The following is a 72,089-nucleotide window of genomic DNA, read 5'->3' as shown; positions in this document are numbered from 1 at the left end:
TTCCTTGAGAAACTGGTTTTTCAGGTTGAGCAATCTCTTCCATAGCATCTTTCTCCGACGCAGAATCTTCGTTGTCATGTGATTGCTGGTTCACATTGTTGCTGCCCGAGAATGGATGATCCCCTTCCAAATTTTTGTTTTGATGAGTAGGTGGGGATTCGTCAGTAGAGTGACTTTCTTCGACTGGTTCATTAGGCAATATGGTAGCAATTGGCCTAACGTCTTCAAAGACTGGCGAAAGAACATGAGTTTGATTTTGAGAAGTACCTATGTTAAACAGAGCAAAGTTAGTCACAAAAAATAAACTTTTGAGGAGTTTAAATTAACGAAAGTTAAAGTTTGACAATTACTGTAAAGTTTGTCAACATTAATGGTAAAGCCAGGGTCTTTAAAACCGGAAGTAGCAGTGCCAGCATCATCCTGCAATAACAAGGTAAAATGTCAGTACAATTATTTAGTTAAAATCATAAGATAATATGTGGGACAAACCCAAAATACCTTGGGTGGAATATTGTCTGGACTTGAATTATGGCTTTCCACAACAAGAGCATTGCTAGCAGTCTTCAAAGGAGATTCCTCAGAGGATGCTTTATTACCAGGGGAAGCAGCTTTGGAAGGGCTTGCCTTTTTCCCTTTTCTTGAAGGGGTAACAGCTTTGTGTTTTTTCTTCTGTCCTTGTTTAGTTTGAGGAGGGGATTTATCTTCGCCATCTGAGCCAGTGGTCGAAGAAGCTTTACGCTTCGAACCCGTTGGGGGTTTCGAACTCTGGCAAGTGGAAAATGAGAAAGATGAGTACTAATCACAGATTGTACAAGATTGAGAGTATGAGATGAGTATATACCGTGGGCTTCTTATCAGTGACGATGGAGTCACTCCCACTTGGTTTATTGCTTTTAGATGTCCCGGAGTCTTTTGGGGCAGAAGCTTCCTTAATCTTCCTCCTTCGTGCAACAGCTGTAGTTGAAACTGAAATCAGTATATCAGCAAAGAAAAGAAAAGTCAGTCGAAAAGATTGTCTTAATCCAAACCTTCAGGTATTGGAGTCAGGACACGAACATGTTTAAGATCTATATGAAGATGTCCTTTGAAAGTATCCAAGGTGTGCTTAGTCGGAACCACTCGTTCAGCGCGTTTTTTGGTACTCTCTTGAAGAATTTTGAGAGCATTCCCACACACGAACCAGTCTGGGAAAGGAGGACTTAGAGCCACACCAAAATCAGCACTTGGTAGTGGAGGGAATTTTGGAGGATTGAGTTTGAAAGCCACTTCATAACGTAGTTCTGGTCGAACATACGAGGGCAATTTCAACTTATTTAGTTTGGCGGAAAACTTTTCGCGCAAAGTAACTGCAGCCTCACGAACGGTCCGACTAAGATCATCAGGCCTATAGATAGTTTCAAAGAATTTTTGAAAAGCTTGGATTTCTTTAATATGAGTGGAAGTACCTTTTTGGAAGTTCTCCTACACATCATTGAAAGCTGCAGTTAGTTCCTGAGCAAGGCTATCAGCATCAAAAATTTGAGAGCTATAATACTCTGTCCACCATTGATGAAAATCTGGTGTAGAGTAAAAAGAAGGTTCAAAAGGAATAGGAGAAAGATTGGTGACGTCAATGTATTTGTCGATTTTTTGTTCACATTCTTCTTCAGTCAAATACAAAGTGTGGAAACACATATGGTTCCTTTTCTCATATAAGCACTTGGGTGTTATTTGAGTTAGCCCAAACTGTCTCGAGACCAAATTTGGTTGATAACACATGAGGATACATTGACCCTTTGATGGTCGAAGACGGTGGGAAAATAATCTTGGAGTCAGAAAGGCTTCCCAAATTTCCATAGATTCAATTTGTTGATCTTGAGAAGCTGGTGGAAACTTTCGAGTAAACCATTCGGGACCTATTATTCTGTGTACAAATGGGGCCATAGAAGGATCGAACTGGTCACGCCGAGCAAACATCATCGAATACGCCAGGAAATGTTCATGAAGCTTTCCCATTTCCTCTATTGGAGTTAGGTAAGCTAACCTGGTCCCCTCTATAGTTCGATTTTTGATTGTGCTATCCTCCTCATTGACATCTCCTCGAAAGGGAAGATGAGTTTCGAATGTAGCATTAAGCCACAGTTGCAATAGCCAGAAAGGACCAGCGTAAAGTAAACTACCAGATTTGAAATTCTTGGTAAGGTTTGCAGCTTCACTAAGGTTTTCATAAAGAGACCCTAGAAGTAGTTGGCTGAGGTTGAGCTTTTTTCCAGCATGCAATTGATTAGCCATGCAAAGGTACCTTTTCGCAACTTGGATAGACCTTGAACAGAAGGCACATCGTGAAAGCCATAATGCTAGAAAAGCAATATGCTCTTCATCAGATACTGTCGCTTCAGTGGTAATATGATGCTTCTGGATGAATGCAGTATAAGTGACTTGTGAGTCATTAAAACCAATAGTGTCATTATCCATTTCATTGGGATCGAAGGTTTCACAAGTTGGTCGAAGTCCTGTAATAGCGGCCACGTCGAAAAGCGTGGGGGTAACCATTCCACATGGGAGATGGAAGGTGTTGTGAGAAGCATCCCAAAAATGAACCGCTGCTACTAACATGGGTTGGTTGTATTCTAAACCCGTTCTTGACAGTTGAATCAAATCGTATATTCCTAATGTTTTCCAGAAGGATCCTTTTTGTTTCTCTACCTTTTCTAGCCAGGCATAGTACAAGTCAGGATCTTTGGCTAAAGGGATTGACCTAAACACTTTTACAGAATTGGTCATATAGTTTAACCTAATTTTGGTTAAAGCTAAAGGGGTTGCAGTTGAAGTTTCCTCAACATTAGCAGATTTGCCTAAAGGAGAACGACCGTCTTCATCTATCTTAACTTTGCTAACTAATGGTCTAGTCTTGTAATAAGCAGGGAAGAATTTATTCAGAGATGAGATATTTTCACTCGGTAACGGACCCATAAAGGCAAGAGTTTTTCCAGAGAGTTCAAAGGGAATGATTACCTGGGAAGCGTAAATAGCGCGTATTTCTTCAGTGTTAGGGTTTGGAACGAACTCTCGTTCCCCAGAACGTGTTGTTGATTGGAGCTTCAAAGCGGGTTGAAGAACATTTGAAGATGAAGCCATGGAGAAATTTTTGATTAAAAGAACAAGATTCTAAAAAGAGTGAAGATGTTTCAATTTTTCGGTGAAGAAGATGAATGAAAGGCGGTATAGAGGCACAAGATCAAGTATTTAAAGGTTTAACGGAAACCTTTTTAAATCTTTTTGGGTAAAACCCGAGAGACACGTGGCGGCTGGTGATTTAATCCAACGGCGGTCGGATGAGTTAGCTTCACTCCTAGTATGTAGGAGTAATGATCAGGAAGTAAGGTTAAAACGTGGGAATGTAAGTTATGAGAAGACATCTTTGAAAATGACAAGACGTTTCGGAAACAGTGTTATCAGTGATTATGACGTTAGTCAGCAGTCTTGGAACTTTCAAAGATCATAAAAACGAAATCTTATAATGACAAGAAACGCCTATTTCTGTTGATCCTCGAAACAGGCATTTATTGGGGGCAATTTGTTAGCTGAAGATTTCGTTTTATATTATTTGTCCTTCGAAGGAGTTGAGAATCGAAGGAAAGATGGTTACTGATGGCCATCCCTTAAAAAGTAAAAGAATGACTACTGATGGTCATGCTTCGAAAAATAAAGACTTCTAAGTTCGATGAAGATAGTGAACGCTGAAAGATTAATGAAAGCATATGTCTTCGGGACTTAGACAAAATTCATAGAATATGTATTTAAGTATTACTACTTAGCGTGTTTTCGTAGTGTTTGTTTAATACACTGCCACGCGTCGAAGACGGACTCAGGCGGGAAGATTTGAAATTCGAAGACGGTTTCGTAACCGTTCAACAACAGATGGCTTCGCTGGAAGTTCTGATGAGAAACGTGGCAGCAGATTAGTATAGGACCGTTAAGGTCGAAACTAGTATAAATAGGAGTCTTAATGTTAGGATTCCGTGTGTTCATTTTGTACAAATCACTCACATATTTACTCAAGTATCAAGCGTTAAGAGAAAGAGTTCGCTGAGAAAATGTACGTATGACACCACCATTTTAATACATGTGTATTATCTTTTGTTTTTATCTTCCAGAATTACTGCATTTCGTTTATTTCCTGCCATTTACATTTTTGTATCTTTACTTTAACGTCACTTACTTTCGAATTACTTTCATGCTATTTACTTTCAAAGTCTTTTACATTTCTGCAGTTTAAGATTCTTTACTTTTCAATAGTCTTTTTAATTTTCTATGTTATGTTACTTATCTTTCCATTGAAGTCACATTTATATATAACAAAGTGATTGTCAAGACTATTTGTTCTTTAATCGAACAACGCTTATTGAAGAAGACAAATAATGAATATGGTTCGAATAAACATTGATAACAATCTTCTTGACTATGTGTCCTAGGATCAATCTAGTCGATCCTGCAAGTAACCAAATCATATTTATTATAGTTTGGAAGACTAGCGGTTGTTTACCGGAAATCACCGTAAACACAATGTCCATTTCTGCAACACCGACGAGAGTTCAACTATATTGCTCTTTCGACGATGTCTCAACCGATCGAACAACACAGAGATATTAAACTTAGATATTATGTGGATGTTAACCCCAAACCCTATGTCTAGAATCTAATGCTAACAGATATCCCCATAATCAAGATTTATGATGTCTATTTCTACAACAACACAAATCCAAAGCATTTAAGCAAAAAGATCAAGGAAACACCGATTAAGATTTGTGAAGCAAACTTTATACAACTAGTAGAAAGAGTAACAAACATACATAGGTTTAGAGTAAACTTACAAACAAACCCAACAAAAGTGGTTACAAAGAGAAGAGGAAGAGAAGAAAATCAAATCTTTCGCGGTGTCAATCACGAGCAAAGAAGCTTTGACTCCGGATCATCCGATTACAACCTCCAATGGTGTTTTCTAAGTTATCTAGACCAAAAAATGAAGGTTTGATGGATTGGGAACAAATACCCCAAAACCATAACCTAAAGAATGTGTTTTTCCCCTATTTATGCAATTTTGGATCTGGTGTAGCTCGCGCCGCGCGCAGGATGGGCGTCGCACGCAGACTGCTGCTGACTTGAAATAATCAGCTTTAGTGTTTTGGTCATAACTTGAGAACCGTAACTCCGATTTGCATCCGGTTTGAAGTGTTGGAAAAGTTATTCAATTTCGTATCTAACAATGACAAAATATCAACCAAATTAATTATTTATTATTCTTTGATATTTGAGCTTTGTTCGTCGACGAGTTGGTTCCCTTGCTCAAAATCGCGCGTTTGAAGTCGTGTCTTCGACACTTTATTGCTCATGCTCCAAATACACAAGAATACCTACAAAAAGACACAAAAAATATCAAAAGGTATAAAATTATATGAAAATACAACTATTCACAAAGTATACGTATTTATACACAAAACGAAGAATTATTCAAACGGTATTAACAAAAAGTATCAATAAGTGCCACTATTTACAAACACAAAATAACTACATTTTGGAACTTATCAATCGGGCATTCTGCGCCTGTCCCAGTTGAGAGGCCTTCCCCGTCTACTACTACTTCTCGGAGGCCCCGGGATGATGCTGAGGGTTCCTCACAAATGCCACCACCCCGCAGATGTCGTCGTGACACTTCTTCTACTTCTACTCTTGTGCATGTGCCAGTGACAGGCGGTGCAGGATTTGTTGTGCCACCTCTACAGGGACACGAGGATGAGCCGGTGCCAGAGTTTATCTGGTACCTTGGGGGTCCTATATACGTATCCCTTTTGACAGGGTATGACGATCATGCAGCTAAGCGTATATGGGATGGAGATGTAAATTTTATTTGTTAATTACTATTTATTTTCGTCGGTTCTGACCTTGCTTATTACTAACCCTTTGAATTTTTTAAAAATTTCAGAGTAGGGATCCTCAGAGGTTTTACAACCATGGGCGGAAGATTAAAGATCTTGTGCAGCCTGACGAGCCATGATTTTAGGAGGTACTGGAAGCTTCGGGTATGAGGGACCTCTGTACGCTCGACTACCATACTATACATAATGGTATGCTTGCGGCCTTTGCAGAGAGATGGCATCCTGAGACATCTTTATTTCATTTATCCCACAGTGAAATTACCATCACTCTAGATGATGCGGCATGCCTACGTCATCTACCTATCAGGGGTACCCTCCTTTGTCACAGTAGGCTAACAAAGGTGGAAGCTCAGGAGATGCTGATTGCTGAGCTGGGGGTGATCCCGATGACGCCCTTAGGAGGTAGAGAGGACACTAGGGGCCTGCGTCAGGTTTAGCTTCCTGCATAGACAGTATGTTGCGGTCACTGTAGCACGCCAAGCTGAGGGGGATGAGTTGGAGCAGGCTACACACAGAGAGCGGGTGCTGAGAATCTGAGATGCTACTTTCTATATTTGATAGGCACTCAGCTCTTTATGGACACGAGCTCGTCGTACATAGACATCGTCTACCTGGCGTACTTATCGAATATATTACATATCCATGAGTACAACTAGGAAACGACTGTACTGGCGTACAGTTACCACAGACTTAGAGAGGGATGCCCGTGGAAGGCAAGGACAGTTGCGGGCAGCTGTACTCTATTGGTGGTAACAATCTTATACTGTTCTACTTTTTTATATTTTTTTTATAGTACTTTAAAATAACTGTGTTTTTTTCCAGGGTTGGATACTACAACACTTCCCAGACATTATTGGCTGGGGAGAGATAGAGGAGTACACAGAGGTCATGCCGCGTGCCAGTGCTTTCACCCCCTTAGAGGGAACCAGGTGCCGGATCCCTACATGCACGGTCTTGACTGCATGGTCGTGGAGGAAATCAGGTACTGCTGTTATGATGAGCACTGGTAGACGGTTCCGTTTGACGAGATAGCTCTATACTCTGGATGGTTGGTCGCCAGCTCGACCATTATTGTACGCTATCTTCCAGAGCGCGTCATACGTCAATTTGGATATGAGCAGACGATACCTCGCGATCCTACTATCTCAGCTTCTATCGCCATGACCCGCGGGCAGTTAGATGAGGTGTTTGTAGACTTAAAGCATCACATGGTCCTTGAGGAGGAACGAGCGACGCTAGCAGAGCACGACTGGAGCTGTGCCGAGAGGTACATCACCTGGTACTACAGAGTCTCACACCCGTACATGCTTCTAACTGTAGAGGGAGGTCCGCCCAGACCAGTCCACGAGGAGATTCTCCATGCCCATCTGGCTCAATTGGGCCACAATCAGGATCTTCTTCCTCTGTCGTCAGATAGCTAACAGGGGTCTCGGAGCCATTGCAAAGGGATTATTCCATGAGGGAACTGCTTCTAGGCGTATGCTGGATGATATGAGCAGGCTGGCAGAGAGTTCATTTATGTACCGTCGACATCGTGCCAGGACCCGTGGGACACTTAGGGATGTCAACTTGCCTCCGTTAGTGGGGATCCCCATGGGGATTCCCCGTTTGGGGCCCCAAAGACGGGGAATTTTCTCCCCACGGAGACGGGGATGGGGAACAAAGTCTCCCCGAAGGCACTTCGGGGACGGGGGTGGCGTAAATATCCCCCGCCCCGTGGAGTCCCCGCCCCGCCTAAAATAGCATAATGTCCTTAATTTATGTATAATTTTAAATTATTATGTAAGTTTATTTTTCATTTCATATAATTAATCTTATACACAAACTTAAAATATATATGTATTGTTAGTAAAAGAGTGGGATCTAAATTATTATTTCAATATTTTTTTAGTTTGAAATTTTTGTGGTCATGACACTCAATATTATAGATTAAATATTGTTAAAGCAATATATTTATCATAAAGGAATAATTTTTAAATTTTTTGTGGTTAGTTTTTAAAACTTTTACTATTAATTTGATTTAAAATAATAAATAAAAAATCATGTTTATGGATCTCCGCATGAACCTTGGGGATCTGTGGGGACCCGCGGGGATCCGCGGGGACGGGGATGGGGGAGAAAATTCCCCCGTAGCGGGGACCCGAAGCGGGGATGGGGAATAAATTCGAGGGCGGGGATTGTGATGGGAATGTATCCCTCGTCCCCGCCCCGCCCCATTGACATCCCTTGACACTAAGGGTAGAGCCAGCAGAGCCCTTGGTGGACTCGGAGGCGGAGGTAGAGGAGATGCGCAGGATGACACCCGACATACTCAGTAGTTATATTAGATGATGTATTTATATTTCATTTTTGTATGTATTTGATGATGTACTCGACACTTTGACCGACATTATTTATATATTGTATTTTTATTGATCTACCTACTGTTGTCTTGCTTATAATTTCATTCTATTTAAATAAAAGTATACTATCTGTCTCTTTTGGACCACTACAAAAGTAACTTTAGGTAGATACTCTTCCTCTATTGAGTTACAAGTCTGATAAACATATATAGAATTTAGTGGTGTATATTTATGAACAATAAAGCAACAAGAAAACATCTTTGAAAAGTACCTAATTCCATCTACAATACATTCAAAAAATAGCAGACTGTTCCGTAGATGCACCTACAGAACGCGCTTCCATAGATGCATGTACACATGTGCATCTACGGAAGCAGGGGGCAAAATTGGAATTTTGTATGGTGTATAAGATATCCATGGGATTGGTTGAGTGGTGTGTATTATATCGTGAGATAGAAAGCTAATTGTCTATACAATTATTGAAAGCTCCTATACGTAATTATTTTAAGACACTATCGTCATTTTTATTCATCCAAAACACAATTCCATGGTTATTTGAAAGGATATCCTATAAGAGTAATTTTAGAGTATATAACATATCAATATTAATAGCAATGCCTTTTTCAATAAATTAAGTCCAACAATATATATATATATATATATATATATATATATATATATATATATATATATATATATATATATATTAAAGCTTTAGACCCTAGTTTATGGTTAACTTAGAACCATCTGCTTACTGAGAGTGCATAAAGTACCCGTGCTAAAAGTACTTGCTAATTATAAACCAACAGCATCTAGTCCAATGTAAACATACAACGCTGTGAAAAAAAATATTTAAACACTATACACATGCTTATAACAACATATCATATAGTAGCATCTCAAAATAAATGTACATCTATTTATGTTGTCTAAATTTTTAAACTTGAACATACTAGGTTTGAGTTTAAAATAACGAGGAATAGAAACTGAATAGAAAAGAACAAATACAACTGAGTAAAAAAATTATAAAAACAGCAGTAATATCAACAATCTCAATCTGCTCTCCCAAACCTTCCGACAAAATAAGAGTTTGCACTGGTTGTGAAAGTATCTTGCAGATCTGTTATAAGATTAAGATAATCACACACGGTGTCAACAAAATGCATACTAGGATAAATCCAAAATTTCTTAATCAAAAGCAGCTAACTATGTTATATTGAAGCCTATATCCATTTAAGTTTGGAAACATAAAATATTATAAAAGCAATGGTGTAATTTTGTGAAAGTAATCATTTTTAATTAATTTTTTTATCAGATATTGCAAGCTTAATAGTAAAAAAATAATAATCATCCTTGTTCAATAGTATTTGACCAACTTGGTTAGTAAACAACGAAATCGTGTGTTTGGTCATCTTAGACTATTTTGAGTATGCTAATTATCAACTTTCGAAGGAACAGTAAAAGCACAATGTGCGGCGTACTAGTCAACCATGATTTGTGGCTAAAGCATGATTATTTTAGTACTTAATGTGACTTTACACCATAAAGTTGATTGTAAGATAACTGAGTTGTCGAATAGGATAGAGGATAGTCCTGCAATAAAGTAGTACAACATGGCAAGAGGTTAGAGTAAAGACTTTTGCATTTAAGGATGATTAGACATGGAGTTTGAGAACTTCCCTCCAATACTACAACTTGTCAGAAAATATATATTAGTTGATGCAGATAGATACACAAAATAACAACACATATGGTTCCCAAAGTAATAAAGCAGTTGCATTGGTAATCTATATGCTAACATGATGTTTCAAAAGCAAATAAGGGTTTGGGCTTGTTGCACAATTATCAACGATAAAAACTATCATTTTTCTGCACAGTTAGCAATTAGAGATAAAAACGAAGCTGCATTGTTGAATCATTAGTGAGCACACGATGCAAAGTAGAACTGTGTTGAACTGGATTTTTACAATAGCAAGTGTTTTAGATTATACGATCTTGTTTTTCAACAAAGTTTTTTCGTTAAATAGTAGATGAACACAATGTGTCTTTGTATATGGGATGGAATGAAAATGATCCAAAAATATGATTACCTTCAAAGTTGAGATGGGATGAAGATGGTAAAAATGCCAAACATTTAGCATTATAATCAACGATGGTCATATGGGGGAAATACGTCCAATGGGTAAACTACAAAGTATGCAACCTTATAAAATAGCAAAGTATGAAAAGACAAAAAAAATTCCTCTCATAAACTCTGTATGTTAAAGCCATAAACAATCCTTATAAAAGCCATGAACTCTGTATGCATTTTTATGAAGCAAAACTAAATATGAGGAAGAAAGTTAAATGTGTTTACAACCGGAAAATAAAGGATGGGGGATATTAACTTAGATGCAAAGATGAGGAAGAGTCTTACCCGGATTTTCGATGAAGATAAACACGTTGTGCAGAGAAACAATGAGTAGTTTCAAATGGGTTATTATGAGAGAGAAGTGTTGATAATGTTTGAAAGTGTACGAACCAAAGCTTTGTTATGTTAGAGGGAAATTGAATGAAAAATTATGGACCAATGAAATTTGAGCACTTGTCGATTGGGATGATAAAAGTAGCTACTTTGTATCACATGATTTGTTAATTACGTTTTTATCCATTAGGCAATGTAAATGAATTTGTAGGGAAGATCATTTTGGGATGTTTGGCCAATTGATGAGTTAAGGCTTGTTAGTAGAAAAATATGTTGGTTAATAATAACGGAATTGAAAATGCCATGGTTTTTGTTTTAGGATTTTTTTTGTTTTTTTTTTATTTATAAACGCCATTGATATATAAAATAAAAAGAAATACAGAAAATTGGAGGGACATAGGACCTAACTCAATGAAACTAAAATACAGTGCAAATAATCCAAACCAAATGGAAAGTAAAATTCTAGAACAAATCTAAAATCAGTGATACACATACCCATCAAACGCTCAAAACTAGCGTACCAGCATACGAGAACGAAACCAAATTACAAAAAATATGATGAGTGGGCTGATTAGCACTCAATCCAGATTGTAGAAATGAATCCAGATTGTAGAAATGGTTAATGAAATTGACTGCCAACACGGTAATAGAACCATTAGCCAAAAACTTATTGACGAGCAAGTAATGAAGCCATTTCTGGTCCATCATGCTGAGGCACAAATATGAGGATGAAGAAGACCCATCACACAAAACAACACCAAACAAACAAATATTGAATTAGTTTAAAAACATAACAACACTCAATCCAACCCATCGAAGGAGCCAATCTGATAAAAGAACAACCACCCGAAGATTGGTGAATGTAAAGAACGAAGAATGAATCTGACTGCCAACACGAAATCAGAACCACAATCCAGCAGCTTACTTTAAAATTGCTTGTTCACTAGGTCGAACAACTTGTATCCCACTAGTCGAATGATATCTTATTAGGATCATTCGACTCGACTTGTCATCAAGTTTTCTTCTCAACTGATCAGACATATGTCTATGTGTTATAGATCCATATACTTTTAGATAACTTAGGTTAGGCTTGTCACTAGACCAACATTCTTCTGGCGTGATTCCTTCTAGTTTCTTCGTCGGACATCTATTCAAAATGTATGTTGTAGTCGACACAGTTTCTCTCCTAAATTCTTTAGGTAAATGCTTGCCTTTCAACATATTTCTCACCATATTCATGAAGGTTTTATTCTTCCTTTCACCAGTTCCATTTTGTTGTGGAGTGTAGGGTGGCACCACCTCATGCACAATCCATTCTTTCTCATAATGTGTCGAAGTCTTTTGATACATATTCTCCATCACCATCGGTCCTCAAAATCTTGAGCTTTCAACCATTTTTTCTTTTGACCATAAATTTAAACTTGGTAAATACCTCTATCACTTCACTTTTCTTCTTGATCAGGTAAGTCCAAAGTTTTCGACTAAAATCATCTATGAATGTGACAAAGTATTTGTTAACTCCAATTGATTCCACTTGGATAGGACCACACACATCACCGAATATGATTTCAAGAATTACCTTCGACTTGCTTCCTGCATCTTTGTTGAAGATATTCTTGTGTTGCGTTGCCTACACACATTCATCACATACTTCATTTGGAATGTCAATTTCTGGTAACCCTGAAACCATATTTCTTCTTTTCAATCTCTAATGTATTTAAAGTTGAGATGCCCAAGTCTATAGTGTTATATTCGTTCATATTTGCTAGCTGCAGTTGCAAGACACTTGTACTTCATCATATTTAATTCAACCTTGAAGGTTCTATTCTGAGACATAGGAGCCTTCAAGATTAATCATCCACCTGAGTCGATAACTCTCATAATCTTATCTTTAATAGATACTTTATAATTCTTTTCGACCAACTACCCTATGCTAAGCCAATTACTTCTCATTCTGGTATATACAATACATTGTAAATTACTGACCTTTTGCATCTTTCCTCATAATCAGAACATCATTAATACCTTCTCCTGCTAAAGTATTGTCATTTGCAAATTTCAACATGTTCTTCATTGAGGTTTTTATGTTGACAAACCAATCTTTCCTACTAGTCATGTGTGATGAGCATCCTGAATCCAAGTACCGTTGGTCCTTGAATCGCTCTTCATCTCTTGTTGTGACGATCAACATAATCTCTTCTTCTTCATGCTTAGCATCACTCTCATGATTCTTTTATTTTTCAAGACAATCACTAGAGTAGTGTCCATGCTTCTGACAAAATGTGACTTTTATCAAGTTTTCGACCACCACATGTTCCTCTACCTACAACACCACCTCTTTGGTTGCTTTGGTATGAGGGTCTTCTTTGATTTGACGAATTTTCATCTTGCTAGTTTCCTCTACCAGTCGAATTGTTGTAGTCTCATCTACCTTTGTTGTCAAACCATTTTCCTCCTCCTTTCTTTTATTTTGTTGATTGCGCCTGCAAAGCTACATCACTCTTCGAATTTCCTGCACCTCTTTCAACCATTCTTTGTTCATAAGATTCAAGCGTCCCTTTATGCTCTTCCTTTGTTAGTGTTGACATCTCTTTTGACTCTTCTATGGCTACCACGTGGTCAAAATTTAGAGTTAATGACCTCAAGATCTTTGTAAGAACTATTCTTGATGTCAACACTTATCCATATACCTTGATTTGATTCACCAGTTTTGTAACCCTAGTGAAGAAATCAATTATGCTTTCACTTTCTTACATCTGAAGCAATTTATACGTTCTTTTGTGAGTTTGTAACCTCACCTCTTTCACCTTCTCAGCGCCTCCAAACGATTTTTCCAGAATTTCTCATGCTTCTTTTGTTGATTCAACATCACTCAGTTTTTCAAAATTACCTGGATCAACACATTGATGAATTACAAAGAGGACTTTATAATCTTTCTTCTTCAATTCTTTGTGTGCAACCTTTTGTTCATCCGTTGTGTTTTCAGCAAGTGGTGTTACTTATTCCTTCACAAGATCCTAAAGATCTTGATAGCAAAAAACAATCTTCATCTGCTTACACTAATTATCATAATTCTAACTCCTTAGAATTGGGAGAGTCGCCGGAAAATGCCCATTCTAATGATTCATCACGCTATGCTTCCCAAGAATTACACAGCTAGTGCTCTGATACCAGACGTTGGAATTACACTCGAACTCGGAGAATTTCGAATCACTCTTGATGAACAAGAATCAATCACGGCGACCGATTTCGCCTCTTGTTCTTCATTCTTGTCAAGGCTAACCTCTTCTACATTTCGACAACTACACAACTTCGACACACTAAGCTATTTCGACACCACATTGCTTCTGTCGAGCAACATGCTCCAACACAAGAAATTACATTCTCCACATAACTAACATGAAAAATTTAGATTAGATGAGTTGTCATGTATAAAATTCTCGTCTCTGATTTATTAGATTATTAATAGATTTTTTATTATAAAAAAAATTTAATTGAAATTCACTGACTATCAATTAATCAAAATTGTTGATAAGTTTGAAATATTTAACTTTTATTTTTATCTATTTTTAAATAATTCAATTGAATAATTATAATACATTGATGAAATAATTTTTTTTTAAATAAACAATTGCATAACTAGGGGTGGCAAAATGGGCCGTCTATTTTTATTTATATTTTTTCATTTTTTAATAGATTAATAGGTTTTTTTTACCTTTTTAATTAAATTTTTCACTTAATTTTTAAAATAATTTTTTATAAAACCAACTTTTTAACAAATTTTACTTAAAAAAATATTGCATATATTTACAAATAAATATATAAAATAAACCATCAAGAATTGGAATTACTAGAATTAACTTTAAAAAAAAAAGGAAATTTTGGAGGAGGGGCGGACATTGGCGGGGTTGGCTATGACGGACGGCGGATTTTGGCGGGACGGACTTTGACGAGCGGCGGACCTAAAATCTCAATCCAACCCGCCATTCTTTAGCGGGTGCGCGAGCCGGCCCGGCGAGCCATAGCTCGTTTTGCCACCCCTACTCATAACAATATATACGTTTTATAAAGAAAAAATTCTCTACTGGTATCGTAAACCCAAAATGGAGGCTTGCCACTAAAACGATAAAACTTTATAAAAAATATGAAGAGTGTATTGTTTAAATATAGCATTATTATTCTACCTTAACATATACACTCATTTATGAATAGAGCCATGTATTTCTTGGCTCTTCATAAGAGGTAGTATTAAATTATAACAAGCAGAAAGAGAAATCGAGGTATAGAGTAATAAATGGAGTCGATGAAGAAGAAAGCAATGATGAAGTTAGCTTTGTTGTTTTTCCTCTTAAACTTCAATGGAACAATTGATGCTCATCTCAATTCAACATCTTTCATCACTCAAGTGCTCTCCAATGGTGATAAGGCTACAAATTACAATGTCATATCCACAACAACAGCATGCTGTGAATTGTGCCTTAGCACAGGTTCTAACCCTCCTCGATATCGTTGTGCTGATGCTGGAACCACATGTCACTCAGCTTGCAAAGATTGTTTTTGTTCCAAATTACATCCAACATGGTGTCTTTGCCGTGATTTCACCGACTTCTGCTATGATAAATGCAACACAAATTAAAGCTCAAGCTCCAACCTAAGGACATAAACGAGGAATTTCAATAATTATGTACCATGTGAAGAGAAAAAGTTCACTATAAAAACTAGTGATTGACCGTGTAGCTTGTTTTCATCAAAGCCTATATAAAGGCATGTATGTTATGTTTGTAAATTATACCTTTTAGAAATTAAATACAACTAAGTTTCATTTTCTCTTGCTCACTCTCTTTGTTGTGTGTGAGTGTTTGAGTTTAGCATATTATTTTTTATTTTTTTTATAACCAACGTTATATTCAACAATGAGTATTAGGGGTACTCAAACCCAAATACAACAAGTAGCTAACAAAATCATCAAAGAAAATCCAACGGATATTTACACCATTGGTAGAAATTACAATTTAATCTATTTGCTCCAATTTGAAGCCACCACCAAGTAAACATCTTGATTTTGATAACAATGCCTTCCACATCATCTTCCTCATTGTTAAAGATTTTACCATTTCTAAACTTCCATATGCACCAAGTTGTTGCTAACCAAACAACCCTTTCCCTTCGTCTTGACACTTTTCCTTTTAAGCACTCCAGAAAATGCAAGAAATTCTCACAGCATGTTTGATTGTTATAGGATCTTGTAGCCATGCCTAACCATTCCAACACAAGTTTCCAAACTTGTTGGACAAACCTGTAGTTCCACATAATGTGGTCAGCTTCCTCCGACAATTCATTACATAAAACGCACACCTTATCAATCTCATTAGTAATTATTCCTCTCCTTGCAAGTTGACATCGAGTTGGTAATCGATCCTAAAGCAAACGCCAAGCAAACAACTTAACCTTTTGAGGCACTTTAGCCTTCCAGGCCTTCTTCACTGCTTTCACCATCGCCACATTCCTCCAATTCTCCTGCTGGCCCTGCACCAATCTAGCATAATATAATTTCACAGAGTAACAGTTTTCCTCGACAAAAGGCCACACCAAAACGTCATCTTTGAACTAGATCGGCTGCACTTCTAGCAATAGTTCACCCAAATCTCTCGCTTGCAACATTAAATCTGGATTACTCACATCCAAGTTCCACTCAATCTTCCAATTCCATCGATTGTCCGTCCAATAACCATTTTTCGCAACAATAGAGCCAATGTCGGACACAACAACATATAGATATGGGAAGAGATTTAATAGTGATGTATTACCAATCCATTTTGAATTCCAAAAAGGAATCAGCGCGCCATCACCCAGCCTTCATGATACAGTATGCTTAAAACCATTATTTGGTTTAGTCCCCTTAAATGACATTAAATCTCGCCATCAAAGAGATTGTTTTTCCTTTGATCCTATTTCAGTGTCGTTCCAGATGCAATTCCCCAAGTCACCATAACGCTACCTCAACAGAGCCGCCCAGATAGCATTGCGGTCAACACATAATCTCCAAATCCATTTACATAACAAAGCTTGATTGAAAGAATTCACATCTTTGATACCCAAACCACCTTCTTCTTTAGATCGACAAACAAAATTCCAATTCAACCACGATATGCCACATTTAACAACCGAACCATTCCATAAAAAGTTCCTTTGGATACAAGTAATTTCATGAATTATCTGTGTCGGCACTTTGAAGAATGAGAAGTAATAGACAGGTAAATTTGACAATGTTGAATTGATCAAAGTGACGCATCCTCCCATTGACAACAATCTACCCTTCCATGTTGATATCTTAGCTTTCAGCCTGTTAACAATTGGCTTCCAAAATTCCAATCTTCCGTGATTCCCACTAACAACAATTCTAAGAAATTTGAAAGGAATTCGATCAATCATGCAAGAAAGAAATTGTGCAGCTGCTGGCAGAAAGTAATCCTCAATCCCTATCCCATATATTTTGCTCTTGCACATGTTAATTCGTAAACTAGAGACCATTTCAAATCCTCGCAAAATTGCTTTCAACGACCAAAGGTTACTCCAGGTTCCTTCCCCCACTATTATCCTGTCGTCCGCAAACTGCAATAAACTGAAAGCTTCCTCCTCATTCACCTTAAATTCCTTAAAATTACCAATTTCGACTGCCTTGTTGACAATTCTAGGCAAACCTTCCGCTGCAATAGCAAACAGATAGGGGGAAAGGGGATCCCCTTGCCTCAAACCACGCTTAACATAAAATTCACCTGTTGGACTTTCGTTAATCAGTACCAACATCTCACTTGTGAAAATTCCAGCTTCTAACCATCTCATCCACCTTTGACCGAACCCAACTTTCTTCAAAATCCCTCTCAAATAATTCCAATCCACACAATCATATGCTTGAGCAAAGTCCACCTTAAATAGCATACAGTTTTTGTGTTCTCTCTTAGCATAGTCAATTATCTCATTCGTCAACAAGATACCATCCAAAATTTGTCTCCCCGGAATGAAGGTTGTTTGATTGTTGGATATAATCTTCTCTATTACCCTTCTAAGTCTTGATACTAAGAGCTTAGAAATGACTTTATACATACTTCCAATCAAGCAAATTGGCCGAAATTTCTCCAACCCTTGAGAGTTTTCGACCTTAGGAATCAAAAGTGTCTCACGCACTAACACATTAGTTAACATAAAGAACCACCTTGTAGGAAAAAAAAATAAAAGACTAACTTATTCTAATATATTTTGATCATGGGTATATTTTTGTTTACTTTTCCTGATCTTTTAATATATTTTGATCTACTATAAAAAAAATCTACGAGCATTATCCACATGTGTTGTGTGGAACTCCAAACTTGCATGTGGGAGTCTGATTTGTTGAGTTGGGCGGATAAGGGAGATTATCCACATCGCTGCCAAAGATACGGAAATATCATGAAATACCCCACCAAGATTATCTATGCACATTCATTTAATACATTGCAACTTGCATACCGACATCCCAGAGTTTTGTGTTTACGAATGATGAATGGTACATCTACTATCTACTATCTATTCATTAATAATAGATTGACCAAATTGCCTAAATTACCCTTTCACCAAAATTTATTTGCACTAATAAAAGGTCATTTTTGTAACTAACAAATTAAGTATTCACTCTTTCAACTTTATTGAATGGATGCACCAAGTGTTAGCTTTTCATTGGTCCGAATTAAATAACATTTTCCCTACAACTTTATTGAATGAATGATGACATCACATGTAAGCCATGGATGATGGAAGTCATATTTAAATTTCTTTTACATTTCATTTTCCCACACTTTCTTACTTTCATTTTAATTTTTCTTAATTTATTTATTATCACAAAAAATATTAATAATCTATTTTTAAATTTTAATCTTACTAAAATTTCAAATTTCTTTCGCATTTCATTTTTCCATATTTTAATTTTTCAACATTTATCTATTATCGCAAAAAATATTAATAATCGATCATTTAATTATTATTCCCAAAAATATTTAATTATTTCACGGGCCACTATCAACTCAATATTTAATTTTTTTTAATCGATCATTACACATTTTCTCTATCTTAATTAAAATTTCAAATTTCTCTCACATTTTTTCACACTTTCTTACTTTCATTTTAATTTTTTCTCTAATTATTTATTTATTTATTATCTCACGGGTCACTATCAACATAATGTCTATTTTATTTTAATCAATCATTGTCTTTATTTGAGAGATAATATCTTTATTTTAATTTTTTCTCCATCTCACGATTTTTATCATTATTTAATACAATTAAATTTCCATGATTATTGTTTATTTTACATTTGTTTTTAAATATATTTTATATCGCATCAAATTATTTTTTTATTTCACGGGTCATTATCAACATAGTAGCTATTTTATTTTAATCAACAATTACTATTAATTGAGAGATAATTTTTATTTTTAAATGTTAATATTTCATTTTATTATCTCCATCTTATAGTATTTTTATATGATTATTTAATATAGTTGAATTTATATGATCATTTTTCATTTATAATTAAACCATAGTGATCTATATCATTTTCTTTTAATTGTTGTTGGACCGTCAGCTATTAAATTACCTGACCCAATTTTTCTATTGTGTTCTTAACCTATCTTAAACATTTTTTTGTGGATCATTGTTTTCTATATAATTATTGTTAAATTTACAATTAAGTAAATTATTTCATATTTTTCATTTATATTTAAAATTTTACATTTGCATTTGTTAAAATTTTATTTTTTTTCTTCAACTCACATGTCCTTTTTTATATGGTTCTTTATTACACACAAAATTAGCACATGAATACGATAATAATGTTTAATCTTAAGGGCCACTTTCAATACAATGCCTATTTTATTTTAAACAATAATGACTTTTATTTGAAAACTAAAGTATTTATTTTCAAATTTCAAAACGATTCCTATGGATATTCGGTTTTCAAAGAATTGGGAGTATAACAGAGCAATCAATAAAACTCTAACTCTATTCAAGTAAAACAATTCCTTTTAATTATGCATATTGCTTATAATTACTTTTATTTATATTATTCATATCATTACAAAAATACTACACCAGAAAAAAAAATCACCCGTGCGGAAGCACGGGTCTCTGACTAGTATTATTTCTAAAAGGAGAAAAGGAAGCATTAGGTGTAATCAATCAAGGATACAAAACTCAAGTCAAGTTAATTAAGATACAATAAAGGAGCTTTGGTCCATTCATAAAAGTTTAAACACCCTCTAAACTTTAAGCTAATCATATGTCATGCCATCACTAAGTCTTTGATATTAACAATTCCATCTCCCACATCTGCAATACAATATCACCTCTAAAGAAAAATATGGGTGAGTCTTGTATATTTTTTTGTTTATAAAAAAACTTATATTTTGACAACTCTAATTTAAAAATATCAATTCAACATTTTTTTTCTATCCTTCTTTTCCTATCAAATATGATTTGAAGAATAATAACTTTATTTTTGTAGAATTTTAATGATAACAATATAATTAAGAACTATTGGCACTGAAATTTGTATAATACTCGATTTTGTTTGATTATATGTATCATAGTTAAAAGGAGTTACCAACTAAACCTAAAGTTTAAATGGTCATTTCAACCTAGATGAAAGAAATGATCATATGTACATAAGTCAGCAAGTTTGACAAATGATTTTACGCAATTTGATAAATGAAATCATCATCTGTTCCTAGAAAAAATAATGATCACATATGTACAAATAATTGACTAGCCGTACCAAGACTAAGGCAATCATCTATACCTCGAGGAAAAAATTACCGTCTAAACCTAGACATACACTATCATTTATACCAGAAATGTGCCTAGATGAAAAACATATCACTTATACATCATTGATGAAGACCTGTTGTGCTATGTTATTACGGAGAATGTTCTCAATGGTCACATAATGAAAGATATGCTAGTGCAACGATTAATATTATAAGCATCAATCCCTACAAGTTGTAAGGCAAGAAAATTACCTAGTAAGAGGCAAGCAAATCTAAGACTAAGTTGTGATAATACTAATTTATAATCAATGTTTGTTTATAATGGAAATCACTCAAGTGAAGGGGAACTGAATCCAATCTTTCACTAATATTCTCTCTGAAGATCGGTCTTGTTAAATCCTGTGTTGAATTCAATACTAGAGTTCTTGTTGTCTTTCATGAAGATGTCGAGTTCGGTTTAGAAAAAGTTGGTAAATATGCAGAGAAGGTTGTTTTTTTTGGGTTTAAAAGGTAGAGCAAAGGTCGCCATAGTTAAGTAGGCTGATGTGTTTAAAGGTAAATAGGGCAGATGGTTTAGGAGTGAAGGATCTTAGATTGGTAAATCTTATTTTGTTAAGTAAGTGGATATGGCGTATGCTTTCGGATGTGCCTTCCCTAAGGAAAGACATTTTCTTGGTTCACTACGGTCAATAGAGTTTCGTTTCACAATTTGGGGGGGGGGGGGGGGGGGGGGGGTTAGGACATGCAATATTTTGTGGGGTCTCCTAGGGGTAAAAGGGTTTCTCTTCTTGGTTCCGACAGATCAAGCGGGGAACTGGTTCACCTTTTCTTGTGTTAAGGTGGTAGGGGAAGGTGAAAGGACCAAATTTTAGCAAGATGTTTAGGTTGGGTCAACCCCTTTGTGTGTCACGTTTGAAAGGTTGTTCCTTATCTCAGAGAAGAAGTTTCAAGTGGTGGGCTCCTTGGGGTTTGGAAAAGGAGATGTCTGGGTTTGAAATTTTAGTTGGAGGATATTTTTCTGGTTTTGGGAGGATAAAGTTTTATAGGGTTTGCTTAGTCTCATTAATGGAGTGGTCAAGGTTGACCAAGAAGACTCTTCGATTTGGAAACCTTATCAACCTAGGTGCTTCTCGATTAGATATGATTACAATACCCTATTGGTCACGACTGACTATCCGAAAGGAAGATCAGAGAGGGTTTTGAGGGGACTTTCCATGGTTTGGAAGAGCTATGCGCCTTTCAAAGTAGTTGTATTCTCTTGGAAGCTACTTCATAACAAGTTACCGTCTAGGCAAAATCTTCTGAGGCGTCAAATCGTGTCTTGTTCCAGTAACGTTGGGTGTGTGCTTTGTATTGGCCAGGAGGAGTCGACTGGCCATCTTTTTGTCTTGTGTGATATTGCGTTAGCTTTTTCGTATTGATTTTTTACTTTGATGGGCTAGTCTAGGTCTTTGTCACATTCGATCTTATGGGTCCTTGAGTTGTTTTAGGGTCTAGGACAAGGAAAACAATCCTCTTTAGACTTTTACATTCTGACATTTAGTGGTTTAGACGATATAAAAAATTCAGAATAAAGTTATTTTTTGACATGAAAGTTGGTTGGTAAATCACTGAATGACTATGATTAATAGCCCGGCGTGAAAGTGAATTCATGCCCACACTCCAAGTTTTATCGTTTAAGTTTTGAATTTTTTGTTTGCTTGGATTTTTGAGTACCGATGCTCTTAATTTGAGTTGTTCGATTTCTAAACTTTAAATTTATATTTATTAATATATAATTTACTTTGCTATTTTAAAATAAAAAATCAATGATAACTTTCTTATCTTAATATCATTTTAATATCTTTGTTTTATTCGTAAAAACTATATTATAAATTGACCCTTTGTAGCTGTATATCTCTTCACACGGAAAAGGAAAAGAAATACAGAAATTAATCCGAAAGAGAGAGAGAGTAATAATGGAGCTTAACATGAAGAGAATATTGATGAGGTTATCTTTGTTGCTTTTCCTCTTGTCCTTCACAGCTCCATCTCTCAATGCTCGTTTCGACTCAACATCGTTGATAACTCAAGTGCTCTCCAATGGTGGACCGCACACCTCAGTATGCTGTGATAGATGTATTTGCAAAGTAGCCACCCTTACTCCTCAGTGTCGCTGTTTTGATCTTGTTAAAACGTGTCACTCAGCTTGCAGAAACTGCGTTTGTGGACAGCTTGGTACTTCACTGTGCGGTTGCGACGATGTCAATGGCTTCTGCTATGAAAGATGTAATTAGTAAACCAAAAAAGGTGAAGAAGCTAGCTCACTGAGAATATTGAGCAAAGTTTGTTTCAGTATAATAACTATGTATATCATCATATGTATGTAGGGGTGGGAATAGGCCAGGCCGGCCTACAGGGGCCTACGGCCCAGCCTACATAGGCCTAGGCCAGGCCAGGCCTATTTAATAAAGAGGCCAGGCTTAGGCTTTTTTAAAAGCCTATTTTATTAAATAGGCCAGGCTTAGGCTATTAAAAAAGCCTATGAAGCCTTATAGGCCGGCCTATATTTTCATATATAATAGAGATATGTTAAATAAGTTGGTTCATGTATGCATATATATTAAAAAAAAGCTAAATAGGCTACCATATATATATATATATATATATATATATATATATATATATATATATATATATATATATATATAACAAATGCTAAATAGGTTCACTTATATATGTATATATAGGTCGACATACAAGACTTCATAAGTTATATAGATTAATTGAAAACTTTAATAAAATACAGGCTTTTTAAATAGGCTTTCAGGTCAGGCCAGGCTTTTAAAAAGGCCAGGCCAGGCCAAAAAACTGAGCCTATGATAGGCCTTTAAAGTTTATCATAGGCCAGACTCAGGCCTTCTAAAGCCTAGCCTAGCCTAGCCTATTTCCACCCCTATATGCACCCCTATATGTATGTAATGTGATGGTATTCACTTAGACTCTGTTTTTTTATTTATTTACTTTGGTCTTCAATTCAAATTACGTAGCCCTTACATGTCTCATCTTTAAAGTATCTATTATGATTTTCTAATTAAAGCATTTCAAATTTTCAACCTTACACATTCTGTTTTTAGAAAATTATCTAATATCTTCATTCTCCACTCAAATCACTTTTTGGAGGAAATTTTCAACCTTACACATTCTGTTTCAGCATAGGGGACCAGTACGTCAAATTCATCTTCCGTCTTTTTCTCCATAAGGAGTTGAATTGTTGCAACTTGCAACTACTGACAATAACATGGAATAAAAACATGTTTAAAAATGTTGTGATATTACTTTAAATTTTTGTTCTTTTTAAACTCAATTTATATCAAAGAGTATAAAATAATTATTAGAATTTTTTTTTGTATAAAATGTCGTTAGAGAGTATGGGGAGTGCCATAAGGGTTAATAGACTAAACGTTCAAAAGTTTCAATAAACTAAACGTTCCGAATTTAAAACATAAACACTTTATTCACGCAAAACATAAAATGCAGTAGGAGAATGAGTCTTTTCTTGTATATACTAAAAATTTCTTCGATTTCTAGTCGGTGTGAAATTTAGCCACTTATACTTGAATCACAATAGGTTTTTCACTAGTGTGAGTCACTTACATCACTAGCTTTGATCATTACTAGGACCTCACTTCAGCTCTTCAGAAAGCTTTCCTTTTTAGGGTGGTCTTTCTGCAGCTCTGGACAATCAGCAATAAAGTGACCCGACTTCTTGCAGTTAAAGCATCCCTTCTGATAATCTTTGTTGACTTTATAGCTTGACCCTCTAAAGCCACTGCCTCTACATGAGAATCTTTTGTTCTTCTTAACGGCCAGATATTGAAATCTCTTTATTATGAATGCCATTTCTCCATCTTCTGAATCTTCTTCAGAACCTCCTTCATGAGTAGGTTCTTTAGATTTACAGACTTGAGAAGATTTTACAGAATGATCAACAGACTTCAAAGCAAGAGACTTTGACTTCTTAACATGTTCATCTCCAATCAGCTCCATATCATGACTCTGGAGATTGCTAATCAGACTCTCCAAACTTATCTTGTATAAGTCTTAATCTTCTTTTATGGCAGTTGCCTTAGATCTTTACTTGGCAGGAAGACTCCTAAGAATCTTCTTGATATGATAAGTAGTTGTATAGCTCTTGTTTAACATTTAAAGTTTAGATACAAAAACTTGAAACTTTGAGAACATGGTTTCAATATCTTCATCTTTAACAATTCATATTGTTGGACCAAAAGGTTTGCCTTTGTCTCTTTAACTTGTTGACTTCTTTCATAAGTAGCTCGAAGAGATTCAAAAATTATTTTTGTAGTAGATATGTTGAGAATCTTGAGATACTCAGAATGAGGTAGAGCATTTACCGAGATTTCTCTTACTCTGTGATGTTTTCTATATATCTTTTTTGAGCAGGTATGAGGCTCTTTATGTCAGCCACCATACTTAGTACATCTACTTCAAAGTCAATGTCATCTTCAAGAATATTCCATAACTCATCATCAAGACCTATGATGTGAGTGTAAATTTTACTTTGCCACCATTCAAACTCAGTAGAATCTCCACTGAAGGTCGGATAATATAATTGTTTGTTGAAGTACCTCTAGTTTCAGGTACTTCAATCATGTTTTTCTCTCAGGATCTTTGTTGGTACTACTATTAAATGTTGATGCACAGACTGTGTTATGATGCCAACTGAAGGTGATAAAAACACAAGAAGGAGGATTGAATTGTGTTAACTTTTTCTTCTTTTTCTCTTAGAAATCTCTTTTCAGATTCTTAACAGTAGGTTAGAATATAATTCAAGGTCTAATGAGTAATAACAAATAAAAATCATTAAGAGATAGAGAAGAGGGAAAGAGAGACACAAACAATTATCTTTGTTCCTCCCTCAAATTAGGAGTAGTCCAGTCCCCTTGTACATCCAAGTGATTTCCACTATAATAATTTATGATTACAAATGTTCAAGCACACAAGCAAGAGACTTCCAAATGCTCAAACAAACAAGCAAGAGACTTCAGATGCTCAAGCAGCAAGGAAGAGACTTTAAATGCTCAAGAAACAAGCAAGAGACTTCAGATGCTCAAGAAACAAGCAGGAGACTTCATATACTCAAGCAACAAGCTATAAAATTCTATAACCTACCATACAAATAAAGGTTTTTTTCTTCAGAATTACACTTGATATACAATCAGAGGTGTAAAAAAAATAAAACATAAAAAGACTCTAAGACTTAAGAACTTTTAAGAATATGTAATTATTAAGAAGTTCTGAGTTAAGTTTGTGCAATAGATTTGATAGATTAACAACTCTTTGTTTTTCAAGGCACTGTGTTAAAATTTCTCTAAGCTTTTCAGCTCCTTTTATAGATAAGCACAAAAGAGTCGTTGGAGAAGACTTCATGCACAAGGATTCTTTGAGAGAAGCATCTTCAGAAATGTTGGAAAGCTTCCTTATATGGGTAATGGCGTTGAAGGGCCTTTTGAAACTCTTCTGCCATAAGAGGAATTATCACTTGCATTCCTTCCGCCTTCTGCAGATTTATGCTAAGTCTTCACGTGATCAGAAGAGGGTAAAATGTCATCAGAGTTTGATAGTGACTTATTAGAGTTTCTTGATCCTTGAGCTTTGACTGACTTTAGGTTCTGAGTCTTCAAAAGTAAAGTTCACTCAGAATCTAGGATCTTCAAGTTCTGATCTTTGACCATGTTCATAGTTTAAATCTTGAAGTTCTGATCCTTCAGAGGTTGACTTTCTTCAAAAGTTGACCTCCTTCAGAAGCTGATTCTTCATAGTCTGATCTTCAGAATCTACATCTTATGTCTTCTCTTTGAATGTTCAATGCAGTGTTAAAACTGAATTTGTATCTGAATTTTATTCTATGTTCGTGCACACTTAAACATATGTTAGTATACCCAATTATTCTTTAAATATTTTATTATCATCAAAACCCAAGGGATGTGGTACAAACCAATTTTGTTCCAACGACACTCACCCGATAGTGAAGCATATGAGGGGAGGACTAGGAGGTTGTCCTCCCAATATATCATGGAAATTGACCATCTATACAAAATGGAGAAATTAGTACCCATGCTAGGATGCTTTGAATGAAAAGAGGTGGATTTAGTAACAACACAGGTACTTAATCCATTTGTTAAAGCCATATCGAATGAAGAGTATTGGCGAGTATATTGTTAAGGGCCAATTATTAATGGATGACATAGTTTTTCTGTTTGTATGGTTAACATTAATTTTAGTAAAACAAACTAGACAGTAACATGTTAGATAAAATGTTTCAACATTGCAGAAAATATATGTTGAACAAGATGCTCTATCAATTACATCTGATGTAACATGTCGAACAAGATGTCCTTTACAGGATCATCCGACATCGTGAATAAGTGTTTTGTTGGGCTTTTGGATTCTGTTTAAGTGGTTACAGATGCAGAATATTTGGAGAATATTATGCAATCTAATATAACGCTTAATATAAGGATAAAAGTTGGAAGAATTTATTTTTCTCCACAACATGTCTGTTGGTTCCTGTGCTAAGGAAGTTGGGGTTGATCTTTGTCAAACCAAGGGTCGAATTAAGGTCAACAGGACTAGAATACCTTAGTGAAGAAGATTCTAAGGTTCACCCATGAGTCTCTGAAGAATTTCTGCTCTTGTTTAGTTCCACTTCTTACTTTGAAGTACTTTGGGTAAGCATAGATTAGAAGACTGGTCTCTGTACGGGAAAGAGGCTTCTGGTTCTCGGTAGTAGGTTTGAAGATTGTTTGATCATGCAAGGACGTTAGATATAATGTTGTAACATTCATCTGATAGGTTGAAAGTATTGCGCCTCTCAGTATTAATGTACACAAACTCCACTATCCAACATGTCGTACATGTTCTGTTCTGCTGCACCCCTGGTTGTGGAATCTCTGTCGTGTGATTTTTTCTCTACAGGGATTAGAAACTGCAAAAGAGATGATCAATGGTGATCATATACACCAGCGTGGCTATTCCTAGTTTTGACTAAATTAGACAAATGGACCTGTCCTGGTTGTTGTTTGAAGATGGACTTCCATTGAAAGACCTTGAAGGTGATCAAGGAATGTATAGTGTTCCTTGAGAAGGAAATTGATGTTCTACTGACTATTTGAGCATCATATCAGCAGATGTGCAAATTCCTATAGCTTGGCAGATGCTCTAGGAGCTAAAGGAATGTGTGATAATCATATACGTATGGGACCCACTCCTGACTTGGAAGAGGAGGCATCTGGGATTTGTATCTAAAAGGGTTTTATCCAGAAAACATGTCTTAGATAAGTGATCTAGTTGAATGATGATCAACCTATTGATTACTTCTGGGTTCAGTTTAAGTCTGATCCAAGAAGGTAGGAGCATAAAGGCTAAGCTCTAGTGTCCAGTAGAGACTTATTATCTCAGCCAAGGTCCTTGCATATGAAGGTCAGGCTCATATGTCGGATAATTCCTCATTTTCACTTCACATTCCATTTTTCCCTTGTCATCTTTGTGGTATTCGAGATCTTCAGTAATCCTTACCATCATGACTTCCAATGGCTCTACGAAGCTTACATGTTCACCATTGAGGCCTTCATTAGCCTCAATTGTTAACATCTTTCCCTGATCCGTTGCGTTACCCTGTTCACCTTTGAGACCCCTAGTATCCTCAGTTATTAGTGCCCCAGTTGACCTGTTATTCCAACTTGTTCGCCAATGAGACCCTAAGAAGCCTCATGTGTTAGTACAGCCATTCGTTCGACCATTGTACATAGTTTATCATCGAGACCATCAGTAACCTGTACCATGAGAACCTCAACTGGTTCGAGCAAGTTAGCATCAGCAACATGCAAAGGATCAGCGTCAATCTTTATGGAAGCCTTTGGTTTCTCACCAAACTGTAGCCTCCCATCCTTCAGCGCTTTCTGCACCAAATCCCTGAAAAGAACGCATTAAGAAGTGTTATGACCCAAAAAATTATGATATTTGCCAAAACCCTTTTTCTGTTTTTGTTCTAATGGTGGATTTTTGAGGCCCGGAGGCACCAAAATCTGTCCATCTAACACTAAAACATCAAATATTTCATCACATTTAGTAATATCTAACGTGTATGTCTTATTAGAAAACCTGTCATTCTTTGGTTCGTCAATTTTATTTCCTTTTGACGGTTTCACCACTTTGCACACATATGGAGGGCAAGGTTAACACTCAGCTATGTTAACTTCTCCAGCCTATGTGCATTCATCTATCCATTATGAAGGATATTCATCAGTGTCAACATATGTAATCTTTTCTCTCTTGTGGTTTTTTGATGCCCTGATTTTCTCTATTTTTAAGCGTTTGACTTATCGAACCCTATCGGCCAACTGGGCCATATCTCTAAGATATTAGATGTCTAATTTCTTCATAGTGGAATAGTCTAAACCCAAGCAGCCATTTCAACTAATTCATGTTCAGGAACTCTAGTGACGCATATAGCTTTTAGCAACCTGAACCTATTCAAATAATCATCTATAGATTTGGGTGATCTTCTTTTAACCAATTAAAGTTCCTTCAATCTAATCTTAGACTAGCCCATGTAGAATTGCTCATGGAATACGTGCTCTAACTGCTCCTAAGTTCCTATAGAATTAGGAGCTAGTATGGTGAACTAGGTGAACGCATTTTTGGTCAATGAACTAGGAAAATATCTTATTTTTAACCCTTCATCGTTGGCAATATCGCCAGCTTCTATCTCATACCTAGCTACGTGTTCAATAGTCGACTCGTTTGTCTCACCTGCGAACTTGGTAAACTTAGGCACTTTACATCCCCTAGGAAATTCTGCTTGTAGAATATAATCAAGCAAAGGTGACAAATAGTTGGGCCTGTGTAAGCTAACATTAAGCCCAATTGAGGCCTAAATGGACGCTCTTGGTTTCCTTGAGGTGCACCCACCTCTGGTTTATCAACATTCGACCCTGACGTCCTATGGCGCGTTGGACTCCAAGTGATTCAAGCATTCTACATATTTGGTCGACCATGGGATTGAAAATAACCCCCATTTTCTGGGTCAAATTGTGTACTAATTCTAGGTTACTCTCATCCATCTGATGCCTTAACGCCATAACTGAAGTGGTGTTTAAAGACGGTGTTGTCTGGGGTAAATAAATGACTCCACCTATTTGACCACCTAAGCCTATGGTTAACGAAGGCATTGTAGCGTAGCCTCCTTGATGTCCTATAGCCATCATGTTATCTGTATAAGTGGACACACTTGACTGAAATAATAATAATAAACTAAATAAACATTAACCCTATAAACTAAATAAAATAATAATCATAATATAAATAAATTAAACAAAAGAATACTATTTAACTAAACATAATTACCCCCAAAGAACTAAAAAAAATATTGTAAAAGAGATCTTACATCGATTTCTTAGACGAGGTAACAAAACAAAAGGGTTTGTTCAAGGATATTCTCTGTCGATCTTGCATGTATTTGTTTCTAATGAAAAAAAGGGCAAGATAATTAATATCAATAATCAATAATATTTTCGGTACAAATAAAAAATTTAATAGAACAAACCTTGAACCCAAATGATTTTCTGCTCTTGCAATCCATCGTAGACAACTTTTCCAAGTTTCCTTAGGTTTCAAGCACTTCATAGTAAAAAAAACACTTAACTATCATTTCGGTTTTTAAAACAACTAAGAGGTTAGAGTAATTTTTTTTACAAAATTGGTTACATTGTTTACCCAAAATATTAAAAATACATTGTATGAATCAAATCTTCGCAGAATATCAAGATTGTTTACCCGAAATATTAAAATTACATCAAGAGTATGTCTCATACAATATTTGTTGCATACAGTGTATTTTTAATATTCTGGGCAAATAATGTAACTATTTTTGTAAAAACAATTATTTTACTCTAACCCCTCGGTTTGAACAAAAATCGATGGGTTAAAGTATTTTTTTAAATGGTTATATTGTTTACCCAGAATATCAAAATTACATTCTATGCAACAAATCTTCGTAGAATATCAAGATTGTTTACCTAGAATATTAAAAATACAACATGTTCATGTCTCATACAAGATGCTAGAGATCTGCACACGAATGTCAGACATTCCTTCACCAAGATTGATTGGTGATGCTATCATTATCACTCACTGCCTTCACTAGCGTATACAATTTGCATGCTTTGAATGCATCGAACTTCTAATTAGGTGTTTGTTCCAAAAATTGGAAAATGTTTTTTCAACACTTGCAATCCATCAGTAAAGACTTTTAGGAATAAATCATAGTTTTTCAAAACCTTCAACAACAACAACATCAACACCATTGTCTGAGATGGATTGCAAAAGCTGAAAAAATGTTTTGTTCAAGGTCGAAGAATTTTTTTTTATCAGTTTTGCAATTCATCCTAAAAAAAATTATGCATTCGATGGTGGGGCGGCTACAAATAAGATAACATTAGGGTGAAATCTGTTCTGTGAGTGCTTTATAGTAAAATTTGATTATTTTTATCCCTTGGGTTATCAAATAAACCGAAGGGTTAAATCATTTATTTTATAGTTGTTAACAAATAAAAACATAAAGTGCATTAGCTAAGATTTGAAGCATGTCCTGAATGGTATATCACCTTGATTTTTAAAACAACCGAGGCAACAAGTTATTATTTATATATATATATATATATATATATATATATATATATATATATATATATATATATATATATATATATATATATATATATATATATATATATATATATATATATATATATATAGGTGTGATGCGCCTTGGAATAAAACCTTGTTTTATTTGGATGACGTGAAGGCTTCGTCACGAAAATGCGTTATTTGTTGTAGTGATAAATATGTTTAAACAACAACTACAAGCTAAAACCTCCAAGGTTTCAGGTCTCAATAATGGGTCCCAACAACAACATTTATAAACCTATAACATAAATATATTTAAACAACAAGATAAAACCTCTAGGATTTTGGATCTTAACAACAACAACAAAATAAGTAGTGATGTTTGACGTACCGGATCTCTGAAGAAGAAGTGAAAGAAAATGATTTGGATCTCTAAGGAAGATACGAGAGCCCAAAACATATATCATCTTTGTATTGAAGATGATATGTTTTTATGGCCCATCTTTTTTAGGTCTCTCTCGTTAAGGGCTCTTCGTTAGGGTTTTGTTTGTGTTGCTTAGCAAAGTGAAACTTAAATCTACAAGCTACACTATATAAATCGGAGAAAAAAATTCACCTCGTTTGGAAATCAAAATCGAGGTGAAAATTGGTGTATGTTTAGATTAAAAATAAAATATTTAGGAAGGCGCCAATTTTATTAGAATAAAATCATAATCTGAAGCTTCTGGGATTAGAAGCATGTACACTGAAATAGTTTACCCCTCTGTTTTCATTAAAAACTAACGGAATAGATTATATATTTTTTTAAGAAAAAAAACTTGGCGTGTCAAGGGATTATACCTTGGGATTTTTTTGATATGTAAGGTGAAAAAGTTTTCATGAAAAGCAGTTTTTCTAGTAGTGGAGAGCTCAGGAACCATTTTTCAATTTTCATGATTCGAACAAACGTACTTCATGATTTGAATTACATCCCTCCGATTCAAATCACAAGAAAGCCCGATTCTAATCAAACTGAACAAAAAAAAATTCCTATTTTTTTCTGGAACTTTGATTCGAATAACTAGTTTTTGTGACTTGAATCATGTGACATAAATTATGTGACTCAAATCATAGATCTTGTGACTCGAATCACACGAATGAGTTTCATGTAGTCTTTACTTCTTGATTCAATTAACTTGGTTTTTTGATTCCAATCATACCTCTTCTTTTGACTTGAATCATACACCATTTTTTACTTCTTTTTGTGCTAGATCTCAAACACATATAAATACCATTTTCTCTAAAAACCTTCATAATGTTAGAAAATATACACTTTAATGTTGATTTGAAAACTCACAACTCACTTGTTCTCTTAATTTTTAAAAGATTTTTCAATCTTTTTTGAACACTTGCAAACAATTTCTTTCATCTTCTACCTCATACTAATTATGTTGTCATATGGATCTAAATCACATATTTGGATATTTGTGAATGTAAAGGAGGTTTTGTTATTTAATTTTACATTTCTTTAATGATTTATTTAATATTTTAGAGGTTAGCAATGCTTTGTGGCTAGTTTTGACAATTCAAGTGGAAAAGAAGGAGGTTCTTCTCTCCAGTTTTATCTTGGTAGTCACTACTACAAAAAAATTATTTCACCTCGAACGCAAAATACATTTAACATCGGATACAGAAATGATGTAACGAAAGAGTTTCTTGAAAAGCTACCACTTTACCCGTCAGGTTTTAAAATACTGAGGGGTAAATTTATCTGCACATGGATTCGAACTCCAGTATCTGCAATCTTATTATTTTCAAAAGGGTTAAATATACAACACCCCCTGTAATATTAGCGATATTTGATTTTATCCCCGGGTAAAGTTTTTTTTGTAACCCCCCTTGCAATTTCTAGATTCCTTCAAGTACCTCCCCTGACTGCCACATTGAAGCAAAGATTTTCTCTAACTTCATATGTGGTATTTTCTTTTAATTTTTAAATCCACGTGGAATTTTTTAATATTTCTTAAATTTTTATTTTTATTTTAAATAGAACATTTTTTTAAACTTTTTTTTTATAATTTTATTACTTATTTTATTATGAGGGGGGGTAAATGAAAAATCGCTAACATTATAGGGAGTAAATTAAAATTTGCTGAGTTTGAAAATATTACTTGAATAACATTGTTTTTTTATGCAGCTTCTTTGAAAGAGAGTGTCTCATATACATAGTCCCTTGAAAAGATGACCATTGAGAGAGGACAAGACAAAGCTTTCCTTGAAGTAACGACTCTAAAAATTCTTGGGGAACAGTGAGCACACAAAAGACGCAATCGTAAATACGTCTTGCAAAAGTGAAAAGGTGATGTATTATTGTACCATATTGCTTCTTTTGAAAGTTTCTGATCATTCTTCAGTTGAGATGTACTTCTTATCTGAAGTAGAAAGTGCAGTGAAGAGATCAAGTAACATAGACGTTCCAAGAAAAACAATTTTTCAGATTCAGAAAGAAGTCTTCAGAGTCAAAAGCAGTAGCCTATCTGAACGACACATTCTGATTCGTGTACTAGAAGCAACAAGCGTATTTGAACTAAATTCTGATTTCTAAGTAGTCGCTTTGCTTCAGAACATTTGTAAACCCTTTTTCCGATGAGTCATTCAACATTCTTCAGAACGGCTGATGTAACTTTAGAATCGAGATGAATAATTCTTCTGATGTGTGATGATGTTTATTCTGATGATTATCTGGACAACACTCCTAATCAACCAAAGTAGTAAATCTGTACACTTAAGAAACTATTAGAGTACAAAATTGTTTCATACAAATATATGTATTGTTATCATCAAAGCTTAAAGATTGAATGCAGAACCAAATCTTGTTCTAAATATCTACCCCTTATTGTGGTGTACTTTTCGTTTATATCGTATCCACAGGGATTATTGCGATATTACCGCCGTTCTATAGCCTATTTTGTCTTGAGTTAATGTTACTTTAAGTTTGGGTTTGCAAAAGATCATTCACACTTTTAGTAGCAAAGAGTAAAGTAATGAAAGTTCTAAGTTAAAGAAAATGTATCAAGATTCGATTTCATCGACCTAAATTTGTATGTTTCCTTATAAATGTACGTATTTGAACTCGGTAACGATCAATATAATTACGTATCGACGCCTATATCGTCCGTGTCCGCAACGATATAGTTAGATTTACCGTATTGTTTAACCGACGATTTCTCCACCGTTTAAACAATACAAATAACGTTTAAAAACTGATACTAAGTAAACATCAAACGCTAAATCTATGTCTGCAACTTATAGTTTGATAAATGATAGAGTTAGGTCTAGATACAAACATTGATGTCTCAAACATTTATACCATAGAAAAGCTTTAATAAACAAACTAAACCATTTATATTGATCATCACATGTTCATACACAATATATTCACAAGAAATACATACAAAAAGCTAGGAAGATTACATCTTATCTTGATACAAAAGAGATTTAGCTATCCATGAGAATGGTAGCTTGCTCAAGAAGTAAAGGATGAAGATCAACAAGCATCAAAGGCGATTAATCGACGATCAAGGCTTCGAATCTTCAACTCTTAGTTTGCTACAGTGTTTTGTGCTCTTGGTTCTCTCTCAAAATATCTCTCTCTCTCTCTCCTTCAAAGTGATCTGGCCCCTAGTCAAATAAACAAAGTTTCGCAGACCGTGCTTAGCGCGGTGTAGCCCGCTAAGCGCGCCATCAAAAATTGCTTAAACCGCCCAACCGCGCTAAGCGGGCTCCAGACCTCGCTTAGCGCGGAACTCTCTGTCAGAACTTCCTTCTTTTCTTCAAAACCGCGCTTAGCGGGCTCAACCTCGCTTAGCGCGCTACCTCTTTTCAGCAATCTTTGGCTTTGGGCTTGGAACATCTTCAAAGTCCTTTTTTCATGGTCCAAGCTTCCAATTATCTATAAAAACTACAAAATCCAACATAGATTGCAAAGATAAGAACTATTCAACAATAATATAAATATAAGAATAAATATATACCAAATGATAATAAAATACTACTATTAACCACAAAAAGACTTGAAAGTTACCAAAAATTACCTAAGATATTTACACAAATTGGTAACTAACAACTCTCCCCAACTTAAACCTTTGTTTGTCCTCAAACAAAAACAAACATGAAAACAACAACAAACAAAACCAAGAGAGCACAAGCTAAGACAAGAACAAATGGGTGGTTCAAATTCCATAAGCACACAAGTAACATTTCACCCTTGCTAAAATAATACCATGATTGAGATACTAATACTAAATACACCTTTGATGTAAACAGTTCCTAAAACAAAATAAGTTCAAAATTGAATCACAACCTACACACTTCTCTAGTAAGAGACAAAATTGAGGACCTAACACTCACACAACAATGTCGCCAACATCCAGAATTAATTATGCATTCATCTACACAACATTTATATAAAAAGCGTAAAAGCAAGAATCACAAAGACTTTAGGGTTGTATCTTGGCTTGGTTAACAAGGAAGTGTCATTTCTCAAGGCCATTGAAACGAAAGGGTCAATTCCTAAGAGAGCATTCAAATCACGATTATATCCACACATCCTTATCAACCGATCATACAATTTTATTGCTCAAGAGTTCATCACTTTAATATAAAAGACACTAGCTATATACAAAGCTTTTTTCTTTTTCTTTTTCTTTTTCTTTTTCTCTTTCTTTTTCTCTTTCTTTTTCTCTTGAGCAATCACTTATTTACCTCTCACTACCAATACAACCATAATTTTATATTCTCCCCAACTTGCATATTACCACCACATAATCACGAATGCTCTCTATTCTAAGGCGAAAAGGAAACATTCCTAACCACAATTAATGGTACTCTTCAAGGTTGAAAGAAAATCATCAAGATTCATATCAAAAATCGGCAAATATAGACAAGGAATTGATACCGCTTGAATCTTGGCAAAAATGGCTCAAAGTGGTTATCAAATGCTCACACACTCACCGGGTAGGTTATATATGGTAGATAAGTTATACTCGAAATGCAAAACAAAATGCTTTGATCACTTTCATGCTTTACACAATTAAAATAAAAACGCAAGATTAAACATAATAAACACGAGTTAAACGCACATTGTTGGTAATCACAAAATAATATATATATGTACAATGGAAAGGCTCCTCACACTAGTTTTAGAACTAAAATGATTCAATATTGAACTATATTTGTTAAAGAAAATATGACATCTAATTTGTACAATTACAAGCATCTAATTTATGGTATATTAAAGAAACGATAAAAATGTACCTTGCACGTACTAATTTCACATTATATCATCACCGCCCCAATTGGATGTAAAACTTGCTCCCTCAAGGAAACACTTTCACAAGGACAACAAAAATTAAAAAAAAACACAATTGCATATGTTCATAGAAATAAAAGCAATTAAATTAAAAACTTAATAATTTAAAACAAACACCAAAAGGTGTCACAATATCCAAAAAGGCATAGCAATGCCTAAGGTTCAAAATACCTCATCCTATAAAAGGATGGAACAAAACATAACAAAGCTAATGTCAAAATAAAAAAAACTAGCACTAAACATACTAATAGCACTAAACATAAAATATAAAACTACTCATCCTCATCCTGATTTTCTTCCACATTTTCATCCTCGCCACCTTCCTCCTCCTCAGGAAATGGACTGACCTCAGGCCAATCAGCAAAATCCACCAAGTCTTGGCGAGAACTCCTGGTATTCTTTGCGATGCACTACGGTTGTGTTGCCCTTGATGATCATTCAAAGCCATCCTATCAATGATAGCAATTGCTTCAGCAGCTGTTTTTGACATCAACGAACCACCCGCGGTAGCATCTAAAAGAGTTTTTGGTTGAGGTTGGAGTCCATTCCTAAAGATATGGATTTGAGACAATTCATCAAACCCATGACCTTTGCATTTTCTAACCATGGACTTGAACCTCTCCCATGCTTCATTGAGAGATTCATTCGAACCTTGAGAGAACACCGCAATAGAAGTTTTCGCTTCCATGAACCTATTGTGAGGAAAGAACCGATCCAAGAACTTCTCTTCTAACTCGTTCCAATTTGTCATGACATTATTTGGTTGATCAAGGTACCATTCCTTAGCTTTTCTAATTAAGGAATGAGGAAAAAGTCTCCTGAACACCTGTTCTTCTTCGGCTTCCAGAGCACCAATGGTTCCGGCGATCTCATAGAACTTTGTCAGATGAGTAAATGGATCCTCGTGATCTGCCCCTGTGAACGGATTTTGGTATAATAATTGAAGTAACCCCGTCTTCATTTCGGAGTTTCTTCCATTGGCCTGATCATGAGCAAATTGTGCATTGAGTCGAGGGCTATTAACACAAGGCCCTCGAGGTGGAGGATCCGCAGCCATTTCTTCCTCAACCAAGTTTTCAACCGGAGTTGAAGAAGAAGATGCTTCTTGTTGTTGTCTTCTTTCCCTAGCTAGTTGTCTCCTCCTACGAGTTTTGCTATTCTCTCTACGCGCAGTCCTTTCAATCTCAGGATCAAAAAGGAGTTGATCTGCAGGTATACGTCCTCGCATAAACTGTAATCTGAAAAACTAACCAAGCAAATTAACAAACACAAGGAATATAATTTTAGGAACAAGAAATTAATTATAAGACTCAATACAAAACAAACTATTGCAATGCTTGCAATATCTAAACAACAATCCCCGGCAACGGCGCCATTTTGTTGAAATGAGTATTGTGGTGTACTTTTCGTTTATATCGTATCCACAGGGATTATTGCGATATTACCGCCGTTCTATAGCCTATTTTGTCTTGAGTTAATGTTACTTTAAGTTCGGGTTTGCAAAAGATCATTCACACTTTTAGTTGCAAAGAGTAAAGTAATGAAAGTTCTAAGTTAAAGAAAATGTATCAAGATTCGATTTCATCGACCTAAATTTGTATGTTTCCTTATAAATGTACGTATTTGAACTCGGTAACGATCAATATAATTACCTATCGACGCCTATATCGTCCGTGTCTGCAACGATATAGTTAGATTTACCGTATTGTTTAACCGACGATTTCTCCACCGTTTAAACAATACAAATAACGTTTAAAAACCGATACTAAGTAAACATCAAACGCTAAATCCATGTCTGCAACTTATAGTTTGATAAATGATAGAGTTAGGTCTAGATACAAACATTGATGTCTCAAACATTTATACCATAGAAAAGCTTTAATAAACAAACTAAACCATTTATATTGATCATCACATGTTCATACACAATATATTCACAAGAAATACATACAAAAAGCTAGGAAGATTACATCTTATCTTGATACAAAAGAGATTTAGCTATCCATGAGAATGGTAGCTTGCTCAAGAAGTAAAGGATGAAGATCAACAAGCATCAAAGGCGATTAATCGACGATCAAGGCTTCGAATCTTCAACTCTTAGTTTGCTACAGTGTTTTGTGTTCTTGGTTCTCTCTCAAAATATCTCTCTCTCTCCTTCAAAGTGATATGGCCCCTAGTCAAATAAACAAAGTTTCGCAGACCGCGCTTAGCGCGGTGTAGCCCGCTAAGCGCGCCATCAAAAATTGCTTAAACCGCCCAACCGCGCTAAGCGGGCTCCAGACCTCGCTTAGCGCGGAACTCTGTCAGAACTTCCTTCTTTTCTTCAAAACCGCGCTTAGCGGGCTCAACCTCGCTTAGCGCGCTACCTCTTTTTAGCAATCTTTGGCTTTGGGCTTGGAACATCTTCAAAGTCCTTTTTCCATGGTCCAAGCTTCCAATTATCTATAAAAACTACAAAATCCAACATAGATTGCAAAGATAAGAACTATTCAACAATAATATAAATATAAGAATAAATATATACCAAATGATAATAAAATACTACTATTAACCACAAAAAGACTTGAAAGTTACCAAAAATTACCTAAGATATTTACACAAATTGGTAACTAACACCCCTTTTTGATGATGACAAAACCATTTATTTTGATGTAACAATTTTACAGGGTAATGTCACAAAAATAAACAAATCATAGTTTTGATAGATAAAACTCCCCTTGAATCGTACACTCCCCCCCCCCCCCCGAGTCAAAGACTTACAAATTTTAGAAGGAAGGGATAACTGAGCATTGTTTGGAAGACTCCACATGAGTTAAATAATCTCCCCTTGAATCTAAAACTTAAGACTTTAACATAGATAAAGGGTTTTCTGAGCCTTGTTCACATTTCATATGATCTTGTCATAAGTATTCGCTTTAGTCAAAGCATCAGATATCAGAAAATTTAGATCTTTAAATGACGGGGCTTGTGATTATTCATATGTTAGAGTACATATTTTTCATGTATCGTAGAACTTGGTGAATCATATCAGAGCGCAATAAAGTCAGATCATGCTTGATTGAATAGTATCAGAACATTTGATTCATTAGTATTAAGTATTAGAATATGTGAATCAGATTTTTATGATCATCAGAGTTTGATAAAAAAGATTTTATCTCATCAGATAAATTTAACATCATAGTCTCTGCATATCTTTAGATATTCTGAACAATTTTTTTTATCAGATACTGTTTTTTCAGATATTTTTGATTGACTATCAGAAGTTTTCTCAAATCATTCAGGATATAATTCATGTATCAGAATTAGTGCATTCCTGAATCTCATTTAAAAATCTTAGTTTTGAATTGAAATGTAAGCAGCGAGATTTGTTGAGAATAGATATATATATCAAAATCATCATTTTATTTCTCCCCCTTTTTGTCATAATCGAAAAGTTAAAAACAACAAATAATTGATTTTGTCATTAATAAACATTCCAGAGAAAGTTTTGACAAAGAAAATGGTCTTGTCATTTGACCGATCTATCTTGAAAAACTCAATGTATTTTAAACAGTTGATAGGATTATTTTCAAGAGACTTGTCAGAGTAATAAATGCAACTAGACAAAAATTACTAGAAATAAATAAATGTTTGTGTTTAATTAGATTCATATTTTACTTAAAACATGTCTCAACACTTCCATTCATAAACATATAGGGTGAAATATAGATAATTTCTAGATATTCTCAAGGATATTTCACACTACTTGAGGTTATGTTCAAATAAACTAATATGATATAAGTGACATAAGTCAAATCATATATTCTTATTTGAGAACCCATGACTTAATATTCTCAGAGTCAGGAAACCAACAGATTTATGACTGAATATGTTTCTCATTAGGACATCTTCTAACTTGTAGAAGTATCGTTTGACAGAAAAACAAGCTTTCATAAGATTAATATCTTATTTCCCATAGAAGAGGAAAACACATATATTCAAGATTCATTTTGGACAGAACTCAATTTTTAGATGTTTAAGAATGAACAAAAATCTATCTTCAGCTAAGGGTTTTGCAAAAATATCAGCTCATTGATGGTTTGTATCTATAAATTTTAAAAGAAGGTTCCCTTTCCGAACATGATCTCTTATAAAGTGATGCTTGATTTCTATGTGTTAAGCTCTTTAGTATAAAATAGGATTCTTACTTAAGCAAATATCAACATTATTATCACAAAAGATAGGAATCTTACTTACATATATTTGAAAGTCTTACAGTTGACTCTTCATCTAGAGCATTACAGTGCTGCATAATGATGATGATATGTATTATGCTTCAGCAGTAGATAATGCAATTGTTGATTGTATTTTTCTTGACCATGAGATAGGATTTTCACCCAGAAATTCATAGTTCCCAAAGGTACTTTTGCGTTCAATTCTATCTCCTGCATAGTCTGCATCACAGAAACCTGGTAGCTTGTATTTTGATGTTTTCTTATACATCAATCCAAGGTTAGTTGTTCCTTTCATATACTTTAAGATTCTCTTAACAGCTATTAAGTGAGTTTCCCTAGGATCTAATTGAAAACGAACACGTAGACAAACAATGAATAAACTATCTGGATGAGAAGCAGTAAGATATATAAGAGAGACTATCATACCACGATAGAACTTTTGATAAACCTTTGAGCTTACTTCTTCCTTTTCAAGAATACAAATAGGATGCAAAAGAGTATTTGAAGGTTTACATTCTGCCATATCAAATTTCTTCAAGAGCTCTTTTGTATACTTACTTTGATGAATGTAAGTAACATTTGGAGTCTGATTGATTTGTATACCCAGAAAATACTTCAGCTCTTACATCAGGCTCATTTCAAATTCGGCCTGCATAAGCTTAGAGAATTCTTGACAAATAGATGGTTTATTAGAACCAAAAATAATATCATCAACATATATTTGACATACCATAAGATCATTTCCATAATTTTAACAGGAAAGAGTAGTATCTACTTTTCCTCTTGAGAAGCCATTCTCCAAAAGAAAGGCACTTAGTCTATCATACCAATCTCTGGTAGCTTGTGTAAGACCATACAGTGACTTCTTAAGTTTGAAGACATGTTGAGGATACTTAATACTCTCAAAACCAGGAGGTTGGTAAATGTATACTTCTTCAAAAATATATTCATTCAGAAACGCACTTTTGATATCCATTTGATATAAGATAATATTATTATTAACAACAAATGATATTAAAAGACAAATAGATTCTAACCTTGCGATTGGAGCAAAGGTTTAATTGTAGTCAATCCCTTCTTGTTGACTGTAACCTTGTGCAACAAATCGTGCCTTATTTCTGAAAACTTCACCTTTCTCATTTAGCTTGTTTCTGAATATCCACTTTGTTCCAATAACACCAGTTCCCTTAGGTTTCGGAACCAAATCCCAAACATCGTTTTTGGAAAACTGATTAAGCTATTCTTGAATAGCCAAAATCCATTCATTATATTGAAGTGCTTCTTCACATGAAGTTGGTTCTATTAGAGACACCTGTCCTAGAAGATTTTCTTCATTTTGCTTAATCACAAATCTAGTTCTGACAGGTTCAGTTTTGTCTCCCAGAGTCATTTCTTAAGATACTGTTTATGTTTGTATTGGTTTTTTCTGAACTAATGTAACTCTAGAGGGTTCTGATGTATCATTATTATCAGGAACATTTTCTTCAGAGTCCTTGATCTTTTGTTCAGATCCTTCTAGTGTAATCTTAGATTTGCAAAACTTTCAAACAACTTTGACTTTTCTAAGTCAAGCTTATCATCAAATCTAACATGAATTAATTATTCAACAATGTGTATTTCTGTATTGTATATTCTGTAGCCCTTATAGCATTCTGAGTATCCCAACATGATATAATTTTCCTCATTTTTAAGGAATATTTTGAAAAAGTGTATGATATAATTAGTCTGAGTTTTTTCTGATTATATGCTAATGACATTGAGTTTTAATGATAAATGGAGATCTTTGATGTGTGTTTGTGTGTATTCTGATAATTTTGCAGTGTTTGGTTGCCTCACCCTATAAATTAGCATTCAAAGGGAAATGAAGCAAGGAGACTCCTTAGCTCTATTTCTTTTCATGTTTGGGGTGGAAAACCTAAGTGGGTTGTTTAGTAGGGTTATTGAGTTTAAACTTTTCTCTTGGTTTAGGGTGGGCTCCTCGAATCTAGTCTCGCATCTTCACTATGGGAATCACACCTTAATCTTGAACGATCGCTCCATTTGACATCTTTACTTATTAAGAGTGTCATTAGAGGCTTTGAGCTTTCCTCACACCTTCAAGTTAATTTTGCAAAGAGTAGTCTTATATGAATTATTATGAATCAAATTATTTTGAACTTTGCTAGTGATTTTATCTACTGTATGCAAGAGACCATTCCCTTTTCTTTCTTTTTTTTTTACTTTGGTTTTCCTATGAAGATCAACCCACGCCTAGAGGCTACATGGAATCCACATGTTAATATTTTACCTAGGTGGTTATTGTCGTGTTAGCGTAGGTATATCAGCCTAGGGGCTAAGAGCATACACATCAGTAGTAGTATTGTGTTGTAAAGCCACAATGTGTCAGAAAATATTATTATTTAAAGTAAATTGGACCAAATTTGTAAACCACCGATGCCAAAGAAAATCACGGTAGTTTGGAACAGTTGTGAGACAAGTGGGACTCAATTTAGAGTTTTAAGTAAGTGATATGGATGTTTGGAAAATTTAGTCAATTGATAAAATAATTGAAAAGTGTAAAAAAATATAGGCAAAATTATACTCAGGGTCCTTTAAGTTATTTTATTGTAACAAGTTGGTCCTTTATATTTTTTTTGCTAATAGTTAGTCCTTTATGTTAACTAATGTATGCATCGGTGACCTTTTTTATGTTTTATTTATTTTATTTTATTTCGTTTTTAACTTTTAAAATTCATATTAAACTCATTGTTGGTCCAAAAATTATGAAAAAATTCCTAAAAATATTTCTTCTCATTTTACACTTTGTGTAATTTTCTGAGAATTTTATTTTCTGTTTTATTATTTTTATTTAATTTATTTCTTTTGTGTGCATTTTAATTAGTTTAAAAATATTTTTATGTTCTAAAAAATTCTGAAAATTTTATTATAGGATTCAATGATGGTCTCTAACGTATGTTAAGTGATACATCAACACCATTAGTGTCACTTCGGTTTTTTTGGAACGAAGTTTATGAAAAAGGTTAACTGTGCAGACGTTAGTTAACATAAAGGACTAACTTGTAGCGAAAAAAACATCAAGGACCAACTTGTTACAATAAAATAACTTAAAGGACCCTGGGTATAATTTTGCCAAAAATATAATAAATTAAGTAGGATCCATTTATATACCACTAACTAGGGTAGCATGCATTATGGGTGTTCATGGGTGCGGGTACCCATCAACCCGTTAACCTAAATCAAACCAATCCATAAATCACCCGAATCCGTTCATTCACGGGTATACTCAACTCATTCGGCAATAACCCATACCATCGATGTAGATGTTCTAGGAAATTTTAAGCGTGACCCAAATACTTTTAGATGAAACATTGCATACTTCCTCCCGACCCAAATACTTTTAGATGAAACATTGCATACTTCCTCCCACTCCATGTTTCATAAGTAACTTCTTTGTTGGACAATTGTCATCCTACAGAAGATAATTACGTCCCTATCATTATTATATTCATAATAATATCTATATTATATTAAAATAGACCTCCGCGTAGCTGCATAGGCCAAGAAAGATACTAAATATAGTTAGAAAGATAGAGCAAGTGAGAGAGAGAGAGTTATATTAATGGAATTGATGAGCAAGCAGGCAAAGATGAGGTTAGTTTTGTTGGTTTTCCTGTGCCTGTTGAGCTTTACTGCAACTGTCGATCCACTTTTTTCATAACTCAAGTGCTCCTCAATGTCAAGTCAACAACCACAGAGTGCTGTGATAAATGTATTTGCACAAAATCAAACCCTCCTCAATGTCATTGTGAAGATAAGTTAAAACTAGAAACATGTTTCACAACTTGCAAAAAATGCGTTTGTCGATTTTCTTTTACTCCTGTGTGTCGTTGCTATGATACCAAAAACTATTGCTATGAACCATGTAATTGATTAACTGTGTGTGATGAGATAGAGTCCCACAGCCTCTTTTTTTAATTGTGTGAATGGGAATTAACTAATGGAATAGTAAAAATTAAGTGCTACTTAGCCATATACACATTTTGTGTTTTTGATAACTTGCTTGTAGATGCTAGTTAATATTATTATTGTGCATATTTCTTTTGTATTGAAAGGGTATTGTATTGTGCATATCTCTTTTGTATTGAAACTTCATTATACACAATTTCAATTAAGAGTATGTGTAATTATAAATAGAGACTTCTAAGATTTGTCGTAAAACTAAGTGATAAATTCAAAAATTTAAAGGATTAAATATATTTTTCTGTATTATAGGTGTTTGTAACTGGTACATGTTTAGTTTTTTAGGCCAAATTATCTCGAGCGGGTCGGGTTCCGCCCAATGGAGCTTCCTCCAATTGATTACTTGTTCAAAATGATAAGGTCGGGTTGAAACAGTTGATGGGTCAAGTTTGTTATAGCGTATTGGCGATATCTAATTTAGATACAGAGAGAACATATTTATGACTAATTGAGAATATTTATGGGCCGAGATTTAGGCAACCAAGACAAGTTCCCAATAACTATTAAGAGGTCATACGAATAGGGAGGAATCACACTAAATTGTCTATGATGGACTTTCGTAAAAGACATGTTAGAACTGCTTTATAAGGAAAAGAGCGCAAGGAAAAAATCTATACACATTTCACAATAGATTTTGACTGTGACTTTACTAGCACTTACTTGTAGAGTTATCGTTGGTGTGCTTGTACGAAAAACATTTGGCGCCCAATGTAAGGTTTGGTTACTAACCGGGGCCACTCACACCTATTCCAACAACAATCACACCCCATTTCCTAATGATAAGGGCTGTCACCAATAGCCATAACAACGACTAAGTTGTTATAGTTGAGATATTGACCGTTATGGAGGAATTACATCTCAAGAATGAGACGCTAAAGGAGAATGGACCTGACTTAGAACAACAGAAACATGCATGTGTGGTTGAGGAAGATTTAAAAACTATCAAAATCATAACTCTTTCTCCCCCTTCGTCAAAAATCACAAAGATTTAAAAAGACAAAAGAAACTTTTATTAAAAACTAAAGGGATAAAGATAAAATTATTTTAGAAACAAAAGAAAAAACTATTCTTAAGTTCTAATACAAAGGGATATGGCTAAGGGTTTAGACATCCTTCTTGTCAAACTTTAACATGAAGTGCATAAGCATTTCTAACAGTTTCTTGAATGAAGCTTCCTGAGCAGCAATCCTTTCATCATGCTTATCCAAGCGTTGATGGATGAGAAGATTGTCTTCCTGCTATTTTCCCAAAACACACTTCAGCCCAGCTGGCTGGTCTTCAGCTACCATAGGTTCCTTCCTCTTAGAGCTGGAAGGTTAACCATCAACCAACACCATTTCAGAACTAGAAGCTTTAGCAGCAGCAACTTCTGAAGTACCAACTAAAGCAACACTTTGTTGCTCAGGTTTAGAGACTGGCACCACTAGAGCAGGCAAACACATAGGAATTGTAGTAGCATAGATCCATTCCTTATGCTTCCTCTCTACTTCAAAAGAGAAATAGGCTTGCATGATTCTGGAGTTGACATCAACCCATTTTCTGAAGTTGTCCCAGATAACATGTGTCATTTGTGGACTCCTGCGTGAAACAGATCTTCTTAAGACGAATCTTAAAGAGTTACGAGCATAGAGCCCAAATTGGTACATTATTTCATCCAAGGGTACAGGCCTTGTGTTGGTTCTAATAAAATAAACCAATGGTTTTTCAGAATAAGAAGATGGATCCCTATCTGGCACAACAATGATTTTCAAGATATCCGCTTCCAACATAGAGTCTTCAGGAGTATCTTGAACATTAGGGATGTGATGTTCAGGTTCAGAGTATGACGGAGAAGGGTCTTGAGACAGTGTGATGTTAATCTCAACTTCATTTAGAAGATGAGAGTTGGATGGGGATATTGGAGGTATAGATTTTCTTGTGGCGGTGATGATGGGAGATTCATATGGACTGATGAAGGATGGTTGAGGAAAAGAGATGGTGATTTGAGTAGAAGGAATGATGAATGTGTTTGCTGAAGAAGTATCTTCAAATGTCTTGGATTTTAAGGGGTTTTCTTTGGATCAGAAGAAGAGCCTTCCGAAATGTTTGTATGTTTCGTCCTATTTTTTTAATTATGATCCTATTGAGAAATCTAGAGAAATTATCTACTATCTAACATATATTAAAAGATTGACCAAACTCCCTAAATTGTCCTTTCCTCAAAATAAATTTACACTACAAAATGGACATTTTGGTAACTAACAAAATAACCCTTCACCTTTATATCTTTTGCACCAAGTGTTTCACTCTCATTGGTCCACCAACTTTCTACAACATAATACACTACCTCATTTTCTCTCTCTTTATAAAGGACAAGTGTTTCACTCTCATTGGTCCACCAACTTTCTACAACATAATACACTACCTCATTTTCTCTCTCTTTATAAAGGACAATTTGAATTGAAAATATAATATAGTTGCATATTTATAATTATTATTCATTTATAATTGAATCATTCATTTTAAATTTACATATTTTTAAATATATTTTATACAATATTAAATAAACTTACATGATATTAGGTTGTAGTTTACGGGTCACTATCAACATAATACATATTTTATTTATTTTTTCAAATGTTAAAATTCTTTTTATTCTTTTTCCGTCTCATGGATCAATTTTTTTCTTTGCTTAATTATTTAATAATTAAGTAATTCATTTTAAATTTATTTGTATAATGTATTTTTTTAATTTTAAAAACATAATACACTACCTCATTCTCTTTCTCTTTGTAAAGTACAATTTCAATTGAAAATATAATATAGTTCCATATTTATGATTATTATTCATTTATAATTGAATCATTCATTTTAAATTTACATGTTTTTAAATATATATGATACAATATTAAATAAATTTACATGATATTATGTTGTAGTTTACGGGTCATTATCAAGATAATACATATTTTATTTATTTTTTTCAAATGTTAAAATTCTTTTTATTCTCTTTCCGTCTCATGGATCAATTTTTTCTTTGTATAATTATTTAATAATTAAGTAAATTCATTTTAGATTTATTTGAATAATGTATTTTTTAAATTTAATTAGCATGATGAAAAATGTATTTGTCTCACGGGTCACTAACAAGACAATATTTATTTTAGTTAATAAATCATTATTTTAATTCAAGAGACAAAATATTTATTTTTAAATATTAATTTTTTCTCCATCTCACACTACAAGAAATTTTTTGCGACATATAGGTTGCGACATAATTTTTAAAAAATCTAAAACATTTTACGACAGTTGTAGGCCCAACTACCCTTAAAAGAAATTTGCGACAGTTCAACAACGGTCGCCCCAAAATATATTCATGATTATTATTTGAAGATTATAAATTATCAATTTTTTTTTTGTTATTTACACAATATCATAATTAAATTATCCATCCTCAAAATATATGTTGGTGAAATTGCAAAGCATTGTGAAATTGACTATGAAAATCTTATTAATAATATTTTTTTCTAATGGTTAATTTTCATTTTATATATACAATTTAGTCAAACTTTTTATTTCATATTTTTTTCATATCATTCAAAAAATACTACACCAAAAATAATGCACCCGTGCGACAGCACGGGTCTCTGACTAGTTTATCCCACTAACATTATAGGACTGAAAAAGATTTTGGTACCAAAGTCAAAAAGTCAAGTGGCATGCAAATATGCTTGATAACTCAAAATCAAAATGTCATGTTGATAGTGGATGTTCAAATCATATGACTAAAGAAATAAATATTTTCTCTTACTTCATTCCTGCGAGAAAATAAGCTTTCTCTAATAACAGCAACAAAGGTAAATATGTTTTATTTGAGACTATTGGTAAGAGTCTTAATCCAACGACTCCCACCTGGTCTTCTCAAATACGCTTCTCTCCCGTCTTACAAAACCAACATAATTTAAGAGAAAAACAATTGAGGGAGACGTGAGCGAAGTTGCTAATGTTGAAAATCGTTGATAAATATTTCCAAATAAATATTTCTCAATTTGTTCACTACTATATACACAGAGTCACAAACACTTTACCATCGGGACCCTTACAAGAAAAGATGAATTACTTTTTAAGACAAAACTAATAACCACATCCATGTGACTTAATGTCAAATCCTAACAATTTCATTTTCAAAATTAAAAAGAAAGGAAATAGAAACCAACGAAACAATATGAGAAATTAAGTACAATATGGAACACAAGAATCACGCACGTGGGTGCATTTCTCAGAAGAAAGTGCACAAGATGTGTGAATTTGTTAGATTAGAAGACGATCAGGTCTTATTCAAATTTCTAAATCTTACTATTGGTGACCTTATTTATTTGCTTTTAGATTTATTTCACAAGATTACGATGAATTAACATAACCATTATACCCAATTCTTTAGTGTATAACTAAATTATACGATAACTCCCTAATTTCATAGGCTAGTTTTAAGTTAAATTAGACTATTTACAATAGTTTCCAAATTCAACACCCTACTTTTTCACTTTTTATACTCCACATCATCTTCTCTCTCTTCCACCTAATAATTCAACACATATTCAACTTTTACTCACTACAATAGTTTTGTTTAATAAAATTCAACACCCTACCCCACTACTTTTATTTCATATTCTTATTTTCTTTTATATTTTTGTTTTATGATTATATATTAAAATTAATTATATATTAATATTATTATCAATTGAAATTATGAAAAATGATGAATTTTAATATTATTAATTATATATTAATATTATTATCAATTGAAATTATGAAAAATTATGAAAAAAGTGGAATTTTTTGGTGTGTCCAAATCAAATGAACCAAGTCTCTATTTATAGACAAAAAAAATGATGAATTTTGGTGAAAATAAAAATAAATAAAAAATTTATTTACTATAAAATAAATGACATTAAATAATTATCATGAAATAAAAATATAAACACTCACAACAACCAATAATAATTTGCCAAAAATATTATGTGGCCCCCACTAATTTCTCATTCAACATGTTGAATGTTTTCAACACTAAATAATCCACATCACTTTCAACATATGATTCAACATACCATTGTACCAATTCAACTATTGAAAAAAAAATTCAACACCTCCATTGTAAATAGTCTTAGGCGAAATAAACACGTCAATTCTTAAGTCACAACTTATAACCATTTATCCCCAAATCAATTACTAACTTGAACAGTTAATTTAGACCAGGTTTATAGAGTTAGCATTAGTAATCTCTAAAAACTTAAATTTAATCTATGCGCTTGTCAACACATGGAAAGAGTACATGAATAGAAACTACAATATCAATTTAAACAAATAATACATAACATATCATATGTCTCAGCATATCAAATATAGATTCATCTTATAAGACCTAATCAATGAAAAATTAACTACTCATACTAACAAAATTCATAGCTAAGAATTTAAAGGAATAATACATAAAACTCATGAGAAACATGGTCATCAATGGTGAAAACCTTCATTCCAGAGCTCCGTTACCGTCTTCCCACGTTAAAATGCATCAAAATTTGTCCATCAAATTAAAGTCCAACACTGTCAAAATCTTTGTTTCTTTCTCTTATAGGTGTCAAAACATGTGAAGTTAACAAATCGTGCCACGATGCCTTTCATTATGCCACAACAATCGGATTTGCAAGTTGAATCGTCCCATGACAACTTTCCATCATGGCGCTATATGTTGTTAAGCGCGTAGTCATGGCACATTAATGGACATGATTTTTTCAGTAGTCAATTGCGCTTTATTTTTTTCCCCAATTTCTCCTCTTTTTCACTTAATCAAAAATAACATATGGTTAAATTGTCTCTCATATATTTAGAGACGACAATCAATGTACCAACAAATTAACCAACTTAAAATAGTCTATTCAATGTAGTATTTGGCTTGATCACTTGTCTAGTAACATGAGAGCTAATTTTACTCATAATATATTAGCAATTACAACATATATTAATTTTGCTTTTCGTTTTGGATGATGTGCTCCTTGACTGTTACTATGTTTTTTCCATTTATATACCATCGGTTTAAAAAAAAGTTGACGTGAAATAAAAGCCTTTAAAAATAAATATTGTACATATAAGATTGAAGAGTTCAATTCTTGCCTATTAAAAAATAATCAGATGAGAGAAGAGAAAATTTCATGTGATAGAATTCAATACCGACTTGACAGATAGGCAATACTATTTACAAGTTTGTTCTTTGATGTATCGGGACCCTTTACCCTAATTAGGAAATGGAAACCGACAAAACATCAAATCATAGTAACTCTTATATGGAACACGAGGATCACGCGGTGGTTAGTGCATTGCTTAGGAAAAAAAATACTAGAAATAAAATAATCAAAAGAAGAAAAACACTTCTTATAAATAGACCTATGTACCTGCGAACTTTTGTTATAAAAGTTGTAACTAACCATAGGCTCTGTTTTTAATTATGTGTATGAAATAATTAATGGAATAAAAGTACTACTTGCCCATATATGCACTTTTGTTTTTGCCAAACTTTAGCGTTCAAGTGTTTGTTTTTACTAATTTTATCTTTAAAATTATTTAGTTTTAGTCTCTATAAATCATATATATATATATATATATATATATATATATATATATATATATATATATATATATATATATATAACAACAAACTTTGAATTAACTATCAGTGAAGTTTTGAATCAAATCACATTACTGTAAAAAAATTACCGAATACAACAATGAAGTAAAAAAAAAGTTTGGAGAAGAAAGAGAATAAGGGTTGTTAATTACTATGAATTTAATTAAATCGCTTATGTAGTTGAAGATGATTCAACAAAACCTCAAAAAGTTTAGTCATTTATAGATGTAAGTTTGTGGCAAGAAGCTATTAAAGATGAGTTAGATTTTCAAGAATCTAACCGGACCTAACACTTACTAGACTCTTCTCCTGGATGCAAATTAATTGGTTGTAAATGAGTTTTGAAAAAAGTTACTAAAACCTGACAGAACAATTGATAAACAAGGCTCGCCTTTTAACCAAAAAATTTAGACAAAAAAATATATAGATTTTTTTGATACTTTTTCTTCAGCCACTATAATCACATCCATTAGAGTACACTAAATGGATGTTAAAATAATTTTTTTGAACGATGACTTATAAGAAGAAATGTATAGACCAACCGAAGGAGTTTGTGATTCAGGGGCAAGAAAACAAGGTTTGTAAGTTAGATATGTCTCTCTATAGTCTAAAACAAACACCAAAGTGATGATATAAAAGTTTGATAACTTAATAATATCGAATGCATACAAAGTGAATGAAAGTGACAAATGTGTTAAATACAAATGTGACAATCAACATTTGCACTATTATAAGTCTCTATGAAGACGACTTACTCATAGTCAGGTCAAACATTCAGGTTATGAATGAGGTGAAATCACTGTTGTGCTTCAATACTGATATGAAAGACCTCAGAGAAGTCAGTGTGATTCTTAAAATTAAGATCACTAGATTCGAGAAGGGAATATCATTGGATCACTCTCACTATGTGGAGAAGATCTTAAAGAAATATAATTACTTTGTATGTAAACCTGCTTGCACACCATACCATCCTAGTGTGAAACTATTTGACCACATCGGTGATAGTGTTAGACAAACTATGTATGCGAGCATCCTTGGCAGTCTTAGGTATGTCCTTGGTTGTACTAGACAATACATTGCATATGTCCTGGGATTATTATGCAGGTTTACTAGTAGGATGAGTTATGAAAATTGAAAGGCTATCAATAGAGTCATGTGATGCCTTAAGGACCGTCAATCTTGACCTACATTATCAGAGATTTCATGCTATACTTGAAAGAATTAGTGATGCAGATTTGAACACCTTATTATATATATATATATATATATATAGAGAGAGAGAGAGAGAGAGCTGGAAGAGTTGTATTTTAGAATTCAAAGAAATAGACTATCTTGCCTAACTCTACAATGGAATCTGAAATGATAGCATTAGTAACTGCAAGTGAAGACGCAAGTTGGTTAAGATGTTTGCTAGCTGAGATCCCTTTATGATAAAAACCTATGTCAATTGTGTTGATCCATTACGATAGTACCAAGACTATTTCAGAACTTGAGAATCATTATTATAGTGGTAATAGACATCAAATAAGAAAAAAGCACGAAATTGTTGGATAGTGTATCTCTAAAGGAGTTATAAGAGTGAATCATATACGCACCTTTGAAAACTTAATAGATCCTTTGAAGAAAAGGTATTTATAAAGGTCTTGTTAAAATACTAAGTTTGCGATCAAAAGAAATTTGTTGCTGCATCACTAGTTTTACGTACTAGGTAGAAACGCATGCTGCTTTGGAATATGGAGAATATTTTCTTTATGAAGGTGTTAAACATGTTGAGTCTCATTCCATCATGCCACCTATTGGTATTACATCTTTTATATGTGGTATTTAAGTCTTCAAAATAAAGACATTGGTACTAGTGATGATGAGATTAGTGCTTCCTTCAGAATGTTGACTTTGAGTTACAAGTTGATTGTAGGGAAACATGTTGCTGACATTATGGTACACATTATTGCTCTTGTTGATATGATTTGGTATCTGATGAAGAAATGTTGTATGGGCCTATGAGAAGTACTCATTTTCAAAGGCTTTGATTCATGCGATACATAGTCTCATCTTATATGAAAAAAAGAGGTATGAGTGTTGATATGTGGTGTACGTGTTCTTGTTCTTTGGTACATGTCCCATTATTGGATGGATATTCATATTTGACCTTTCCTATTTTGAGGTAATTTGGGGGAGATAATGATATGATGATATGCAAGAAAGATTATTGTTTCTATTTGGTGTTCGTAAGAAGTTGTGTGCTACTATTATTTGTAAGCTCACACTTATGATTGTGATTTAGCTAACATGTTTTTGGTTTAAATGCACTCTAATAATAAAATAAGAAAGAATGTGGGTAAGAATGTGTGTAACATCTTGTCTGTTGGCAGAATATGATGATAGTTTGTTGGTTCCTAGGAGTTTTTTTTAAGGGTTAAGTATGTTTTTGGTCCCCTATAAATACCTCAAATTTCATTTTTAGCCCCTATTAAAAAAATGATATATTTTAGTCCCCACAAAATTATTATGCACGTAGTTTTAATCCCTATTGTTAAATCGATGTGTATTTTTGAATGATAAATTTACAGACATGTTTAGAACGTTATAAAAAGTTTCTCGAAAAAAAAGGAACTCAAAATTTGATTTATAAGTCGACATTTGCACTACTTTTATCATTATCTTTTGAACATAAAAAATTCATATTTAATTCTTCTCATTTTAAAAAATTCTATAATTTGATAAAGAAATATTTTATAATATTCTAAACACATATAAAAAAAAATTATTCAAAAATTTAAAATTTTAAGGATAATTAAACAGTTTTCAAAATTTTAAAAAACAGCCGAGACTAAAACTGCATGCATAAAATTTTTATAGGGACTAAAATATGTCATTTTTTTAATAGGGACTAAAAATAAAACTTGAGATATTTATAGAGACCAAAAACATACTTACCTTTTTTTAATGTTCTAGCTCGCTTTGCTTGTTTTTGTGTTGATTGATTAATGGTGGTCCTCTGTCCTTTGTCACGTTTTAGGAACATAGGAAAAAAAGGAATATTTTTCTTTGATTTTTGCTTGGGTACTATTTGTGGTGCATTCTTGAAGAATAAGTGTTTAATCTATGATTTGCCTAAAAAATAGCAAAACTGGGAGTTTGTTATTACAATTGATTGAATAATTTTTGTATGCAACTTGTTGAGCAAGATTTCGTGAGATTTTGTATTACATTCTAGAAAGCGTGCTGCTCAGACGGTGTTACATAACATTTTCAACATTTAGTTAGCAAATCAATTCCAGTTGAGTTCGTTCAGAAGATTCAAAACATTGCTTTTTGAAGAAGTTTGTTAATCTAAATCAGTTTGGAATTTTTTTTATAAAATCATAAATATGGATGATGAAAATTTAATTGAATATGATTTAATTAAAAGATTTGTATATGATTTAATCAAACAATATTTGATTGAGTCTGCTTGGAAGAAAAGGTTTAATTGGATATACTTTGAAGGAAGATTTGGTTCATATTTATTTAGTTCAAGATTTTGATAAAATTGATATGCAAAGATATTGATTAAGGTTTTAATTTAAAAAATATTTCATGAAGAGATATAATTTGATTTGTTTTAATTACAAGATTTGAATTTCACTTAATGAGAATATCTCTGATCTTTATTTAAGAAGATTTAAAGCTCGTTTCAGTTTTGAAAGAGTTTGTGTTCTGAATCTTTTACTCGAGAGATTAGAGTTTTTATTTATATCAAGTAAAGTAAGTATTGGAATAGTGTAACGAAGATTCAGAGTTGTCAAGCACAATGTCACAGACATCCTGTCTTGGACTGTTTGCTTGGAGCGCAAGATAAATTGAAATATATTTCTTACTTTTAAGATTTTTTTTCTTTTCTATTCTATTAGAGATATAAGTGTTTTAGCATGTGTCTAGATTTGAAGAAAAAAATTCTGTTTTTAGCAATATTGCTTTTGGTGTTTTAATTTGTTAAAGATTTGTATGAATCAAGAATGTTAATCATCATAATGAATATTTGATTGAATGTGTCTATTTTTTTAAATATTTAATCTGAGTAAAATTCAACAAGATTGAATTGGGTTATAATCAAGAGATTCAAATTAATTTTAGAGGTGATCAATCAAGATTGAAAATCAATATTATTGAGTATTGATCTCATGTGCTTTTTGGAGGATCAGCCTTATTCAAGATGAAAATCCTGTAAGACTTTGGAAATGAAATTTTGTTACTATATAAGGAAGCAATCTCCTTTGAGAAGAATCAGAACTTGACGGAAAATATCTACTCTATAGGAGAGTTTTAGTTGAGTCTTTTTTGTAGTTTGTACACTCTATTCATGAACATCAATTCTAAATTAGCTGCATAGATTTTTGAGTTGTATTACAGTCATATCTTTCATATTTGCAATTGAATAAACACTTGGGAGTGTGATTGAGTGAAAGTGATAGGTGTCTCAGATTCATGGGGAGCCCTGATCGAATCTTCATAGGTAGAATTAGGAAAGCGGAAATGGACGAAGTGAGTTCAGATAAGACCAATTGTACTTATGAATATTAGGGCAGGAGTTCTCTATAGGGAATCCTAAATACAAATTTATGGGTAGTATTAGGAAAAAATCCGTTGAACTATGAGAGTTCCAATTAGACGAATTTGTACTTCTGACTATTAAGAGTGAATTTCCTTTCAATGGGTTAACACCTTGCAAACGTATGTGTTTTTACACTGAACTGGGTTACAGATACATGTGTTATTTGTATTTTACTTTTATTCTGCCTGCTACACAATTGACTTGTCATACATATTTTTACAACATTGTGTATGACAACTTATCATGTGAAGAATATAATTTCATAATGTGTGACCCATTGGTTGATACTATGAGGGAGAATTTTTTTGAATTCCAAGCCTTTGGTGAGACATCGTGGATTCTCAACCAAGCTAATCTTTCATTGTCCATCCAAGATGGGCTCCAGGGTCTTATTTCCTCATACCATTGTTCCAATCAGGTTCTTGCCTCATTAAGTAATACCTGAATCTCTTTCCTCTTACGTGCCATTTTGGGGGAATTACTACTTCATTGATATTTCTGTAATTCTTGAACATGTTATACATCTCCTTTCTCACCATAATTGTATGGGAAGCTAAGTAAATACATATGATCAATGATTCTGGAGTAGGATTTTTTAATAGAAAAACAAATTAATATATTAAGAAAAAAAGTGAATGGGCACACGAAAATGCACAAGCACAAATAGTGCTCATAAACAGCAATACCGAATAAAAAAAGGTTTAAGGAGAATAGGAAATCACATGCAATATATGTCCAAAAACAAAGTACAATAACACAAAATCACAACCAACAAACTACTATAAATAACAAACTAGAAAGATAAAAACGCCACCACCTCCTGAGTGATTGCAATAACACACCACTAGAAGATAATATATGGAAGGAGGAAAACTAGAACACCTACAAGAAATATAGAAGAGCATATGGCCATCCAGCTCACCCCTAATCTCAAATGCACCCACTATTAATCGACAAACTTTCCTGGCAAAAAATCATTTTATTCCACAATTTCCAAATAACTCGAACCATTGAATTCTAGACTAATAACAAACCTAACCGAGATTTCTTACCCATCACTACTACAAATAATACATTTTATGACAATGCTTTCACCTCACCCAACAAAAATTAAGGTACGATTCCTGGATGCGCCATGTTGTTTTCTAAAAAAAAACACCATTTATTCCGTCGATTGTAATAGATAGTCGAGGGGTAAACTAATTCAAGGTACATGCTTCGAATCCCAGCAACAACAGTTTATGTTTTTATTTCATTAAAAGTGACGCCTTTATTTTTAGTTTATATTTTATTTAAATATTAAATAATCTATTCTTTCAGTCACTCTAATAACCGAGGGGTATGATACCCAAATTTAACTATAAAAAGATTCATTCACTAAGTAGTACCTTAAACCTATCTCATATACATCCTCTCCATAGTCGTAAATATCATTATTTGGGATGGATTGCAAGACCTAAAAATACTTTGGTTTTGTGTTTTTTTTCTTCTAAAACTAACCTTAAATAAATATTTTTGTGTTTTGCAATCTATCTCCTATAGTTGTTTTTCTTGTTGTTGTCGTTGTTGTTTTCACTATAAAAGGATTCATTCACTATGTAGTACCTTAAACCTAACTCATACACATCTCTCCATACTCATAAACATTATTCTTTGGGATGGATTGCAAGATACAAAAATACTTTGGTTCAGTGTTGTTGTTCTTCTAACACTAACTTTGAACAAATATTTTTGTGTTTTGCAATGTATCTCATATAGTGCTATCAAACCCATGGAAAATCTTTAAGGCCCCAAAATAGGGCAAGGAAGCGGAAGGGGTATCTCCATTCACCCAAGCACCTTATACCAAATCAATGAAGCTACCTCACACTAAATAAACAAGTTAGCCACATACTCCACGAGCCTAGAAAAAACCACACATTTTCCTCGGATGTCCATAAACCCAATTCCATAACTAAACTAGTTTTTCCTAGTCAGCGGTCTTACTTGCAGCAACTTCCAAGATTAGACCACTAATTTGGAAGGAGCTTAGCTCTTATAAACCCTAGCCAATGCTTATAAAACCTAGCCTAACCTACTATCTACTCACAACACCGGCGAGGAAAGCTTAAAGTAAGAAATTCTCATTAAGAAACCTCTCCTAAGATCGAGGAGCCACACCCAGTCATCCACCCACCTAACTTAAACACCCCATGCAATGGAAAGAAACAACTTTGTTAGAAGTTCTTCATCCCAAATAAGGAAATAGTGTCCTCCCCTAAAATCCAAAATCCAAAAACCAATGACCCCCTCCCACTTTCCCATATACATCACCATAAAAGCCTTTTTCTCATAGATAATAAATAACTTCTTAAACAATACACACATTGTAGAGGATCCCACACCGACATCATGCTAGAATCTAGTTCGCTTACCATTCCAAACCACCTCAGAACAATACAATGCAAACGAGTCTAACAAAATACTAACACCAAGCTCAAGAAGACAAATCTCTTCCCACCAGAAAGATGACCTTTTAATCGGCGTCCCCTTTGAGCACCTATAAACCTAAGAACCGTACCTAGCAAAAATAACCTCCTTCCATAGTGACGACCAGCCTCTAGCAACCTCTATCTACACTTACAAAGTAAATACAAGTTTATAAGCCTCAAATCCTTAACCACTAAACCCTTTACTTTTTGGATCTACACACATTCTCCCACTTCATCCAAGCGACCTTCACCCCCTTTTGATCCTCCCTAAAGAAACCTCCTTTGCACCCCAACTAATTTTTTCCAAACAAATAACAACATCCTTAAAAATGAGAAAAAGAGAATTGGAAAGGCTTTTCGGACCTAATTAAGAAAAACAACCCTCCCTCGTAGACTCACAAATCTATTCTTCGAAGAAATAAGCATATTAGTCATAACTGAACAAGAGGATACTAGGTCCCCACTTTCTTAGGATTAACACCAACTGCGAGGCCTAAGTACTTGAACGAGAGGGAAAATACTTGGCAATGTAAAAACTCCATGTCCAAATAATAAACTCCATCTCCACATTGACACAAAAAATACAGCTCTTGACAAAGTTAACCTTAAGCTTCTAAGCAAGCTTGAAGCTTTTAAGAATAGTCTTAATAATTAGCAAATTGTCCGTCGACAAAACCCCGAAATCAATGTATCATTCGTGTAATAAAGATGAGACACCTATAAATCTATCGAAACAACTTTGAAAACTAAAAAGAGGATCAAACAAAACCTCCATTCTCATAATGTAATTGAAACCCTTTATAACCAGCAAAAAAGGAAAGGCGACAGAGGTTCCCCTTGCTTAAGACTTCTTTAAATACTAATATCATCATTTGGGAAGCCATTAAGAAAAAGCAAGAGGCTACCCGAGAAAACATAGGCTTCAATTCATGTCTTCCACATCTCATCAAGCCAAAACCTGACCAACATATAATCCAAAAACGACCAAGAAGTAGAATCATACGCTTTCTCGAATCAACCACCTCATTCAAAGTCGTTACACTATCAATCAACTACCTTACTTTGATGAAAGCTGTGACTTCTCTGCGGAAAGAAGAGAGTATATAACCTTTAATAACCTAGCTACCAAAACTTTGGCCACTAACTTGTAAAGGGAGCCAAGAAGACAAAATGGTCAGAAGTCTCTCAACTCGACCTCGATAAGGAAATCCACTTATGGATGAGTGTAACGAAAAAGGACGTCAAACTCTTAGGAAGCGTTCGTTTGTAGCATCACAAAATAAGTAAGTATTTAAGATCATCTTCTCCACAATGTTTGATGGGATTTCAAAATCCATTTAACAGTTTCTATGATTTTAAGAAAAGTTTACAGAAGTTTGTTTATTGTGTGATCTAATGATAAAATAACGGTTAATTAATTTGGTGTTTTAACATATAAGAAAGCTTGTCGGGTTAGATTTTATCATCCTATATATTTTCATTTATTATTGTGATTAGTAATAAATATTTACAATAATAAATTAATATTACCACCTATCTCTATATGTTTGTTGTTTATGCATAAATAAACAATGTTATATCAATCATATTGAATAATACACGATCTGTCAGCCTACTAACCATTACAATAGCTTTAAGATTCAATATTATCAATGAATGATAAGCCTAAATCTATGTCTAAACTTTAATATCTAGCAGATGAAAAGCTTTGTTCTAGTAAATATTATTATTTCTCAATGTCAATATCATGTAAATATGTTCTAGTTAGCTACACTATGACCAGCATTAAGCATGAAGATGATCATCAATATTAAAGAGAAATTAGCTACTTATACTCATAGTAGTTGTACAGTGACAATATAGAAGAAAGAATAGGAATAACATCTGCGTTAATTTCTCTAAAAGTGCTTCCGCCTTCAATATTCCCTATCCTTTTCTCTTCTGTTGTCTCTGAGTTTCTAGTAAAATAGTGACTTGAATAATTTTCTCAAATATCCCAAATGAATGGCTTGGACAACTATTTATAGAGTCTTGCCTAAGAATTCTTTATTATCGAGACCTTCATCTCACCTAGCGAGCCTTCATTTCTTCCCCCTAAGTCATGTCTAGATCATCCCCAAGAGGCTTTGACCGCCATACTTCTATTAGCGCACCCTTTTCTCTCCTAATGAGTAAACCCTTCCTTCACTTTGAAGTAACTTAGCCAAGAAGTCAGTAAACAACGTTGTGTCGCATAGTGAGGCATATATCTTGCCTAGAGAGTATTACTCAATAGGTTAGCGTATTCCCCAATTCTTAGATAATGCATAAATTATAAATGAATCTAGCACTCCATCTAAGCAATTTTACTATGTATGCAATCACTCATGAATCACTAAGGTCTTTTAATTAGGTTATAACATGGCGAGCTACAAAAAATCTTGGTCTTTCTTGGATTCAAATGTGTCAAGCAAATAAGAGAGCGTAAATTCGTTTTGTTTTCAACTTATTTTCCATAAAATACTCTTTCTTTCCGCTTATAATTTGTATTGGTGATTTCTCTTGTGAGTTGTTACATTTGACACGTGGATTTTTTTCTTCTCTTTTCTTTGCTTTTTTTTAAAGTAGCAATTTTTTTATTTGACCACATATTATTATTAATTGGTTTTAAAAAAATCCTTTAAAAATTTAATGCTCTCCAATTTCTATGACAAGGTAAGATAAGAACGTTATTTTTTCTTTCAAGGCTAATGGTTGTAACTTTTCATAAACAACGAATTTTTCATTTTCGCTCAAAGAGGGTTGTCAAGGATCATACCCTCACAAGGTTGAACTTTATTTGACCAAGTAGATTTTCACTGAATCATTAAATAAATAATGTCTTGATCATATCTATGATTTTATACATATCAAACAATAGTAAGAATTATGCAAGATCAACAAAATTAAATGCAAGTCTACACTCAATATATCTTTGTAAAACATGAGGATTCATCTAACTCACTTGGTTAAGTTTTGTATGATTCTAATTTCAACCAACATGTTTTCACATAATAAAAGATAAAATTTATTTGTAATCAAAGAATAATTTCATGTTCGTTCTATCGTTCATAGATAATCAAGAATTAACTTTAGCAAAGATAAAATTTATTTTTAATCAAAAAATAATTTCATGTTCGTTCTATCGTTCATAGAGAATCAAGAATTAAATTTAAATGAAGCATTTAAAAGAAAATTTTTAATCATGTCCTTTGATTATGATTCTGTCAAAAACTTGTCTACTGCACATGTCTCGCTTAAGACATGGCAATAAAATCCAGACCCACGGATATCCACCCGAACCCGCTTTGAAGTTGACGGAGAAAATCCGTTTTGACTGGGTTTGAATTCGGGTTTGGGTTTTCCCCGATTAGAAAACATGGTGATGGGTCGGGTAATTGGAACACTAATACCCACCCCGAACCTGTCCCCGAACCCGCCCCGTTTATTTCAATATGTACATTATTATTTATATTTCATAATTTATATTATTAAATATGAGACTAATGTTTTAATAATTTGATTTGTATTTATTATTTTAAATATTTGAAATATATGTATGAAATTTTTTGAGATTGTTTTATTTTGTTATTTATAATGTAATTTGATTTTTGAAAAAGTAAATATTTTTATTAAAAAATTGATTTTACGAAATACATGGTGGCAGGGCGGGGATACCCGAATCTAAACCGAACCCGTTAAGGACGGGTTTGGGTTTTAATTTCCCATCTCCGTTTGGGTTTGGGGCGGGTAACAGGAATTAATTGGGGATTCGGATTTGGGTTTGGGGGAGGTAAAAACCGTCCCCGACCCGCCCCGTTGCCATGCCTACGCCTAACAAAAATGACTCCATCATAAACTTCTTTACATTTCTCTGTTATATCAGTTGAAACATTTGCATAATGAATTGTGAGAAACAAACAATTTCCATCAAAATTTACACAATTTTTTTTCAAAATTTTCAGCTCTTGTTCAAAAAATCATGTATTAGTACTAGAACTAAAGCTTGAACATGCATGTCTTGGACAAAATGAAAAATATATTCAAGTTCATGTCATTGTTCATCACAACAACAAATAAAAATGTGAAATTAGTTGTTCAAAATAAAGACATAAAAGATAAACTAACGAGAAAGCATTTAAAACAGATAAAAAAAACCATTCTTTGTCATATACAAAAACAGTTTTCATTAATTGCATAATATTTGGAAAATAATATAAGGTTAAATATGTTTTTCGTTCATATAAATAAAGTAACATTCAATTTTAGTCTCTAAAAAATTTTTATTTAATGAATGGTCCTTCTAAAATTTTTATGCATACAGTTTTAGTCTCTGCTATTTTTAAAAATTTTGAAAACTATTTAATTTTTAAATTTTTGAACAATTTTTTTATACAATTTTTGAAAATTTTTTGCATACAATTTTTAAATTTTTTAAAAATGAGAAGAATTTAATATGAAATTTTCAAATTTTAAAAGATAATGATAAAAGTAATGAAAATCTCGACTTAGAAATTAAATTTTGAATTTTTTTTAAAGAAATTTTTTAAACATTATAAACATGTACGTTTGCAAAATAATCATTCAAAAATACACATCGATTTAATAATAGGGACTAAAACTAAGTGCATAATAATTTTGTAAGAATCAAAACATGTTATTTTCTTTTATAGGGACCAAAATTAAAATTTGGTATTTTATAGGACAAAAATATATTTAACCCAAAAATATATATACTATCATAATATATATAAAATTGGTGGCCTATTATATTGTATGAGAATGGTTTTTCACCTCCCAAAAATTAAGCATTTGTCGGAGAGTCAAAATATTGTAGTGATTATAGATATTTCAAGACCATCAAAATATCATTCAATCTTATAAATCAATGAAAAATCAATAATTAAAAAAATAAATTTATCTTACATTAAGTTGATGCACTCAAGTCCCCTAGAGAATGAAAAGTGTTATGTAATATGTGTATCATATTTTTTTATAAGCAATCTGTGTATCGTATTGACAGTAGCTTGAATGTCTTAGAGTTGGATAGTAGACTACCTTTCTAATCCTTTCATGTATGTTTTCTTATATGGACCTTTGTTGTGTCTATTATTTCACTATTATAAAAAAAAAAAAAAAGTATTGCAACCATATAGTTTGAAAGCCAAAATCAAAGACATATGACAAACTGCATGATAAAACAGAATTTATTATCCCATTAATAATTTATTTATTCATTCCATACACACGCAATTAAAAACAGAGTCTAAATGACTTTGTTTAATCACATGCATGATAGTAGTACATACTTATATATACTTGCTCAGTTCTTAATGACCTCTTTCAACTCAGGCTTCTTACATGGTTCATAGCAGAAGCTAGTGTTATCAATGCAGCGGCACGTTCGATGATAAGCAATTGGACAAATGCACAGTTTGCATGCTGAGTGACACGTTTTTACAACATCAGCACAACCGCATACAGTAGAAGTTATTGTTTTTATGCAGAAGCAGTCATCACAGCATGGTGATTTGACATCATCACCCTTGGAGAGCACTTGAGTTATGAAGGAAGATGAATCGAAACGAGCGTTGACAACATTTGCAGTGTAGCTCAAGAGAAAAAGCATAAAAGCTAACTTCATCATTGACTTCTTGTTCATCGACTCCATTATTCTCACTCTTTTTCTAACTTTCTTTGCCTTGTGAAGAACCATGAAGCTACATAGATCTATTTATACACTCTAATAATAATAATAATAATAAATTGAATTAAGAATTGTGGATCATCCCTCACATGGTGGTCCGAACTTGTACTGTCCTTTTTCATTGTCAAGTTAATGGTAAAACTAAAGTTTATATATATATATATATATATATATATATATATATATATATATATATATATATATATATATATATATATATATATATATATATATATTGAACATGTGATTATTATATATGACATTTTATCTTTTTGGTTCTTTCTCTTTTACTTGAAATATATATTGATATTAGGACCATAATCCAAGTGCTCTTGGGTAGTCATCTTGTTCATTTATTATAATAATTTGAGATGTTAAACTTGTCATTTTAGTAATTATTAGTATGTCCAAATATCGACAACCACAACAACATGCTGTGATAAATGTTACAAAATAAAATGAAGGACTCAGTAACTCAGCTTGCAAACTCTACTGTTTTTCTTCCAAAATCTTATTGAGGTAAGTGTTTAATTTTTCAACACGCTATTTTGAGTTTTTTTTTTAATCAAAAAATATATTAAAAAAAAAAAGAAGTAAGGGTTCTCCAACCCGATTACAAAAGTAAACGGGATATCCTGCCACAAAGAAAAATTACAATCCAAATACACTTACGAGATAAAATACACCGGATTCATACAAAACTCGTAAAAGAGTAATTAGGATGAGTAATTTTCCCACAAAACGACCACTTCCAAGCCAAGAATTTGACGTTCCAAACGATGTTGTTAAAGCTCCAAACATCCTTCCGAAAACACACCTCATTCCTAAGCAACCAAAGCGTCCGCACAGTAGCGAGCCACACCGTACCCAATTTACTATTTTTAACTCTATGTTTAAGAAAAAAAGAGTGTCATTCCATAAACTTGATAAACACTCTCCTACCATCCTATCCCCTTTTCCAACCCAAAAAATTATCTCACTCCATATCTTTTTTACCACCCAACAATCAAAAAAGAAATGCTTCCTATCTTCCATATGAACATCACATAATATACACTTTAAGTTAGCATTAGTAAAAGACTTACCTCGAACTACCAAGAGATCCTATTAAGAAAAAGCCTCCAAGCAAAAACCTTGATCTTATAAGGCACATCTAATTTCCATAAAATCTCAAAAGCTTCTTCACACTTATTCGGGGGGCTAAAAGGCAAAAAAAGCTTCTAAAAAAAAGGGATAACACGAAACTACCGAAAAGTTACCCTCCTTTTTATCATACCAAACAACTTCATCATTCTCTTCCGACCACCCGTTATACTCCTCCAACCGGCCCCTTAACGTCGCCACCTCCTCCAAAAGAGAAAATTCATTCACAAAATTCTCGGACAAACCAAAATCACCCCAAATCCAACCTCCATCACCCCAACCTCCCATAGCCGCCACCGAGACATTCTTCAAACACGACGCATTGAACAATTCCGAAAAATCATCTTTTAAGGTAGTTCCACCCAATCATAAAGCTTCTCAAAAAGGAGTTTTGAAACCATTATGAATAGTGAACCTACTAAACTCAATAATAGGATCATGAGAGCAAAAATAATTTAATTTTAGAATGTCCCTCCACCAAAAAGAAGCATTAGGTGAAAATTTAGAAACATATCCATCACTAAAGACAAGAGAGGATAAGTCACCATAACGCGCTTTCAAAACATTCAACCAAAGAGAATTATTGCCTTGAAGTATCCTCCACCTCCATTTGTTAAGTAAAGCCACATTAAACCAAGATAAATTCTTAACCCCCAACCCTCCTTTTTCAAAAGGAAGATTAACATCTTTCCACTTCACCCAATGAATTCTCCTCCTTTCCTCCACTCCCCCCATAAAAATCTACTTTGAATATTATTAAATCTTTTCACCACTTTCAACAACATTCTATAAAAGGACATAGTGAAAATTGATAAAAAAAACTAAACACGGACTTCAAGAGAGCGATCCTACCTCCCAAATTTAAGAATTGATTCGTCCACCCCTCCAAACGGTTCTTCATCTTGATCAAAAGAGGATTTCAAGTAGCTTCCTTTCTTGGATTGAAGCCAATAGGTATTCCGAGAAAGTAGAAATTGCTCTCTTCCAACTTGCAAGAAAGAAAATAGGAATACTCACACTAAATATTGTTCTTTTCACTACTAAAAAATTCAATTTTAGTGACCGAAAATTTTTGGTCACTATAGTGACCGAATTAGCCACCAAAATTTGATATTCTTGAACTAATTTAATTTGGTCACTAAATCGGTTACTAAAATAAATCAATCACCAATTTAGAGATCAAAATTTTGCGACCGCCTATTCGGTCACGAGTTCGATCCTTAGGTATCATAACTTTTAATTTATGTCACTAAATTCGTCGCAAAAGCTTAGCGACTGACACTTTTTCAATTGAAAAATTAATAGTCACTAAATCGGTCACAAAACGTTTTAGTGATCGATTTTTAAGTTTTTTCGATCTTTAATTCGGTAAAAACGAATTTTCTAATAGTGTTATTTTTCAAATTTTTTAATAAAAAATAATAAAAATAATTTTTTTAATAATAGAAATAATTATTTTGTAACACAAATACAAGGAACATTTGTTTCATGGATTTCAATTTCATTTACAAGAATGTGACTTTAATTTTTTTTGTTCTCATATTTATTTTAAATAGGGTTAAATATACAATATCTCCTGCAATATATACGAGCTTCGCTTAACCCCCTCCGTAAAAAAAAATGATTCCCCCTATAATGTAAAGATTCTTTTGTTTTGTCCCCTACGCGTATAATTTGAACACTGAATCTGGGGTAAATCAAAACTCGCTCACATTACAAATGGTAACTTAGCCCTAAGGGACAAAAGATACAGAATCTTAATATTTCAATGGGGAAATCTAATTGTTTTTACCGGAGATAAATCGAATCTCACTAACATTGCAGTGGGTATCGTATATTTAACCCTTTCAAATATTTATAAATTATTTTTGAAAACTTTTTATTCCTTAAAGTTTAATTTACACTTTTTTTTTCATTTTTATGTGATAGGATGAGAACTTTATATTCTCTTGGGAATAAGAGACAACCATCAATAACTTATCACTTTGACAAAACTACATCAAAGGTCCTTTACATAAAAAAAATTGTAACAAGTTGATTTCTACATCCTTTTTCTCACATTTTGAACATTTAAAAATTTTGAGACTGTTGTATTTCTAGTTGCACTTTATCATTTTTATACCACTTAAAATAATTGCATTCACGATTAGTACCTTCACTATGTTTAAAAAAGGGTAATTGGGCACACGTTTGATAACTTTAAGGACCAAATTGTTATAATTTATTTTAAAGGATCAACCTGTTACACAAAAATAACTTAAAAGACCTCAGTTGTAATTTTGTGTAACTTATTCTTTTTTTTTAACAAAAAAAAAATATAACGTCCTTATCTCACTTTCATTGTTTCTATTTATATTAATCTCATTCATCCATTTTTCGTTTTAATTACTAAATTCATTTTTTTAGCTCAATGTGATGTGCAAGTATAATCGTCATTTTTGTTAATCTTCTTAAGAGGGAGATCACTCTAGGCTTGGGGGGCTCTCTTGTCCTTTATGTTCGGAGGTTCTTAAGTCGTCCTCTCATATTTTTGTGACTTGTTTTACCTAGAGAACCTTTGACCCTCGTTCACATGTTCACTGCGCGTGGTGGTTTTTTTAGGATTAGAAGGGGCTTGCTTGTGATTTAGCATGTTGTTGTTTGGTCGATTTGAAAATCTATGAATGATATATATTTCTCAGTTAAATTGGTGATGGTTATGGACGTATAAGACTTGAGCTTCTTTTTTTTGGCTCTATAATAGTATTTTGGTAGGTCAGTGGGTAGCTCTTGTGTTTTTTCAGTCTGACTTGAGAATCATATCATGCATCTTAGCAAATAACAACTTGGGTGTCTTCTTCCTCTCGTTGATGTGTTCTTGCTGCCACGTTGGAGTTCAACGTTGCTCTTTGCTGGTTTTCTTTGGTTCATTATTACGGGCTTTCGTGTTTTTGCCTTGTTTTGAGTTCTTTTTCTTGTTTAGGGGTTGTGTTTTGCTTCCCTTTGTGTTGGTGGTTGTTTCTTTGTATTTTTAAGTAATCGTAGTGCTTGTTGCAAATGTTGATTGGTTGGCATCCCTTGTCCTGTCTTTAGTCTCTAATTTGTACTTTGACCTTAGTGCCTATTTCTTATTATATATTTTTATTTAATTTTCCTTTTAAAAAAACTTCACATGGTTTTGATGATGATAATTGTTAAGTAGTCTTAAATAAAATAAATTTATAAGTCAAACGAATTTTGGATGTTGAGAGTTTTTTTTAACAACTGTCAAAGAGAGAGTTCATATTAACTGCTCAGTAAATTTCCGATGATGATATCTAATCAAGAAGAAGGCATACCAAACCTCATTAGTAAGATGATTCAAATATTCAAATTAATTAAGCAAATGATCTTGAAGTTCAAAGGAGAGAAAGTGTGAAAACATATATAAAATAGAGAAATAACTAATTTCACCACTTTGATTCAACTTAACAACACACGCACATGCTCGCACAGAGACACATATTTATTAGCATTGTATTTTACGAAAAGAGTTAAGAAAGAATTATAATCCAAAATAAACTTAACTAGATTAATGAATTAAAAAATAAATCTTAAAATTATATATATATATATATATATATATATATATATATATATATATATATATATATATATATATATATATATATATATATATATATATATATATATATATATATATATATATATATATATATATAGAGAGAGAGAGAGAGGAGTGATATATTTACTCCAAGAGTAAGTGTTAAATACTTACTCAATTCTTAACCACTGATTTTCATTAATCTAACGGTTTTAATTGATCATTTAATATAATTATTTTTGGAAATATTTTTCTATTTAAAAAATTAATCAAAACCGTTAGATTAATGATAATCAATGGTTAAGATTTGGAGTAAGTGTTCAGCACTTACTCTTGGAGTAAATATATCCCTCCTCATATATATATATATATATATATATATATATATATATATATATATATATATATATATATATATATATATATATATATATATATATATATATAGGAGATGTATCAAGTAGGAGGGATTTTAAATAAGAGATAGGAGAATTCATTAATAACTATTGGATTTGACAAATGGTCTTGATGAACATTTATAGACTTAACTTCATCAACATCATTTATCAAATCCAATGGTTATTAATGAATCCTCCTATCTCTTATTTTAAAATCCCTCCTACTTGATACATCCCCTATATATATATATATATATATATATATATATATATATATATATATATATATATATATATATATATATATATATATATATATATATATGACATTTTTATGTGAGAACATGAGAATGAATCTTAACCATTAGATTTTAAAATAAATGGTTAAGATTGTGTGTCAATCTTTTTTCACTCTCCTCCATCATTTATTTTAATAATAGAAGAAAGAGAAAAAAAAGATTGACACATAATCTCAACCATTTATTTTAGAATTTAATGGTTCAGATTCATTCTCATATATATATATATATATATATATATATATATATATATATATATATATATATATATATATATGAATGATTGATAATTTGGATTGAGATGATATAGTAGTGGCAGTAGTTGGTAAAAAAAATCAATAGTTGTAAAAAGAGAAAATACAAATTTATCTTACAAAATTTTGAAAAGAAAAATGAAGAGAGACATTGTAAAATTATAATTTTGTAAGAATTTAACGGGAAAGTACCCGTTTAACTAAGGGATATTACTTTTTGTGTTTTTAATTACTCCCTCCTTTTTAAATTATAACACATTTTGTCAAAAGAATTTGCCCTAATTTATAAGTTATTTTATAATTACAGCACTTATAATTTTTTTTTCATAATCGACCCTCAAGTATTTATTATTATTCATTCTTTCAAATATTTTAATTTCTATCTCCTATGTAATTATGAGGGGTTAAAAAAATAATAATAATTAAGTTTTTTAATTTGTGTAAAACTCTTAAAATGTCTGGTAATTTAAAACGGAGGTCGTACTTTTTAACATTCATAATTTTTTTTTATATTTTAATATTTGGTTTTCTTCAAGACCGTCTGTGAATGTGTGTAAGGTAGGCTACCGCACATGTCCTCAAATTTATTAAGGTTAAATTATAGCTAAATAAGATCGCATAAAATATTTACCTTTAAAAGCTTGAGACGGCTCGGATTATTCTTTTATTATTAAAAAAAATACTCCATCTAGTTTACAATAAGTGTCGTTTAAGCAAATAAAATTTATTTTAAAATAAATGTCATTCTCAAATTTTAATATAGTAATAATTATTATTTATTCAATTGTGTCCTTTAATTATTCTACTGTATTCTACTTCAAATACATTTATAAAGTTAATTTAGTAAAAATATAATATTTTATAATAATATTATTACACTCTTTAATTTGCGTACAAAAATCTTATAACACTTATTTTAAAACAAATGTGTATATAAAAGAATTTTGACCGAAAGATAATCAGTATTTTTCAATTTGCTCGTTAATGTACACATAGGGAGTCAAAAGACAACCCACCCACCCACATGACTTAACTTCAAATCATAATAATTGAAAATGAAAGGAAATAGAAACCGACAAAAACATTACGAAAATTGAGTGGTCCTATATCAAACACGAGGATCACGCGTTGAGTATATTTCTTAAAACAAAAAATAGATGAAATAATACAAATAGAAAAAGAAAAAGGTGAACACTTCAGTATCCTTGAGTTTTGTTGAGTATCGGTACCCTCATCCAATTAAACAAGGTTATTCATTACTATATCATCTTTTAAATTATTTTTATTTAAAATAAATTAAAATTTTTAATTAATTTACACTATAATACCGGTATCCAACTACTTATCATGGGTACCTAAGAATTTAGCAATAAACATGTGTAGCAGCAAAGAAAGTTGCACAAATCATAATATAAAAAGAAAATTTCTTTCCTGACCTTTTTATGGGGTGACCCCCATCAAAAACTTATAAATACTTCTACTTCGAAAATGCATTTTTCGAAATATTTTTTTTTTTTTAGATTTTTCTAGAATTCGGAAATGCATTTCCGAAAACATCAAATGAGGATGTTTTTGGAGATGTATTTCCGAAAACACCCATTTTTTGGGATTTCGGAAGTAGAAGTATTCTAATGGAATAAGTACATTCTTTTTAGAATAAAAAAAAGATATTCTAATAATTATAGAAATTTGTTATATTGAATTAATAATGATACACAAAATTAGAATGAATTTATTATATTAGAATGACCCAAAATCTGACATATTCAGTTCTTTTTATTTCTATCAATTAATAATTTTTTTTCGTTTTGATACTTTGTTTCTTTATTCTTTGGAATCTATCAACTATTAATTTTAGTATATTAAAAAAATTATAAATTTTGATTGCTCTATATTATTTACTATTATTTTAATTTAATTTTTTTTTAAAGTTTCACGTGGTGCACTTGTGTATTTCAAATAATTTTTTATGACATTTCATCAATACAAATTTAAATTATTATTAGTTTAATAATTTTCCTATTTAATTTTTAAATTTTGTTAATTTATTTATAAATTTGAGTTAAGTTTTAATTGTTAAAATTAAAATTTTAATTGTATTTTTTTATAAATTTTATTACTTTTAAGTTAAAATTATATTTTGTAATTAACTATTAAACTATTTATATTT

The 72,089-nt window shown here is 33.0% G+C and overlaps 2 protein-coding genes across 2 annotated transcripts; one reads left to right on the top strand and one right to left on the bottom strand.

Moving 5' to 3' along the window:
- Nucleotides 1-15,015: 15,015 nt before the first annotated feature.
- LOC131614351 (Bowman-Birk type wound-induced trypsin inhibitor-like) lies at nucleotides 15,016-15,357 on the top strand. The gene has a single exon (XM_058885947.1). The coding sequence runs from the start codon at nucleotides 15,016-15,018 to the stop codon at nucleotides 15,355-15,357; it is 342 nt and encodes a 113-aa protein (XP_058741930.1).
- A 25,508-nt stretch (nucleotides 15,358-40,865) lies between these two features.
- Nucleotides 40,866-41,294, bottom strand: LOC131614350 (uncharacterized mitochondrial protein AtMg00810-like). Its single transcript, XM_058885945.1, has one exon. The coding sequence runs from the start codon at nucleotides 41,292-41,294 to the stop codon at nucleotides 40,866-40,868; it is 429 nt and encodes a 142-aa protein (XP_058741928.1).
- Between the last annotated feature and the right edge of the window lie 30,795 nt (nucleotides 41,295-72,089).

The sequence above is a fragment of the Vicia villosa genome, linkage group LG6 (genome assembly GCF_029867415.1).
Source record: "Vicia villosa cultivar HV-30 ecotype Madison, WI linkage group LG6, Vvil1.0, whole genome shotgun sequence".
NCBI lineage: Eukaryota > Viridiplantae > Streptophyta > Magnoliopsida > Fabales > Fabaceae > Vicia > Vicia villosa.
This window is presented reverse-complemented; position numbering and strand designations above follow the sequence as displayed.

Bases quoted from the DNA above. Each gene is read 5' to 3' on its own strand.
- LOC131614350 (XM_058885945.1), bottom strand. From the start codon at position 41,294: ATGGCAGAATGTAAACCTTCAAATACTCTTTTGCATCCTATTTGTATT.
- LOC131614351 (XM_058885947.1), top strand. From the start codon at position 15,016: ATGGAGTCGATGAAGAAGAAAGCAATGATGAAGTTAGCTTTGTTGTTT.